At 38.4% G+C, this 72,089-nt stretch overlaps 2 protein-coding genes across 6 annotated transcripts; one reads left to right on the top strand and one right to left on the bottom strand.

The window, feature by feature from the left end:
• Positions 1 to 20,099: 20,099 nt before the first annotated feature.
• Positions 20,100 to 24,393, top strand: LOC107818359 (uncharacterized). 4 transcript variants are annotated; one of them, XM_016644364.2, is made up of 3 exons: positions 20,122 to 20,313; positions 20,506 to 20,974; positions 23,748 to 24,393. In XM_016644364.2, exons 2-3 carry the CDS (start codon positions 20,549 to 20,551, stop codon positions 23,796 to 23,798), a joined length of 477 nt encoding a protein of 158 aa, XP_016499850.1. In that variant the 5' UTR covers positions 20,122 to 20,313; positions 20,506 to 20,548; the 3' UTR covers positions 23,799 to 24,393. The 4 variants fall into 4 exon arrangements, 2 of the variants coding, with proteins under 2 accessions (XP_016499850.1, XP_075075333.1); XR_001655388.2 differs by having other exon boundaries at positions 20,100 to 23,615; XR_001655389.2 differs by having other exon boundaries at positions 20,106 to 23,480.
• Positions 24,394 to 43,115: 18,722 nt separating this feature from the next.
• LOC107818360 (mitochondrial carnitine/acylcarnitine carrier-like protein) lies at positions 43,116 to 48,399 on the bottom strand. Of its 2 annotated transcripts, none has more exons than XM_016644366.2 (4): positions 48,132 to 48,399; positions 47,861 to 47,955; positions 44,551 to 44,939; positions 43,116 to 44,012 (listed from the first exon to the last, which is right to left on the bottom strand). In XM_016644366.2, the coding sequence occupies exons 3-4, from the start codon at positions 44,937 to 44,939 to the stop codon at positions 43,511 to 43,513; spliced, it is 891 nt and encodes a 296-aa protein (XP_016499852.1). In that variant the 5' UTR covers positions 47,861 to 47,955; positions 48,132 to 48,399; the 3' UTR covers positions 43,116 to 43,510. The 2 variants fall into 2 exon arrangements, with proteins under 2 accessions (XP_016499852.1, XP_016499851.1); XM_016644365.2 differs by having other exon boundaries at positions 48,084 to 48,399.
• Between the last annotated feature and the right edge of the window lie 23,690 nt (positions 48,400 to 72,089).

Consider the following 72,089-nt stretch of genomic DNA (forward strand, 5'->3'; position numbering starts at 1 on the left):
ACTGGAAAGTCATAAGATAATCTTCCACGAAGATGAGCTACCGCCTGAAGGGTTGAATCACAACCGAGCATTGCATATAACAGTGCAATTTGAAGACAAATTCATTGCCCGAGTCTTGATTGATGGAGGTTCAAGCCTCAATATTGTCTATTGGACACTCTGAAAAGATTGGGCAAAGGTTTTCATGAAATATGGGCAGGGAGCATAAACGTGAAAGCTTTCGACGGGTCTCAAATGGACACGATTAGGGAGATTAATCTTTGTCTGCAGATGGGGCAAACTTGGTTCAATGTCAAATTCCAGGTGCTCGACATATCAGCCTTATATAATCTTCTATTGGGCCGACCATGGATCCATGCCGCAGGGGCTGTGGCTTCCACACTACATCAAGACGTGAAATTAAAATGGAACCACTAGGAGGTGATCATTCATGGAGACGGGAGTAACCCCATTTACACCAGTCAAACCATCCTAGTTGTCGGAAATAGAGGAAGGCTAGGAGGGAAAACCTATCATCAAATCGAACGTGTCAATGCCGCTGAGAAAGACAAATGGTGGAGTAGAAAAATAGAAAGCATACTGGCGTGGTCTGGGTATGAACTCAGCAAGGGGCTTGGGAAAAATCTCCAAGGTATTACCAAACCAATACAGCTGAAATGTCACAGTCTAATTTCGGGCTCGGATACCAGTATACATGGCAAGAGTATAATGATTGGTCACCTCCATGGCGTGGACCTTATTAGCCTCTCGAGAAACCAGTGCCACATCTGGATCAGGCTTTTCACCAAGCTGATACAATATGGGGAACTACAAAAGAAGAAGCCTTAGTTGGGCTGAGGAATCTATTCTTGGAGGATGAAGACATGGACTGCAGTGCAATAATTGAGGAGGAGGAGGAGGAGGAAGAAGGCCTCACTATTCAGACTGTGTATAAGGGAGCTATTCTCAGGAACTGGACCGCCACAACATCCCGGGCCCGCCGAGTCCCTGGGTAGCCTGGCCGATTTTATTTCTATAGCCATTCTAGGCTTCTAAGATTTTCAGTAATTTTGCTTTTAAAGACTCACTTGTTTCAAAATAAATGCTTGATTCATCGAGTTGTACTCGTTTGGATGTTTTAAGTCTTAATCAAATTCATTACTCTTTATTATTTATTATTATCTTTCATATTTTTTCTTTCTACAACGTTATTGTTACTTTTCCTAATGACCCGGTGACTGTGACATGTAGTGAGACAACGCAACATGAGGATAGTGACTCGGATGAAGAAGATGAGATACCTGAGGAAGTTGTTAGGGAGGTTGAAAACTTTGAGAATAAGCCTAAGTCCAACCTGGATGAAATCGAGGAAGTAAATTTGGGGGACGCTGAAACCATCAAGGAGACTCGCATCAGCATTCACTTATCGCCGATTGAGAAAGAAAAGTACATTCATTTCTTAAAGGAATATGAGGACATCTTCGCATGGTCATATGATGACATGACCAGTTTGAGCACGTCCATAGTGGCTCACAAGCTGCCTACCAATCCCTTTTGTCCGTCGGTGAAGCAGAAACTCAGAAAATTCAAACTAGATATGAGCCTGAAAATCAAGGAGAAAGTTACTAAGCAGATCAAAGCCAAAGTCCTCAGGGTGGTTGAGTACCCAACCTGGTTAGCCAACATTGTGCCAGTTCCGAAAAAAATGGGAAAGTCAGAGTATGTGCTAACTATCGAAACTTAAACAGAGCAAGTCCCAAGGACGATTTTCCACTGCCAAATATACATATCCTGATCTACAATTGTGCCAAGCATGAACTCCAATCCTTTGTAGATTGCTTTGCAGGTTATCACTAGATTTGGATGGACGAAAAAGATGTAGAGAAAATAGCTTTTATTACACCATGTGGGGTATACTGCTACAAAATGATGCCCTTTGGTCTAAGGAATGCTGGGGCTACTTACATGAGAGTCATGACGACCATCTTCCATGATATGATACACAAAGAAATAGAGGTATATGTGGACAATGTCATTATCAAATCCAAGAGGGTCGCATATCACATAACGGACTTGAAAAAGTTCTTTGACAGGTTAAGGAGGTACAACTTAAAACTGAACCCCACAAAGTGTGCATTCGGGGTTCCCGCAGGAAAGTTACGGGGATTCATTGTCAGTCGTCGAGGGATCGAGCTAGACCCGTCCAAAGTTAAGGTTATTTAGGAGTTACCGCCGCCCAGGAGCAAAAAGTACGTGATGAGCTTCCTGGGACATCTCAACTATATCAGTGGCTTCATAGCACAGTCCATAGTCATATGTGAACCCATCTTCAAGATGTTGAGGAAAGATGTCGAGACAAGATGGACTGAGGATTGTCAGAAAGCTTTTGACAAAATCAAGGAGTACATGTCCACACCACCGGTTTTGGTCCTGGTGGAGTTAGGACGACCTTTTCTACTCTATCTATCGGTGTTGGATGGAGCCTTCAGATGTGTTCTAGGACAACATGATGAGACAGGGAGAAAGGATATACTACCTAAGTAAGAAGTTCACGCCTTATGAAGCACGATACTCTCTGTTGGAACGCACTTGTTGTGCTTTGACCTGGACGGCCCAGAAGTTGAGGCATTACTTTTGTGCCTATACCACATACCTCTTATTCAGGATGGACCCTTTGAAGTACATATTTCAGAAACCCATGCCAACTGGGAAGCTAGCCAAGTGGCAGATACTATTGAGTGAGTTTGATATTGTCTACGTAACTCAAAAGGCGGTCAAAGGACCAGCATTGGCAGACCATCTTGCTAAAAATCCGGTGGGAGGAGAATACGAACCCCTAAAAATATATTTTCCTGATGAAGAGGTATCATTCGTAGGAGAGGACATTACCGAAGCATATGACGGTTTGAGGATGTTCTTCGACAGAGCTGCAAATTTCAATGGAGTGGGCATTGGAGCAGTTTTGGTATCAGGAACAGGTCAACATTATCCGGTATCTACTAAACTCAGATTTCCCTGCACCAACAACATGGAAGAGTATGAAGCCTACATACTGGGGCTCAACATGGCAATGGACATGAATATTTAGGAGCTGCTGGTAATAGGTGATTCAGATTTGCTTGTGCACGAGGTACAAGGAGAGTGGGCCACCAAGAATTCCAAGATACTACCATATCTGCACCATGTACAGGAATTAAGAAAGTGGTTCACAGAGATAAAGTTTCAGCATGTGCCTAGAATTCAGAATGAGTTTGCCGATGCATTAGCCACTTTATCATCCATGATACAACATCCGGACAAGAATTTCATTGATCCCGTTGTTGATACCCAATTTTTTTCTATATTTTTTATATGCATAAATACCTTTAAATAGTATATATATGCATATATATAAGCATGCATAAGGTTTTTATAATTTTCCTATAATTTTAAATATTTTTAATTGATTTATTTCCTCCCCTTTTACTCATAAAATCCCCAATAATTATCTCTCAAATTATTGATGGGATTATTTAGTCATTTAAATTCTATATTTATGTCAAAATATTGTTATAATATTTTTAGTACATTTTTATAACTGCATTTTGCATTTTTAAAGCTAAATTGCATATAATTGCAATATAAGCCTTATTAATGTGCAATTACATTTATTTGGGTTTCTTCAGAAACCCTAATTTCTGCCTACATCTCTTAGATCTGTACAATTTTAACACAATTTGAGTTATTTTCTTTGATGTTTTACAATATCCTTGGAACTCATTACAAGAACCCTGTGATTTCAAGTGTTTTCGTTTTCTTCTAAAATTAGGGTTTTCGGAACTTCTTCTAAAACTTTGTTTAAATTGATTCTTTATGCTTAAACTTCTATATCTTACATATTTTACTGATTCTTTGATTTTACTACCCTTTTAACTCGCCTATGTTGAATGCCCTAATTTTCTAGATTTCTTCGTTTGGTTCTGTGTATTAGCATGACTGCTCGTTTCTTGTTTGAGTTTCTATGACTATCTTGCTTCGAATATGTTCTTACTGAGTTTTTAGCCTAATTTATATCACCTCCATGTGCTTATGTTCATCTTGACTGTTCAGACTTGCCTCTTTCTATGGATACTGTTTAACCCGCATGTTTGCTCTGTCTGGTTATTCTTATCTTACTCTATTTATATGGTGAATACTAAATCGTGACTTCCTCTTTGATTGGTTTTGGATTCCCTATTTTATGGTTTGATTGAAAGACCTTCCTTTAAACCCTCAATTTCTACCTCTTCTATTCAAATTAACTGATTCGCCTACCATGTCTGTTGTGGTACTTTATTCTTACTGACTATTTCCTTAAGTAAAGTTTTCTGAACTTAGCCCTAATTGTTTACCCTATACTTACTGAATTTGATTCTTTTGTTATTAGTCATACACTGATTTCTTTCCTTATCCGTTACTTGCTCTTACCGTTTGAATTGATTCCCTTAACTTAAGGGAGTACTTGTCCTGATTTTGCTCTAATTGGTTTTGAGTTCCATAATTACTATGCTACTATGATTCTTGCCTTATTTTACCTAATTTTTGAACTACTATATATACACACTCTCTCATTAACACAAACACACGAACACTTTGGTTCAAAAAGTTCTCTCTCTCTCACACACTTAAACTTTCTGCTCTCTCTTTTGTGCTACTTGTTATTATTCTGAGTTAGCCGGCTGCAAGCCAAGGCTAACTATTGTGCTCTCCTTATCCTTCACTTTTGTTCACTTTTTTCTTTACTGGTATGTTCTAATTTCAATTCAAGTTCCAAAAACAATATGGTTCTTTTATTGCTTCAGTTCATCTTGTTTCTCGTTTGCTTTTACTTATGATTTTGCTGTTAAACTTGCAGTTAATATGATTGCATGATTAGCATGTTATGTACTCCCCTCCCTTAGGATCAGTATGAACATGTTACCCCCCCCCCCCCATTTAGTCTGTCTCCATGTGATTTTGCTCTATCTATGTTCTGGTATGAGTCTCCTTGTGAAGTAGTCTGCACTCCTAAACTTGTATGGTTCTGGGATTGACCTGAAATCATGTGGGTCCTATACTTAACCCCTTAAGCATTGTTGGTTCTGTGACTATGTTTGATCAGTTGTGTCTGAGCATGTCTGTACCAATTCCTTAGATCTTTTCTTGTTATGTGTCTACAATCATATGTTCTATGTATCCCCAATCCCCATCACCCATGTATGTAGGTTTGTTCCTCCTGTTTTGGTCCTGTGAGTATTGTTGATGTGGTTTTGGACTCCATGATTTATTTACTGTTGTCTAATCATGTAACTCTCTCTTTTCAAAGTTGTTTTACTATATGACTCCCTCTTTTACACCACAAACTATTTCCAGCAAATCTCTTTTAATATTGTTTTCCTACTAAAACTCTTCAAACTATGTCAATCACTCTCACTCTACTCCTAAGTCACTAGGTTCTACTCCCTCCAGTATGTGTACTGCCTTGGGATCCTCTTGAGAACCCTCTAAACTCTGGCATACTGAGGCTGGCCCTTCCACACTGCACTTATTCAATTTTGGTTACCAAGTCTAGGTATAAGCACTGCCCGGGATCCTTGAGATCCTTAGGGAACTTTGATGCACCTAGACTATGACATTGTTTATGGAATTTGGGCATTTGAGGCTATTGGAAGCTTTGGATATATGGGCCTATTTGTAAGCTCTCTATAGAATAACTTCTCATTTTTCTTATCTACTTATGTAATTCATTCATATGGTCTGTAATAACTTGTAAACGAATATTGGGGTAACTAGTGAAAAGGGTGGGTAGTTATATGTTTGTAGGGTACTGCGGTTAGAAACCATGCCTATAGACTTTAAATTTTTTGCTATGTCTTACCATGTCAAAAATCATGCATATAGGTCTCAAGTGATTCCATAATAGAAATCATGTTTATAGGTCTTAAAATCGATCTCACAAGTAGATGACATGCCTATAGGATATAATCCAATCCAGCTTCTGTTATAACAAGTGTTTACATGTTTTTTTTATCTGTCATCGTGCCTGCAAAGATTCTGAAATCAGTATTAAACAACTAGATAGCATGCCTATAGGGGACAACACCAGAAATTCTGCTTGTCGATCTAAACAAGTTCAGTTTAAATAAATCAACGATTAGTTCACTTTGAACTGGTTTAGTTAAGTGGTTTATACTTCCCTGAAACAAGTTCTTTAAAAAACTGCCCTAATCTATCATTAGACAGCATGCCTATAGGGATTCAAGAGTCTGTTTCTTTTAAAATCTACCATGTTTTACTATAAAACGTAGTTATCAGTATTCTGCACGGGCAAGCCTACAAGGAATTGTCAAAATCTTGCAACTCTGAAACTGTTTCTGTGATTTACCGTCGTTCTCATCTTTTAAAACAGGCTTAATAAATCAGTAGGAAAACTGATAGGGCCATTACTTTAGAGTTTATAAAATCATCTGCCTGTTTTCTGTGTCTTGATATTCACTTAGACATCATGCCTTAGGATAATGCTAAACAAAAGGCCCTTATTTGTGCTTGATTCGTGCTGTTTATGTGTATTGTTTGAGGAGGTAAACCTGAGCCTCTAATTGCTCCATGTTATCTTACGTGCTAAAGTCCTAATTGTTCTTGCATGTCGCCTTAATCTTTTCACCTTTAAAACCTTAGGGGTCTATCTAGAACCACCTATAGGTAGAGGTCCTAAATCCCTCTAGGACCATTTAAAAGGGACGGGTAACAACACGCAATAGAGATCGCTGACCAACACTTGTTTTAAATGACCACTAAGGGGATGAGAAGGGTAGATATGGGATATGATGACTACGTACTAATGTCACGTGTAGCCCCTCATTGAGGAGTGTTCACTGGACATTGTGTGGGGTGATCCTATAGGCTAACCAACCTAGGACTCCCCCTTTTCAAAATTCCTTTTATATAAACTTTTTTTTATAATACAACTCGTCCAAAACTTTTGTTTTATTATTTGAGTTATACAAACATGCCTTATTTGTAATTATTTGTTTCAAGTATTTATTTGGACTAATTCGTGAATATAAGTTCGGTCGGGACCAACAGTTGTGGACCAAAAGGGGTGCCTAACACCTTCCCCTTGAGGTCACCTCGAGCCCTTACCCTAATCTCTGGTAATGCAAACCAATCCAAGAGTTAATCGCTCTGGGTGCCCTAACGCACCATAACCCATTAGCTGGTGACACTTTAAATACCCAATTCACAAAAGGAAAGGAGTTATTATCCCTCATGAATGTCAAAACCCGGACTTCTCTCTCTGCTGAGGGAAAAAAAGGGGGCGCGACACCCGCCCCAGTGAGAATCCATAATCAACTGGCTTACTATGCCCACGTCGAGGAAGAGACGGATGGAAAACCTTGGTTCCATGACATCAAAGAGTATTTAGCAAAAGAAGAATATCCGGGGCATGCGAACCACACTCAGAAATACACACTTCGGAGATTGTCCAATCACTTTTTTCACAGCGGAGGAAACTTGTACAGAAGAACTCCTGATTTGGGATTGCTAAGATGTGTCGACGCAAAAGAGGCTTCTAAGCTACTTGAGGAGATACATGCTGGGACCTACAATGCACATATGAATGGTTTTGTCTTGGCTAAGAAGATACTTAGGGCCGGTTACTTTTGGATGACTATGGAGACAGATTGCATCCAGTATGTCCAATGTCAAGTGAATGCCGATATGATAAAAGTGCCTCCAAATGAGTTCAATGCCACAAGCTCACCTTGGCCATTCGTCGCTTGGAGAATGGATGTCATCGGTCCTATCAAGCCCACGGCTTCAAATGGGCACAGGTTTATTCTAGTAGTTATTGATTACTTCACAATATGGGTAGAGGCTGCATCTTACAAAGCCGTAACCAAGAAAGTCATCGCAAACTTTGTCAAAGATCGTATTGTTTGCCAATACGGAGTACCCGAGTCCATTATTACTGATAATGCCGCCAATCTCAACAGTGATCTGATGAAATCCATGTGTGAGAGTTTCAAAATCAAGCACAAGAATTCCACAACCTATAGACCTCAGATGAACAGAGCCGTAGAAGCCGCCAACAAAAACATCAAGAAGATACTAAGGAAGATGGTAGAAACCCACAAGCAATGGCACGAGAAACTACCCTTTGCTTTGTTGGGATACCGCACTATAGTTCGCACATCAAGTGGGGCAACTCCCTATATGCTGGTTTATGGTACTGAAACTATCATCCCAGCGGAGGTAGAGATCCCTTCTTTAAGGATCATATAGGAAGCCGAACTCAGCGATGCAGAATGGATAAGGAGTCGCTATGAGCAATTGGCCCTTATAGATGGAAAAAGGATGAACGTATTATGTCATGTTCAGCTTTACTAGAATAGAATGTCCAGAGCTTTCAACAAAATGTTCAAACCAAAAAAAATTGTACCAGGACAGCTAGTGTTGAAGAAGATCTTCCCACATCAAGATAAAGCCAAAGGGAAATTCTCTCCCAACTGACAAGGTCCTTACATAGTTCACAGGGTGCTAACAGGAGGAGCGCTCATACTTGCAGAAATGGACGGAGAAATTTGGCCAAAACCAATCAATTCAGACGCAGTCAAGAGATACTATGCTTAGACTATTTACATTTCCTCATCTGATGTAACTGAACTACGCTTGACCTGATTCCCGTTTAAGAGGGGATACGTAGGCAGCCCAATGGGTTCGGTCATATCATAATAAAATTTCCATTTCCCCCAAGATCTGAAACTGGGGCAGAATTTTGAGGAGGACCCTCAAAATTCCGGAGTAAGTCCAGCCAATGCCAACATATTCCTGACGGTCAGAAATTGGTTAAAAACTAGGATAGAATTTTGAGAAGGATTCTCCAAATTTCGAAGAAGGTTCAATAAGGCTCGTTATCCCAAACGGCCGAAGGATCATCTACCAAACTGGGGCAGAATTTTGAGGAAGACCCTCAAAATTCTAACATGAGAAAGCAGCAATGTCTCTGAAATGTGTTATAGTCACTAGTTCATCTAAAAATTACTTGATATTTCAATATGTTTCTAATATGACTCTATTTTTTTATCAATGATTGCATATTTTTGAAAACTCTATTTCTGTAACAGTCAGGTGTTACCTAGGGAAACTCAAATAAGGCCTCCAGAACAGAACAAAGCAAGGCCAGCAGATAGAAGCATGAACCAACCTCCCCTCACAAAACTTACAATTTTTCTTTGAACGCAGGCACATCTGACGTAGCGATAGCATTCACAAACATGTATACACGAAGCAAAATCACTATCAAATAGGCCACCAGACACTGAATGTATCCCCAGCTAAGAAACATTCTACCCTTATTTGCTATTTGTTCTCTGCATGAGGCTAATCCTTGCCTTCATATCTACATAAGGCTAATCCCTGCCTCCATATCTACATGAGGCTAATCCCTGCCTCCGTATTTGCATGAGGCTAATCCCTGCCTCCATATCTGTATGAGGCTAATCCTTGCCTCCATATCTTCATGAGGCTAATCCATGCCTCCATATCTACATGAGGCTAATCCCTGACTCCATATCTGCATGAGGCTAATCCTTGCCTCCATATCTACATGAGGCTATCCCTACCTCCATATCTGCATGAGGCTAATCCTTGCTTTTATATCTGCATGAGGCTAATCCATGCCTCCATATTTTCATGAGGCTAATCCCAGCATCCATATCTGCATGAGGCTAATCCCTATCTTCATATCTGCATGAGGCTAATCTCTGCCTCCATATTTGCACGACGCGAATCCCTGCCTCTATATTTGCATAAGGCTAATCTCTGCCTCCATATTTGCATGAGGCTAATCCCTGCCTCCATATTTGCATGGGACTAAGCATTGTCTCTCCTTGCATAAATGTTGCTCGGTTCCGGTACTATCTATTTGCTTTTCTATCGGGCTAAGCTCTGCCCTTCATTTCACAAGACTAAGTCTTGTCTTGTTAACATCATATTATTGCATATCATAGGCTAAAATATCGCCAACTTGTCCGAAGACATCATTGTCCAAAGGCATCATCCTCATAGCCGGAAGACACCACGCCATGGCCTGAGGATCTCTCAAATTTGCATATCATTATTCAAAGGCGTCATGGTTTGGAGGCACCATCTTCATGGCCCGAGAACATTATTTCATGGCCTGCGAATCCCTCACTGAACAATTCATGGCTCAGGATATCAGAGTCTAAGGACATCATCCTTAACTGTCTGAAGGCCACTTTCATGGTCCAAAGGGAATCTGCATCATGTTTAAATTTTCGCACAAGTGCATATGGCATCGCTTTACTTACAGGTGACAAAAAGAAGCAACTATTATCCTAGCGGCAACAATCTTGCTCTAGATCCTTCAACTATCTCAAACTTGACCATTCACCATAACCACTCTTTCACCTATCCCGGAATCTCGTGTCCGTTCTTGAATGACTTCATCGGTATATTCCGCCAATGATTCTAGAACTACGCATGGCCTGATTCTTGTAAAACCAGGGATATGTAGGCAGCTCAAAGACCAGAGTCTGGCCACTATCTTTCAAAGCATCCTAGCTGGTCAAAATTGGCCATCATTTCTTTACCCGAAAACTTTTTCATCTTTCCCGGGTAAAGAGGAGTAGCTGCTGATACCCAATTTTTCCCATAATATTTTCTAAATTGTGCCTTGGCATCAATAAATATTTTCATACATTTTTTGCATTTTTAAAATATTTTTTATTAATTTATCTCAACATGTTATTTATAAAACAATCACCGATTCATCACAAATAGTTTTATAATAATTTTTGTGACTTAATTTTATCATTTGCATTTGTACTAAGTTTCAATTGTTGCACAAATAGCCACTTTTGTATTTTTAGGTTGCAATTGTAATTACTTTGCAATTATAGCCCACACACGAATTATTACATTATTTTACTGGAAAACAGCCTTTTATATTTTTAAAATATTAAATAATTATTTTAAAACATTTCCAGGCATAAAAATCATTTTTTATAATTTAGACTTTTTTTAAAATTGTATTAGCGATTAAATATGTGTTTAACAAATAGCATCTTTTCATTTGGACCAGCCAATTAGACAACCCAATTCTTAATCCCACATTAGCCCAAAATCTACTAAGGTCCAAATCTTATCTGACCCTAGCCCAATCTGCATTCACCCGACCTAATACCCCAACCAATCCTGGTCGTTGATCATTTTGATCAATGGTACAAATCTCCCCTTACCTTAATTAAACCCATATACCCCCCTTTCTAACCTAATCATTTCCCACCCTTCCCCGCCGTCATCTATTCCCTCCTCTCTCAAATGCTCTTCACCTAAACCCTAATCTTCAAGTGTCGTCATCGGCTTAGCCTCCATTCTACGATGTTTCTCTGTCACCTCAGGCCCCTAATGGCCTCTTCTATGCTATGGTACCTTTATCTCCAAGATCCTTGAGGAGATTCTCAAGGGACCTAGGCGGTTTGTTTACACTTTTGGGTTTTCTGGCCCGTTTTAGGCTATTTGGCTTGACCTTGAGTAAGATCTTTCTCATTTTTGTCTTGAATCCATGGTTTCCTAAGTCTATGCTAGTCTCTGTTACCTTTCTTTAAAAAACCCTAATTTCTATCCTTTGATCTTCTCAGATCTATGAATCACCTCTTAAACCAATTGAATAAAACTTATGAACTTCAAGTTCTTCAATCTACTTCCAATCTGATGAAACACACTTATACTCGGATTGACACCAAATTTTGCGTGCAAGTCTTGAGTGAAATTACGGAACTATTCTCGATCTCGAAATTCCGTTCAGACCTTGATAACGCAAAAATCCGCTCCAAACTAAATTTAACGAACTTCAAAATCCTTAAGGAATCAACTTTCACTATTAGGCTCCAAAACGCTTCTGGGTCATCCAAAACCCAATTTGGACATACGCTCAAGTCCGAAATCCGCATACGAATCTGTTGGAACCTTCAAATCTGGATTCTGAGGTCGTTTACTCAAAACATTGATCAAAGTCAAACTTGGCCTTTTAAGCAAACCTTAAGGAACCAAGTGTTTCAATTTCAACCCAAACTCTTCCAAATCCCGAACCAACTATCCTCGCAAGTCATAAATCAATTAAAGAAAGTACGGAAAGTCTTATTTAAGGGAATTGGGTTCTAGAAAGCAAAAATACCGGTCAGGTCGTTACAGGAATAAAGTGTGCTGACTTGGTCAAGTTGTCGACAATGACCCAAACTGCATCAAACTTCCGCAATGTCCGCAGCAACCCAACTACGAAGTCCATAGTAATGCGCTCTCATTTCCACTCAGGTATAGGCATCTACTTAAGTAGGCCACCTAGCCTCTGGTGCTCATACTTAACTTGCGCAATTCAAGCACCTAGCCACATACTCAACTATGCCTTTCTTCATACGCCACCACCAGTAATTCTGCCTCATGTCATGATACATCTTCATAGCACCTGGATGAATAGAATACCATGAAATGTGCGCATCCTCTAAAATCCTCTCCTTCAAGCCATCGACATTAGGAACACATAGGCGACCCTGAAGTCGTAGAACACCATCCTCGCCAATAGAAGTTTCCTTGGCACTACCCTATAGCACCATCTCTCTAATAATTACCAAATGCGGATCATCGAACTGTCGAGCCTTGATCTGTCCCAATAATGAAGACTAAGCAACCACACATACAAGGACTCGGTTGGGCTCTGAAATATCCAACTTCACAAGTCTGTTAGCCAAGGACTGAATGTCCAAGGCTAGTGGCCTCTCCTCTGTTGCGTTGTATGCCAAGCTACCCATACTCTCTGCCTTCTTGCTTAAGGCATCCGCGACCACATTTGCCTTGCCAGGATAATAAAGAATGGTGATGTCATAATCCTTCAGTAACTCAAGCCATCTATGCTGCTTCAAATTGAGATCCCTCTGCTTGAACAAATGTTGTATGTTGCGACGATCAGTATAAACCTCATATGAAACCCTATATAGATAATGCTTCCATATCTTAAGAGCATGAACAATCGCTACTAACTCTAGGTTGTACAAAGGGTAATTCTTCTCATGAATCTTCAACTGACGTGAAGCATATGCAATAACTCGTCCCTCCTGCCTCAATATACAACCCAAGCCAACGCGCGAAGCGTCGCAATATACCGTATACATCCTCGAACCGAAAGGCAATACTAGAACCGGTGCTATAGTCAAGGCTGTCTTGAGCTTCTGAAAGCTTGCCTCATAATCATCGGACTAACAAAAAGGAGTACCCTTCTGGGTCAATCTAGTCAGAGGTGATGCAATAGATGAAAAGCCCTACACAAATCAGCGGTAGTAACCTGCTAACCCAGGAAACTCCTGATCTCAGTCACTGAAATAGGACGTCGCCAACTTTGAACTGCCACAATCTTCTTGGGATCCACCTTAATACCCTCTCCTGATACAATATGCCCTAAGAATGATGCTTACTCTAGCCAAAACTCACACTTGGAGAACTTAGCATATAGCTTATATCATCGCAATGTCTGAAGTACTATTCTCAAGTGTTGCTCGTGCTCCCCCAGGCTACATGAGTAGATCAAGATGTCGTCAATGAAGACAATAACAAAGGAATCAATATAAGGCCTGAACGCCCTATTCATCAAGTTCATAAACACCACTGGGGTATTAGTCAAGCCAAAAGACATCATCATAAGCTCATAATGGTCATATCTAGTATGAAAAGCAGTCTTTGGGACATCTGAGTCCCGAATCTTCAGCTGATGATACCCTGATCTCAAGTCGATCTTAGAGAACACCCTATCACCCTGCAACTGGTCGAACAAATCATCAATGCGCGGCAATGGGTACTTGTTCTTGATGGTAGCCATGTTCAACTGGAGGTAATCAATGCACATCCGCATAGTCCCATCCTTCTTCTTCACAAACAACATTGGTGCACCCCAAGGTGACACACTCGGTCTCAAAAACCTCTTTGCTAGCAACTCTTCAAGCTACTCCTTCAACTCTTGCGAAGCCATACAGTATGGTGGGATAGATATAGGCTGGGTACCTGGAGCCAAATCGATATAGAAATCAATATCACAATCTGGTGGCATACCAGGAAGGTCAGAAGGGAACACATCGGCGAACTCCCGAACTACTGGAACTGAATCAATCATCGGAGACTCTGCGGTGGTGTCCCGAACATAAGCTAGATAAGCCAAACAACCATTCCCGACCATATGTCAAGCATTCAAAAAAGAGATAACCCGACTAGATGTATTGACTAAGGAACCCTTCCACTCCAACGTTGGCAACTCTGGAATCGCTAAAGTAATAGTCATGGCATGGCAATCTAGGATGGCGTGGTATGGGGATAACCAATCCATGCCAGGATGACCTCAAAGTCGGCCATATCAAGCAACAGGAGGTTTGCTCTAGTCTCAAAATCATAGAATGTGACCACACAGGACCGATAAATCCGATCCACAACTACAGAATCGCCCACATGAGTGGACACATGAACAGGAGTACCCAAGGACTCATGAGGAATATCTAAAAAGTTAGCAAACATAGATGATACATATGAATAGGTAGACCCTGGATCAAATAGCACTGAAGCATCCCTACCATGCATCTGGTCTTGACGGAAAAGCATAGAATCTGGTTGGAGCGCCGGCTGGTTGACCTCTACCTTGCTGAGAAGTAGCTGTCTGACCTCTCCCTGCCTGGCCTCTACCTCTAGGATGACCCCTACTAGTCTGCCCTCTGCCTTTGGGCGACTAGGCAGCTGGTGCTGTAATCATGGGCTGTTGACCCTACTGTACTGCTTTGCCCCGAAGTCGGGGTCAGTATCTCCTCATATGACCGAGATCGCCGCACTTGAAACAACCCCTTGGTGTGGTGACCTATTGCCCTGAAGTATGACACTGATGGCATGTAGACCCACTGGAAGAAGCCTGAATAGCCGGTGGGCGGTATGAACTCTCCGATATAGCACTGAAGTAGGAGTTGGAAGAACCCTGGAGACCTGAATACCCACTGGAAGAAACTTGGATGGCTGGTGGGTGGTAAGAACTCTCTGGTATGGTGCTAAAATAGGGGCGCACTGGAGCACCTCGAAAAGGTGGTGGTGCTGAATATGGGAGCTTGTTGTGTTGCCCCCTCCCAAACTGACCTCTGCCTCTAGCCGGGGCACCTCTAAACTCTCCAGAGAATCGAGCCCTTTTGTCCTGCTGCATCTTCTCTCTACCTCTTAGACAGTAGCCCTCAATCCTCCAAGCAATCTCTACTACTAGCTGATAAAAAGTCCTCATCTCAACCTCTCGAGCCATGTTGGCTCTAATACCAGAATGCACCCTGCAACAAACCTCTGCACTCTCTCTACGTCAGTAGGAAGTATCATCAGTGCATGGCGGAAAAACTCAAAAAACCTCGCCTCGTAGTCGGTCACTAATATCTTGACCCTGCTTAAGCAGCTCAAACTGATATCGAAACTCTTCCCTCTCAAAGGGTGGAATATACCTATCCAAGAAAAGCTATGTGAAATGACCCAAAGTAATGGGAGGAGAACCTGCTGGCCTACCAAGAACATAAGACTGTCACCATCTACGGGCCCTAACCTCCAGCTGAAAAGTAGTGAAGTCAACCCTATGAGACTCCAATATCCTCATGTTGTGCAGTATGTCCCTACACCTCTCAATGAAATCTTGGGCATCCTCATGACGCTCACCTCCAAAGATAGGAGGGTGTAGCCTAGTCCATCTGTTCAATAACTTCTATGGATCGCCGTCCGCAAGCGGTCTTGGCTCAGGTACCACTGCGGTAATTTGGTTGAGCCCCATCCGCGGGTAGTGCACCTGGAGTCTTATATACTGCAGCTGCATAACCAGGAGCCTGAGCAGTAGGGGCCTGTGCTCCCCCTCCCGCTTGAGATATGGCTGGGTCTGCTGGAAATAAACCATCCTGGGTCATAGAATCCATGAACTTTAGCATACGGCACATGACCTCCTGGAAGCCCAGTGATGTCATGAAATCTGCCGGGGTAGGCTCAGTTGCGGGCATCTCGCCCTGCTCCTCAATTATAGGATCCCCTGCAAGGTCCGCTGAGGGTGCAACTGGGGCAGCTCTGGGACACCCTCGTCCCCTACCTCGGGTCGGTGCCCTCCCCCGGCCTCTTCCTCGACCTCTAGCAATGGGGGGAGCAGCTCCTTCCGGGTCTGGAACATCTGCCGTGCGCGTCCTCACCATCTGTGAGAGAATAAAAGAAGGAAATTTAGTATACCATCAACAGAACGACAGAAGATGAATAAAAAGTAGGTTCTTAACACCTTATAGCCTCTCGAAGATAAGTACAGACGTCTCTGTACAGATCCGTAAGGCTCTATTAGGTTTGCCCATGACTTGTGAGACCTACATGAACCTAGAGCTTTGATACCATGTTGTCACGACCCAAATTTCATTATAGGTCGTGATGGCGCCCAACATTGTTGTTAGGCAAGCAAACCCTATTCAACTAGTGAGTTCTCATGTATTTTACCATGCAATCCCAACATTTACCAAGCCTTAATTTAAAACAGTCGATAATTAACAAATTCATAATAATAGATATACAACCCAAGAGAAATAGTCTACCAATGTGGGTGCCAGGAACTAGTGTCACAAGTACTAGGGCAACTAGTAGAATGTACCAAAATTCAACTATTTTACTGCCTGAAATAGAATAGACAGTAAATAACAAAAGAAGAAACTCTAGCATGCTGCTGAACGGCTCAGAAGGGGCAGCTCACCGTGAGATCTCGGTCAAGTATCAGGATCACACGCCGGATGGGTAGCTAGATGCACCTACCTCAGATCCTGGACAGTTAAGTACAGAAGCGTAGTATAAGTACATAAACAACATATACCCAGCAAGTATCCAGTTTAACCTCGAAGAAGTAGTGACAAGGGGTCGACTTGACACCTGTTAGGGTCAATTAATAATACAGTTTAAGTGTTATGCTAAGCATGAATAGCATGGATATAATGATAGTTCAAGAAAAAGGAGAAATAAGATATTCTTTCTTAACAACATATCAATTTCAACCATATCATGTAATAAGTTACATTTCAAAGCATTTAAGCAGTGTAGTTCACGGAAAGTTCCACATAAATAACATGCGCACATTGTGCCGAGGTCGTACGACCCGATCCGATATAATAATAAAATGTGCACTGCCAGAGGGTCGAATGGCGTGAACCATAGATGCATCTATTTTCTATCGAGGCGATCCTCCCGATCCACAAATAGAAATTTATTATCAAGTAAGCATACATTGCTCAATTATACTCAATTAATTCATACAAGTTCTCAAGTAAGTGAGTATTACTTTCTTCTTCTCCCCCTGTCGATCTGGGACCAGCCTTGTCTTTTCCTTTGTACTATTTTTAGTTGATAAATAATAAGCTCTGGAAGCGGATAGGACGATGGTAGGGAAGGCTAGCACACATCATTTCTCTAAGAATAAGTGAGTTTCACGACGAGTCCAGCTCGTAGTGACCCTAAAACTGTGTTATGTCGAACTGGGAATGCCCGTCTATATTCATTTACAATTTCTAGCATGTCCTAAGTGATCTTAGTAGCAAGTAAGGATGCAAACATTTGCATGTATAGCATGATACGGGTCCTAAATTACTCGGACAATTAGCATAATAGTAGCTACGCACGGACTTTCGTCACCACATACATACGTAGCCCCCACAGATAGTCACATATATTAATTTAATTCACCTATGTGGTTAATTCTCTCTTACGAAGTTAGAAAGGAGACTCACCTTGCTCCAAAGCTTACTTCTAAATTCAAGAATACGCTCAAACCCTCAAATCGGAGTTGAATGATCCAAAACTATTCAAATGGGATAAGAACTAGTCAATACATGCTCAAGAGTTCATATTCTAACTATTAAAGTAATTTCCCAACCCTAAATGCAAGGTTCCTAAAATTCATCGCCGGACTCACGTGCCCGGATTCGGAAAATTTTCGAAGGAAGTTGTTACCCATAACCTAAGGATCAAGAATATATGATTTTTACTTCATTCCATAACGAATTTCATGGTTAAATCTTGTTTTACCAAAACTCTAGGTTTTACTCTAAACCCATAATTTTTACTAATTTACACGGTGTAATTTACCCCTAAACTATGTATTAAACTCACATTAGGTAGAAATAACTTACCTCACAATGCTAGGCTGAATTCTTTCCTTTTGAAGTTTCCAAATCGCCCAAGAATGGTGTGAAATGTGTCAAAAATGACACATTCCCGTATTAAATGAAGGACACTGCCTTCAGTGATTTCCGCACTTGCGGTTAGGGGACCGCATCTGCGGTCTTGCTTCTGCATGAGATTGCCCGCTTCTGCGGTTTTTGGCCGAGCCAGCTGGGGCTGCATCTGCAGTATTGGGACTGCATCTGCGGTTCTGCTTCTATGGAAGAGGGGCCACATCTGAGGAACCTGGGCTCCTCCCCTTGAGCCGCATCTGCGATGGGTAAGCCGCTTCTGCGGTCTCGCACCTGTGGCTGGCCAACCGCAAGTGCAGTTATGACAGAACTGGAGCTTCAGCTTCCGTTCGGACCTCGATATCACAAACACCCCACTCCAAACCAAATTTTAAGAACTTCAAGATCCTTAGTGAATCAACTTTCACTACTAGGCACCAAAACACTTCCGAGTCATCCAAAATCCGGTCCGGATATACGCCCAAGTCCGAAATCATCTTACAAACCTGTTGGAACCTTAAAATCCTGATTTTGAGGTCGTTTACTCAAAATGTTGACCGAAGTCAAACTTGGCCTTTTAAGCCAACCTTAAGGAACTAAGTGTTCCAGTTCCAACCCAAACTCTTCCAAATCTCAAACCAACCATCTCCGCAAGTCATAAATCAGTAAAAGCAAGTACGGGAAGTCTTATTTAGGGGAACAAGATTCTAGAAAGCAAAATGGCTAATCTGGTCGTTACAAATGTAATGATATTGTTTGGCATTTAAATTATTGTTGTATTGTATATAATTCTCTCATTACTTAAATATCGTGTTCCTTCATAAAAATAATTGCCTAAACCATTATGTGCAACTTTTAACGTGCAATGCACGTTCATAGAAACCAGTATATTAAAAGTGCGAAGGCCCTTAGCGAAATGTCGTTCATATTTTTTACCCTTTTAAAATAGATTTCACATTAAACGAAATAGTTATTTATTTATTTTATTAATATTTATAATTTTAAAATTAATTATAATTTTAATTATTAAATCTTTCCTTATTTAAACTATATATGACTTAAGTCCTACTAGTTGGGACTCAAAATCATTAAAATTTTACTGTTCCAAATAAAATATATCCTAATCGAATTTGAGCCAAAACCCAACACGCAACAATTTCAAAAATTGATACGTTTTTCTCTTTCTAATGTTCCTCAATGTCTACAACTTTGTATATATTAGTTCTCCTTGCACTATCTCCTTATGCACTAAATTATGGACAAAGCCAAAACATTTATCCCAAAAAAAAAAAGGATTTGTAGTTCGAGAAATCAAACCTCCCAAAAAAATAAACTTTTATACAAATCAGAAATATATTTAAAAATTATCAAAAAAAAAAAATTCTGTGTCAACACTTTTAAGTTGAATATATCTACTGAGATGATAGAGAACCTCTATGTTTTTTTTTTATTGGGTTAGTTAAACAGGATTAACAATTATTATTTTCAAGAACTTACACTTCAACTTTTAATTTATATATAACTCAGATATAATTTTTAATATAATAGTTATATGATCTTTTAAAGTTTTGCTCTGATGGTAAGCAACCCTCACTTCCAATCGAGAGGTGGTGGGAAGTTCTTGGAGGGAAGGATGCCGGGGGTCTATTTGGAAACAGTCTCTCTACCCTAGGGTAGGGATAAGGTCTGCGTACACATTATCCTCCCCAGACCCCACTAAGTGGGATTATACTGGGTTGTTGTTGTTGTATCTTTTAAAGTTTTGCAATTATGAAGATTAAATTCACGTGTCAAAATAGGTGTCAAAATTCACGTAACAAAAGACTAGTATTTAATATAGGTGTGTAGGTGTTCCAGTGCATAATGATGTATGATCCTTTGTCCATTTCAGTTATGTAGGTAAATGATTACTTAGTTCTATTCTTGTAATCAACTTCCAAGAAACGGATATGAAAGCCAACAACACTTGAATCAAGAGACTAGAAGAATAACAGATACCAAAAACAGTTTTTGAGTTACGAATTAAGATCCCATTAGACAGCGCTTATGTTTCCTTGACTATGCTACTGAAAAGGTTTTGAATCATACTGATATTGCTACATTTTGTCATTGAAGTTAAACTTTGAACCTCAATTACTGTTAGTCTTGACCTTTAAACTGTTAGGTTTGTACTTTTAAGTTCTGAACAGAGGCGGATCACGAGGACTTTTTATTTGGTTGAAGTTCAAGCGCATGTGAAAATTTATAACTTTCTCTCTCTTTCTAGGCTCTCGGCGCATGTTAACTAACATACGCCACTGTGTTTCGCCATGGGAGGAAGAGGAAGAGGTCGCGGAAGAGGACGAGGAAAAGCAAAGCGACATCCCATCATCGCATTTGGGAGCTCAGTTGGAGCTCGCCTACAAATAGGAATAAACAAGGAACAAGTTACAACGCCAGTTAACCAAATCGAACAATCTGAACTGAGGAAAGAAGGAATCTCCTCTACATCAATAACTGCGAAGAAATTGGATCTGAGTCCTTCACCGTCAACTACACCAGCTCTACTGATGGAAACCAATGAAACAATAATTGAGGTCAATCCAACAATAACTATACCTACTGAAGCAACTATTGGTCCAACAATTGCCAACAGCAAGGGTACAGAACCTCTAAATGAAGCCATGGATGACGTTGGAGCGAAGAAGCCTACTGCATGGGTGAGCTTATTTCAGAAGAACAGATATGCAGAAAAGGTATGGCCCTGACCTATATCCTACCTCAAATTGTTAATGGCTTGCCAGCAATGCAATTAGAGAAAACGGAGGTAAGTAGGGAAACAGAAAAGTGGCGTTGTGCTTTAATTGCTTATTTTATCGGAGAAGTACAGGGATTTAATGCAATAAAGAGATACATTGGTCTACACTGGGCAAAAATAGATGAGCCAGACCTGTTTCTACATGAAGAAGGTTACTATGTCATTAAATTTCAGTCCATTGCAGATAGGGATGAAATTTATTATGCAGGACCTTACTCAATCAACAACAAACCTATCTTCTTAAAGCCATGGACCCCGGATTTTGATTTCAGTGAAACTGAGATTCCTCTTTGGGTTACATTTCCAAAACTGTCGATGAATTGTTGGGGGTAGTAATTCTCTGAGTCGAATAGTAAGTGCTAGTGGCACCCCTATTTTTGCTGATGAGTGCACAAATAAGCATACTAGAATTTCATATACCAGAATGCTTGTTGAAGTAGATGTGACCAGAACTCTGCCTACAGAAATAACTGTGATAGATCCTAATGGGAGGCAATTCCAACAACTGGTAACCAATGATTAGAAGCCAGAATTTTGTGAGAAGTGTCAAGTAGTTGGTCATAAATGCCATCCACCAAGGAGAATTGATAATTGTCAGCTGAGAAAAAGGAAGATTGTCCAACAGTGGAAAAACCAAGGCCCAATCAAGTTGGATGCAACTAAGGTGACGGCAGAAAAGCAGAACATAATCCAAGAGATACATCCTAGGAGTCCTCAGAAACAGAAGGATAAGCAACAGACTTCAGCTGTAACACATGAGTGGAGGAAAAACAAAGTGTGAGAGGAAAGTCTCCAGCTAGTCCTGTACAGATCATCGGAGACAAACCAGTAGAAGCTAATCCTGAGTTTAATATTAGCAATTTTTCTGTGCTATCTGTTGTACAAACTAAAAATGGTTTTGAGGCTTTGCAAAGAGGGAACTGTGATGAGATCAACCTACCTCTATACAAAGGTGGATGACTTAACAACTGAATCATGAATTGGCTGTTTTGGAATGTAAGAGGGGTGAACAAGAGGTACAAGCAAAAGGAATTGAGAAATTACATCAAGAGCAAAGATATAAATTTAGCTGGTATTATTGAAACAAGGGTCAAAGAACATAATGTTTCTAGAGTAATGCATAGCATAGTGGCTAACTGGGGAATACTGAAAAACTACCAGCATGCAGTTAATAGAAGAGTTTGGTTAATTTGGGACACTAATTGGTATGCAGTAAAACTGCTCAAGGAAGATGCTCAAATTATTCACTGACATGTTCAAAGCAAGACAAGGGACTGTCTCCTTACTGTAGTCTATGACTATAATGTCATGGAACAACGAAAAGCTTTATGGGATAGCTTACATGACATTTCACAAAGGGTAACTGTACCATGTACCATGGCTAACTGCTGGAGACTTCAATGCAACTTTGTATCCAGCTAACAGACAAATGGGGAATTCTGTTACTCAAGCTGAAATTCAAGACTTCTCTAACTGTGTCCATGATCTGTTACTAAATGAATTGCCTTGGAAAAGAGAGTACTATGCATGGACTAATAAGCAACAAGGAGATGAGTGGGTATGTAGTAGAATTGATAAATGCTTTAGAAACTGTTAATGTATGATGAAATGGGGACATGTCTTCACAGAATATGATATTCCAAATATCTTTGATCATGCCCCTATGATAATATATCTACACTCAGCTCAGCGGAATGGTAAAGTACCATTAAATTTTTTTAATATGTGGGCAGATCATGGGAATTTCCTAGCTATTGTGTAAAGCATATGGGATCAACCATGCAAAGTGCAAAATGAGGAGCATATGGATGAAGTTAAAATCACTTAAACCATTGCCGAAGAAGATGAATAATGAGGAATTCAAATTCATTAGCAACAAGATTGAGAAGGCTCAACAAGAGTTATCTACCATACAACATCAACTATACACCTCCTACAGATAACCTCTTGGACTTGGAGAAGACCACATTACAAAATTTGGAGAGATGGTTTTTATTAGAGGAAAGTGCTCTTAAGCAAAAATCAAAAGCAACTTGGATACAGTTGGGTGACTCAAATACTAAGTACTTCTCAATAATTATTAAGGAGAGAAACTAGTAGGAAAAACATATATGAGATCAGCTCTCTAGCAGGAAACAGATTGACTGATCCTAAGGCCATTAAGAATGAGATTATAAGCTTCTATAAAGGTCTGATGGATTGGCTCAAACTCTTCCAGCAGGAGAATTCTGAGCAAGGGTCCTAAGCAAACTCATCAGCAGAAGCTAGACCTATGTGCCCCCATTTTTTATCAGGAAATATATGCTGGATTATGCTCTATTGGTGATGATAAGGCACTTGGAGTTAATGGTTATAATGCTTTCTTTTTTAAGAAGGTGCACATAGTCAAAGATAAAGAGATAGATGCAATGAATGAGTTCTTCAACACTGGTAAATTGTTGAAGGTTGTGAGCTGCACTACTATAACTTTAGTCCCTAAAGTAACTAATCTTGCCACTGTAAAGGAATTTTGACCAGTAGCTTGTTGTTCTGTCATCTATAAATTGATCCCAAAGATTCTAGCTTCTAGAATCCAAAAGGTAATTGCAGGTCTCATTTATGGAGCCGATAAGTTGGGATTTTGACTACTTATTAGCACTTTTTTACTTTCGTTTTAGTCCAAAAGTATTTAATTATATTCTCGAAAACTGATAAAATATGTTTAATTGCAGGAGTCTTGGGAAATGAGCCACAAAGATGAAATCCAACTCAAAAAGGAGTGATCCGAACTCTAGGACAAAAATCAGGCACAAAGGCCCAAGTGCGGACCGCAGAATATAAAGGAAAGTCCATCAGGATCCAAGTGTAAAGTGCGGATCGCACAATTATTGTGCAGCCGTAGAAGTTATATCAGAGCAGAAGTTCAGAGAGTTGTCATCTCAAGACTAAAGGATATGCGGACCACACAATTATTGTGCGGTCACAGAAATCAGCCAAGCGGCTGCACTCAGAAATGTGTGGTCCGCAAAAGGCCGTGTGCGGCTGCACTAAGATTTGTGCGGACCACAGAACATGAGACATGCGGTCACATTTCATAATTGTGCGGCCACAGATCCAGCTCCTGTCAAGATTGACGAAAAGTGTGAACCGCACATGGAATTGTGCGGCCGCAGAACCTCTGAAAAGGCAATTTGTCCGAAATTTTCAACTTTGTATAAATAGACTAGTTTCACGAAATTAGATCTAGTTTTGAATATTGGAACTCCTGTAGCGGTTTTTCCTTACTACTTTAGGCAACTTTAGCTTACTTTGGTGACTTAACATTGGATTTTTGTCTTTTAATCTTTGAATATGAGTTTTATGATCTTTTCTTCTCTATTTTCTTCGTTACCTATTATGAGTAGCTAGATTTTTAACTACGGTTGTGACCCAACCCTAGTGTGTAAACATAATGGATGCTTAATTTATGGCTTGTTTATGGTTGGGTGTTTATTATTTAGCCTTGTTCTTGCTTTTAATTGTAGAATTAATGGTTGCAAACATTATTTCATGCCTATTTGACTTGGCCTCTACTTGAAAAAGAGAGACTTAGTCTAGGAAAACTTGGCTAACAAGAATTTGGGATGAACAAGAGATTGATAGTCCCAATTAAAGGGTTGAACCTAGAGATAGTAAAACCCGACTTGAGCATTTTATTAGTTGTTTTGTTCTGTACCCATTTGGACTTGAGAAAGCCAAATTGGGCAATATCACTCTCTTACCGAGAGGTAGTGAGTGGGTACTTGAGTGTTGATAGCTATAATACACCCCGACCAACAAAACAAGCTTTAAAGTCTATAACCTGTTAGGCAAACACCTAGGTGAAGGTCATAGCCCTAGGCCTTTTACACTATTTGAAAAACATTCAAAAATAATATTTCCTAGTTTTGTATTTTTAGAATTGCAATCTTTAGCATAATTTTAGAAGTAAAAACAAACCATATTTGTGGAAGTGCAATCTAGATACTTCACGTGCTTAGTCCAAATATATACTAGTTTATCTCATTCATATAGCTCCCTGTGGAATTCGATCCCGACTCTTAGTTGGGTATTACTATTGTAGCGATCGTTTCATAACCTCGAATAAAGGTGTGACTTGGACGAGATCAAAAGCACAGGCTGGATTTATACTAGTGAGGAGAGTAGCTAACAACATCATTTTAGCTCATGAATTGGTGAAATCCTATACTAGAAATCATATATCTCCAAGATGCATGATTAAAATAGATCTCCAAAAATCTTATGGCTCTGTGGAATGGATCTACCTAAAGCAAGTTCCGAAAGGATTGGAATTTCCATCAAGTTTCATATCATGGATTATGGAATGTGTGCAAACAGTCAATTACACCATCTTGATAAATAGGGAACTACTGAGCCTTTTGATACTGCGGGCTAAAGCAAGGAGATCTTATGTCTCAATTCATGTTTGCCATTGCAATGGAATACTTGAGCAAGAGCTTCAACGTACTTAAAGAAATAATTAATTCAAATTTCATCCTAGACGTGCAAAGCTAGGAATAACTCATTTGACTTTTGCAGATGATGTGCTTCTATTCACAAGAGGTGATATGGTGTCAATCTCTGCTATACAACTATTCGTTTTGGACTTTTCAAATGCATCAGGATTGCAAGCAAACATGGGAAAAAGTTCAGTCTACTTTGGGGGTGTCACACAACATACCAAAGATGACATTTTGAAGCAACAAGGATTTGTGCAGGGAGAATTACCATTTAAGTGCCTGGAGATTTCATTGTCAACTAAAAAGTTTTCCTTTATCTAATGGCAAACTTTAATGGAATAAATCATTGCTAGAATCCCCTCTTGGACAGCAAAAGACTCTCATATGCTGAATGTCACGACCCCAAATACCGGTCGTGATGGCGCCTATCACATAGTAGCAAGTCAATCCAAACCATTAATCACAACGAATTTCTTTTATAAAACCATTTTCTAACACGGATTTAAATCTCAATTTCCATAAGAAATGTATAAAAAGACAAAATTATGCGAAAAATCAATAAAACATTAAATCAACACAGCCTAAACATCTGGTGTCACGAATATAGAGCCTCTAAATATACAAATCCGACTGCCTAATATATAACAAGTCTAAAATGCAGAAAAGAACAAGATAGGAAGGAGGAAAGCAAGGCTGCAGACGCCATGAAGCTACCTTGCAGTGTCTGGCAAACTCTGAAAGTGTTAAGGACCCTCACTCTACCGCTCGGGCACCTAGATCTGCACACAAGGTGCAGGAAGTAACGTGAGTACGCCAACTAAGTAAGTAACTAAAGTAAATAAGGTCTAAAAGCAGTGATGAGCAATTAAAATCATATAAAGGAATAACAACAGGATAGTATATCAAACTCTACAGTTTAAAAACCAGCTTTGTCATAAAAACTTTAGTTTCAATTGGAATACTTGAAATCAGTTACTTAGCAATTTTCAACAGAGGCTTATTTTAAAAGAAGAGTGAAATCAGTTAAAATATCATAAATGGGCCCCTCGGGCAAGGTATCACTCATAATATGGCATCTCGGTAGCCTCTAAGTCACTCGTGACTCAGCTCTCCTCACTCAGTACTCACTCTCAGCACACGGGCTCAATAATATCTCATAATAGTAATAATCATAGTAACCACTGCGGCGTGCAGCCCGATCCATAGTGTATAGTCGACTACGCTCAATGGGGGTGTACATACTTCGGAGGGGCTCCTACAGCCCAAGCGTCATATCGTTACGGCGCGCAGCCCGATCCAATATATATATCGCTGCGGCGTGCAGCCCGGTCCATATAAATATTGTTGCAGTGTGCAACTCGATCCATAATATATACATATAATATTGCCGCGGAGCGCAACCCGATCCATAATATTTATAGTCCTCACCATTAGGTCCTCAACCTCTCTCAGTCATTAGCCTCACAGCCACTCAGGCGTAACAGTAGAAATCAGGGAACTCAATTCGAAAAGTCCTCACATTAAGAAGTAGAGTGGTAAAACCAGTTTTAAATAATAAACAGGTAAAACATGACTAAGGATATGCTTTTAATCAAATAGAGTAAGGAAAAACAGTAAAAATGCCCCTAAGGGTCTCAACAGGTCGGCACGAGGCCCACAACCCATAATACAATATAAATGTCTACAACATGAGATATCATCAAATTTCTAATCAAGTACGCGGCTTAATAGTCGCTACGGGATGGACCAAATCACAATCCCTACCGGTGCATTCCCACACGCTCGTCACCTAGCATGTACGTCACCGTATTTATCAAAACAATTCGAAATACCGGGTTTTGTACCCTCAGTTCCAGATCTACAATGGTTACTTACCTCAAACCAGGGTGAATTACTACTCCGCGATGCCTTTGCCTCTCGCCTCGGCCTCAACTCGCGCCGAATCTACCCAAAATCAGAATCATAACATTAGAATATGCTAAAGGATCGAAGCCCAAGCGAAAATAATCAAATTACCAAAATCCCGAAATTGGCCAAACCCGACCCCCGAGCCCACGTCTCGAAATTCGATAAAAATCACATCAACGGAATCTTTATCCTCCCACGAGTTCATACATACCAAGAGTACCAAAATCCGACCATAAATGGTCCCTCAAATACTCAAGTCTAGATCTCCAATATCAAGCCCTAATTTCCCCAATTTTAACCCTTAATAAAACTAATACCATGATTAACTAATGGAAAAATGATCATAAACTCAAGTAATGAAGCTTAGGGAACCTACCCAACTGATTCCCTTCGATTCTCTCTTGATTTCACTGCCCTAGCTCGCTTCCCGACTTCAAAAGATGAAGAACTTAGCAAAATTTCGCAAAGGGAACATTATATAACTTCTGGCCCAGGATTTATTTTGCACCTGCGGTCCAAATCTCGCACCTGCTCAACCGCTTCTGCAGTACCACGCGCCGCATTAGCGGTTTCCACTTACTCGACCAATTTCCGCATCTGCGGTTAAAATATCGCACCTGCGCCATCGCAGGTGTGCCTCCTCGACCGCTTCTGCGGTTTCAGCTAACCTTCAACTCGGCCGCATCTGCGGCTCCCTTTTAGCTTCTGCGAGACCGCACCTGTGGTCCCCTATCCGCAGGTGTGGTTATGACAACAACTCCAACTCTTCAGCTGCCAAACAAAATTTCCAAACTTTCCGCCAACCATCCGAATTCACCCCGAGGCCCCCGGGACTTCAACCAAAATCACAAACACATCATATACTACTACTCAAACTTATACAAATCTTCAAAACACCTCAAACGATATCGAATCAACCAAAACACATCGGATTCAAGCCTAAGTTTTCAAAATCTTCTGAATTACGCTTTTGATCAAAAAGTATACCAAACCACGTCCAAATGACCTGAAATTTTGCACACACATCACAAATGATACAACGGGCCTACTCAAATTTCCATAATTGCATTCCGACCCCTATATCAAAATCTCACCTATCAACCGGAAAACGCCAAAATTTGAATTTCGCCAATTCAACCTAAACCTTCCACGGACCTCCAAAATACATTCCGATCACGCTCCTAAGTCCTAAATCACCTAATGGATCTAACCAAATCATAAAAATTCCAATCTGAAATCATATACTAACAAGTCAAAACTTGGTCAAACCTTTCATATTTTAAGCTTCAAATTGAGAGTTGTTCTTCCAAATCCATTCTGATTACCCTGAAAACCAAAACCGATGATTTACATAAGTCATAATACATCACACGGGGCTAGTCATACCCGAGAACTGGCGAGCGAAGTGCAAAAGCTCAAAGCGACCGGTCGGGTCGTTACATCCTCCCCCACTTAAACATACGTCTGTCCTCGAACGTGCCTAGAGTTGTTCCGAAAACCATCAAATTGTTGTGTAACCTTACCATGCACATACCCAGGGGTGATCCCATGCCACCCTATCTCATATATGTCCGATAACATAATGTAACTAAAATTTCGCAATCCAACCTAGCCCATAAATCTTAGAACCACATTTCCACTTCTGAAATCATCAACAAGATCAGAATCTCACAACTATACTCTGAATAAGCCCGAACAAGCTGTAACAGACTATACCTGCAGCCTCCAATATAATTACATGATATACCACATAGCTCAAACTCTCGTAGCGACAACTTCTGATCACAGCAGTTTCTCAGAACAACCGAATATCAATAATAAACCTCTTAACAAATGAAGTCTCATTCCAACACTTTTGTATACTGCCAATGACGAATAAAATACGTGGAAAGTCATACTCCTCAGATCAACCATTCGTGAAACCACTTCTCCTTTGGCAAGGACCATAGCAAATTTTTGAGCTGAACATCGATATTCTCCTTACAACACACTCAAACCGAATCCGCTTGTATTCATTATAGATCCCAACGATCTCATCTAATCTAACACAACTACTCTAGTGCCATGACACATCAATACAATCTAAAGCCATAACTCGTTCAATCCACGCACCAATAAGCAACAATCCGAACGTACTCAAATCATGAAAAATGACTCAAATGAGAGAGTTGTATCGCAAGCTCACCAGTACCACCACACACAATGCTGAGAACCCGTCACATATCGTAGAAACAGAACACAAAAATCTAACCCGCAAGGTCATACCTCCACATAACTTCGCTGCAATGCGCGACCCTACCCAAACACTGGTCCACATGAAACCTCTCAAGTCACTATGCTCAAAATCGACAACCACGCGCAATCTGAGGTCTAGAACTAAAGCAAATCATCATAGCCATGGCGAAGCAATTGACATAACATTACACAAACCCGAAAGGAAACAACTGATATGCCATCTGCCGAGTAAACCCAATACTCTTCCCGCTCGAATTCCACTAAGAGACCCCAATAAAACTGCACCACATATGCCTATAACCAACAAATCCCAACGCCTCGCAACACGGAAAGGTAACCCATAGGTCTCCCTAGATCACTAATAAGCTCAATAACAATCAAATCAACACATCCCTCAACAATACAACTTGAAGTCAACCAAGCCGACTCGAGTTAGAACACACATCCATATTGGCCTACCAATGAACCCCTTATCAAAGAGTTCCTGAAGCTGATCCTTCAACTCCTTTAACTTCATCGGTGCCATACGATACGGTGCCCGACACTAAATCAATACCGAAATCAACAACCCTGTCCGACGACATGCCGGGTAGCAGGAAACACATCCGGAAAATCCCTCATTATCGGAATTGAATCAATGGTAGGAGTCTCTGCATTGAGATCCATCACAAAGGCCAAATAAGAAAGAAAACCCTTCCTAGCCATCCGCTAGGTCTTCAAAAATGAAACCACCCTACTGGGAACATAATTCGTTGAACCTCGCCATTCAATCTGTGGCATTCCCGGCATAGACAACGTCGTCGTCCTAGCGCAACAACCCATAATAACACGACATGGAGACAACCAGTCCATACCCAATATCATACCAAAATCTAGCATACTAAGCAATAAGGATCCACTCAGGTCTTCAAACCTCCAATAGTTACCACACAAGATCGATATACACGATCCACAACCACGACCTAAATGTTTATGAGGACTCACAGTCTCCAAATCCATACAACACGCAAATCACCATATTCGATCCCAACTCCACCGTCCAAATATACAACACACCTCTAATACCCAATCATTCCACGAGAGGTACTCCTATAATTCTTCTGTGCCACCAAGCAAACTCGAATATCAGCAGTCAATCCAACAAGAGAGTGTCGCAATACTAATGAAGTATCCTCAACTCAAACGCATCGCCCTTTATAAAATGTATACCCTCATCAAGCCACACTAATCAGTGATCTCATTTATCTAGTCATCTGAAACTATCCATGCTACCTAAGCATTTGTGACCTTCCTTTAAAAATTGAACTGTGACCTTACATATGCAAATCTCAATCCTACACAATATACCGCATATATCATACCATCCTAGGATAAACATGAGAACTTCATATCCATTCCGAGCCACAAGCAATTATGTACTCAACTATCCACGAACTTTCTAGTGATCCCATCTAGAAGAAAATCACTATACATCCCATTCTCCTCACGCTCGTAGAAAATATACATCTCTAACCGTGGTAGAAATCATCAAGAACTCTCCGAATTCCATTTGCACAAAACTAAACCGTCAAGACTGAATCCTTCTAACTCACCCGAGCTACGCAGGCCACTAAAATCCAAGAGCATTGTCGCGAAACACCAGTAGAAACTCATTACCTCGTAAGCACCCAAAGAACTAGTCATATCCTTACCATGTCGATCCGACCTACTACCAAGCTATCCCATCTATCCAAGTTCCTTCTGATTTACCTTCAACTTGATACTTCTTCTCGCTATAACACCACAATCCTCGACCCAGATTCGCCATACGAGACCCAAGCCTAAAGCCACACCGTCCTATGGTTCATAAGCCGCTGACTACTCTCTCAAATATCCCCACAAGCACCACGTTGGAAATACTTTCCCTGAAGAGACTTCTTGTGAATCTAAACCCATTACCTTCACTTTCCTGATACTGATGTGTAGAATCCATAATGATATAGAAATACCACGAATCTTGACACCTTCCAATGCAAACCTCAGTTTCTAGCCAAATATACAACCTGAAAATCTCCAATTATTACATGTAAAATCTTGAACCCATTAGAACCATTCTCGAGAGTCATCCAATCTACTCAAACTGCAATTAGACCAATCAAACGGATCGGATGACCTGTGCTCCGTTAGCACTCCGACACCGCAAAATGTAACCTCACCTTAATGCAACCAAGCAACTTCCTGTTATATGCACCATACATCCTTTACCAATAACAACTCAAGTCATTTTGTGATTCTCATACGCCCATAAAGCATAACATAACCTTTATTGAAATTTCCTTTACTCGAGCCATCCTCGGTCTCAACCTCCGTAAGCCATAACTGATTTACCAGTATGCCTCAAACTGGAACCAATATAGCACATAACTGTGCAATCAACTAATCAATAGCAGACTCCCTCACTTGGCTCAAAGCCATAGATCAAAACACACAATAACGCATAATGCATATACTCTATTACTACCATAATACCATAGTGAGATTAAACTTAATCCTTCATAAGCTCGTGCAACACAGACCATCTAGTACTTCAAATCTTCTGCAAAATCTCGCATTCCCCCTCGTAACAGTCAAGCCCACTCTCTTAAGCGACCCAAATTCAAATTGCAACACATATATTTTACTAGTAAAAAAAGATCTTCCAACAAACAACATAAGGATCACACAAACTTCAGAACACTCCGCAGGAGATAACCCACATGCTCCGCCTCAAACTAACATCTCTTTATACCCTTCCACCATCATAAACATTATGCAGTCACTTAATCTTCCTGAGTTTGAACTCATATCACAACGTGAAATCTACTTCACTTCCCAACTAGGCAACATGAAAAGATCCTTCAACACACCCATAACTCGGGGTTATACATCAAATCACGATGGAAATCAAGCACCAGATAGTTCTTGCTATCCCAAAGAAGACCCTTCTCATCTCATTCAATTCATATGAACACATCTCACAGTCACATCACACTCATCACGTAACTATCCAGTCATCACTTCCTTTAATAGGGACACTATCAAACATATAAATTCAGAAACACGCGTTCCACAATCACAAGCTCAAGGCAAGGCCCGGCATTAAGTCCTCCATACTAGCCCAATATCAACAAACAAAGATCACATCTCGCCCTCGATCAGGGAATCACAAGCCGTCGATGCTAAGCCAATACCGTGAGCTCATGCGCTCATACGAACGCGTGGAAGGAATTCAAAGAGTTACATTTCAAACTGAATCAAGGACGCATGATAAGAATCCAAGAATGTGAAGTTTTTCCTAAAGGTTCTGCAGCCTCCCGAGGATAAGTATAGACATCTCTGTACCGATCCGCGAGACTTTACTGAACCGGCTCATGACTCGCGAAACCTATGTAACCTAGGCTTTGTTACCAACTTGTCACGACCCCAAATACCGGTCATGATGGCGCCTATCACATTACTAGGCAAGCCAACCCAAACCATTAATCACAACGAATTTCTTTTATAAAACCATTTTCTAATACGGATTTAAATCTCAATTTTCATAAGAAATGTATAAACAACCAAAATTGTGCGGAAAATCAATAAAATATTAAGCCAACACAGCCCAAACATCTGGTGTCACGAATCTAGAGCCTCTAAATATACAAATCCGACTATCTAATACATAACAAGTCTAAAATGCATAAAAGAACAAGATAGGAAGAAGGAAAGCAGGGCTGCGGATGCCATGCATCTACCTTGCAGTCTCCGGCAAACTCTGAATGTGCTGAGGACCCTCACTCTGCCGCTTGGGCATCTGGATCTGCACACAAGGTGTAGGGAGTAACGTGAGTATGCTAACTCAGTAAGTAACTAAAGTAAATAAGGTTTGAAAGCAGTGACGAGCAGTTAAAATCATATAAAGGAATAACAACAGGATAGCAGATCAAACTACACAGTTTAAAAACCAGCTTCGTCATAAAAACTTCAGTTTCAATTGGAATACTTGAAATAATTTACTTAGCAATTTTCAATAGAGGCTTATTTTAAAATAAGAGTGAAATCAGTGAAAATATCATAAATGGGCCCCTCAGGCAAGGTATTACTCATAATATGGCCTCTCGGTAGACTCTCAGTCACTCGTGACTCAGCTCTCATCACTCAGTACTCACTCTCAACACACAAGCTCAATAATATCTCACAATAGTAATAATCATAGTAACTGCTGCGGTGTGCAACCCGATCCATAGTTTATAGTCGACTACGCTCACTGGGGGTGCATAGACTCCGGAAGGGCTCCTACAACCCATGCATCATATCGCTGCGGCGCGCAACCCGGTCCAATATATATATCGATGCGGTGTGCAGCCCGATCCATATAAGTATTGTTGCGGCGTGCAACCCGATCCATAATATATACATATAATATTGCCGTAGCGTGCAGCCCGATCCACAATATTGATAATTCTCACCATTAGGTCCTCAACCTCTCTTACTCATTAACCTCACAGCCACTCGGGTGTAACAGTAGAAATCAGGGAACTCAGTCCGGACAGTCCTCACATTAAGAAGTAGAGTGGTAAAACCAGTTTTAAACAATAAACATGTAAAACATGACTGAGGATATGCTTCTCAACAGGTCGGCACGAGGCCCCAAACATGGCATACAACCCATAATACAGTATAAATGTCTAAAACATGAGATATCATCATATTTCAAATCAAATATGCGACTTAATAGTCTCTACGGGACGGACCAAGTCACAATCCCTACTGGTGCACACCCACACACTCGTCACCTAGCATGTGCGTCACTGCATCTATCAAAACAATTCGAAATACCGGTGTTTTATACCCTCAGTTCCAGATTTACAATGGCTACTTACCTCAAACCGGGTGAATTACTACTCAGTGACGCCTTTGCCTCAACTCGCGTTGAATCTACCCAAAATCAGAATCATAACATTAGAATATGCTAAAAGATCGAAGCCCAAGCAAAAATAATCAAATTATACCAAAAATCCCAAAATTGGCCAAACCCGACCCCCGGGCCCACGTCTTGAAAATCGATAAAAATCACATCAATGGAATCCTTATCTTCTCACGAGTTCATACATACCAAGAGTACCAAAATCCGACCACAAATGGTCCACCAAATCCTCTAGTCTAGGTCTCCAATACCAAGCCCTAGTTTCCCTAATTTTAACCCTTATTCTCCACTAATACCATGATTAACCAATGAAAAAATAATCATAAACTCAAGTAATGAAGCTTAGGGAACTTACCCAACTGATTCCCTTCGATTCTCCCTTGATTTCACTGCCCTAGCTCGCTTCCCGACTTTAAAAGATGAAGAACTTAACAAAATTTCGCGAAGGGAACATTATATACCTTCTGGCTCAGGCTTTTTTTTGCACCTGCGCAACCATTTCTGCGATACCACGTGCCGCATCTGCAGTTTCCACTTACTCGACCAATTTTCGCATCTGCGGTTAAAATATCACACCTGCGCCATCGCAGATGCGCCTTCTCGACCGCTTCTGCGATTTCAGCTAGCCTTCAACTCGGCCGCATCTGCGGCTCCCTTTTAGCTTCTGCGAGACCGCACCTACGATCCTCTAGCCGTAGGTGCGGTTATGACAACAACTCCAACTCTTCAGCTGCTAAACCAAATTTCCAAACTTTCCGCCAACCATCCGAATTTACCCCGAAGCCCCGGGACCTCAACCAAAAGCAAAAACATATCATATACCACTACTCAAACTTATACCAATCTTCAAAACACCTCAAACGACATCGAATCAACCAAAACACATCGGATTCAAGCCTAAGTTTCCAAAATCTTCCGAATTACACTTTTGATCAAAAGGTATACCATACCACGTCCGAATGACCTGAAATTTTGCACACACATCACAAATGACACAACAGACCTACTCAAATTTCCGGAATTCCATTCCGACCCCTTTATCGAAATCTCACCTATCAACTGGAAAATGCCAAAATTCCAGTTTCGCCAATTCAAGCCTAAATATTCCACGGGCTTCCAAAATATATTCCGATCACGCTCCTAATTCCCAAATCACCTAACGGAGCTAACCAAATCATAAAAATTCCAATCCGAAATCATATACTAACAAGCCAAAACTTGGTCAAACCTTTCAAATTTTAAGCTTCAAACTGAGAGTTATTCTTCCAAATCCATTTTGATTACCCTGAAAACCAAAACCGACAATTTACATAAGTCATAATACATTACACGGGCTAGTCATGCTTGAGAACTGGCGAGCAAAGTGCAAAAGCTCAAAACGACCGGTCGGGTCGTTACACTAAAAGAGTTCAGTTAATTCAGTCTGTGTTATTTGGAATACAAGCATACTGGGCAGAGCTCTTCACCTTGCCCATGAAAGTGATTAAGCTCATTGATGTCTATTGTAGAAGCTACTTGTGGTCTGGCAATAATCAACTAACCAAAAAAGCTCTAATAGCTTGGGAGAGAGTATGCACACCTAAAGCTGCACGTAGTTTGAATTTAACCAACATCTAACTATGGAATAAAGCAACTATAACTAAAACTTGTTAGGACTTAGCTCATAAACAAGACAGATTGTGGATGAAGTGGGTTCATGAATACTACATCGAGAGACAACAATTCAATGACATTCGAGTACCACCACAGGCCTCTTGGATTGTGAGACAAATTCTGCGTGCTCCTGGGAACTTATAACAACTTCAATATAACTCCTCCCCTAGTAAAAGTGCAATTAGGATGGGGATTATACTAGAGTTTCATGGAAATGCTTAGTATTCAACAATGATGCAAGGCCAAAGACAAAATTTATTATGTGGCTGCAGTTACAAAGGAAGTTATTAACAACTGATCGGTTGCTTAGATGGAATTACAGGTAGATTAGTGTTGTGTCCTTTGCCAAGACTGTAATGAGTCGAGGGATCACTTATTTGTGCACTGTGATTATACAAAATAATTATGGAAGGAGCTTATGAGATGGATAAAATATGATCATATGCAGGCAGGAACCCGTGAATACCACTAGATTGAGTCATTAACAATGCCAAAAGGTAAATCAAAGGCTGCTCAATATATTCAAGATGGTGTATGCTGAGAGTGTCTATGCAATCTGGATGGAGAAAAATCAAAAAATATTCGAGAAGAAGAGCAAAGGATGTGATCAAAATGCAAAGGAGATTGCATATAGTTGTTGTGCTCGAGCTACTCCTAGATTTCGCATATTATTAGACAAGTTTAGATTCTAAGTAGTAACTTATGGAATAGTTTGATTTGTATTCCTTTATATTGTATTTTTCTACAGATAGCAAGATGTGTGAGCTTGGCTAAGGTATTGTAAGGTTTACAAATGGTAATTAATAAAAATTCAGTTAATTACCAAAAACAAAAATAGAGGTGGATCTAAAATTTAAACTTCATGGGTTCAACTTTTAAGTTTTTTAGCATTGAACCCATTATATTTTTTAAGTTATGGGTTCATATCTACAATTTTTGCAATTTTAATGAATTTTTATAAATAAACTTTTACTCCGCGTTGAAAATTAATGGTCAATTAAACTTGTTATTATCACACCATATATGCCACTGGTTCTAAACATGTCATGAAAGCAAGATATAAATCTGTTTTACTGCCATTCGCTCGGAATGCATGGACGGACTAGCTAGAAGGGATGGATGATATTTTTAATGATGACAATCTGCAATAAGTCACTCCTATTTTTTTTTAATCACTGTGACTATACCTTCTCTATTGCTTTTTTGAGCCGAGGGTCTCCTGGAAACAGCCTCTCTACCCTTCGGGGTAAGGGTAAGGTATGCGTACATATTACCCTCCCCAGACCCCACTTGTGGGATTATACTGGGTCGTTGTTGTTGTTGTTGTTGTTAACTATACCTTCTCTTTTATCATCTTTATCTCTATAGTTGAAGCCAAAATAGAAAGGAAAAAAAAAAGCAACCCGGTGCACTTATGTGCAAGGTCCGGAGAAGAGCCGGACCACAAGGATCTATTGTACGTAACCTTACCCTACATTTCTGCAATAGGTTATTTTCACAGCTCGAAATTAAGAACACTCATGAGCACTAGACTGATGGATTATTATATGCAGCGAAAGCAATCCCAGTATCAAAATCACATGTAATTTAGACAACTAGCATAAACGGGATTTCACGGGTTACCTCTTGAAGCGTGAACATATCTTTTCTACCACGTGAGCCTTCAGTTCCATAACTTCTCAATGGAATCTCCATCACCCGCACAATCGTGATCCTCGAACGTTCCACGGTCTTCTACTGTGTTACCCAAATAATACCCGAAAATAACAATTTCGTGTGGGCGAAATTTCTAGGAAAACTTGGCTGAAAATTTCAGCCACCATGTACTCATCCCTCTAGGTGGAAAACCTTATGTATTTATAGCACAAGTTTTAAGAGTTAAGACCCTTTTCCAAAACCTGTTAGGTTTTCTTTTCCACCAGAAAAAGGATTCCTTTATTTCCTATTATTTAGGCACAGTAGGGACCACAAAATTTAATTAACAAGGCTTCCAATTATGGAATTAATTTGTAATTTTCGAAATTAATATCCACCATAATTAATTACGAATTATTCCACTAAAAATTCGTAATTACACTCCTTATTCAATTTCGAAATTCATCCATTAAATCTTATTTAACTCCCCATGTTAAGATTCAGATACGAATCAATTAAATTAAATTACTGACGATTTAATTTATTGATTATTTCCTTTAGACTTTCGCTTAACTTATTTCATGTGTCGGATACAAAATCCACCGGCCGGGTTTACACGTGAAAACTTATAAGCTTTCATAAAGGTATATCATCAATCTCTAAACTGAGACATGGATTCCATCAACTAACTATTACTTCGCCAATATATATTAGTATTATCCAATTTACCAGGCATATTGACCCACGAAAGAATCTCGCCTTTTAATAAATCAAAACAATAATAATATACACAGCTAATAATAATTATATCAAGATTAAGAGTATAAGTACATTTAATGGCTAGAGAGTTTATTTTATTAAGTCAGTATAAAATACTTATCTCTACCTGGTCCGTTCAATACATACAAAATGTACTAGCACAAGAAGTTGGAATTAAACCATTCCCATAATCAAGATTAATTATATTTAATCTTGTGCTACAATCATTCCTGATGGTTTGTCCAATTCCATCATTCGATTGTGAACTCAAACTTTATACTTATAAGAACCGATGATTTAATCTTCCGTGTATAAGCTAAACTCTATACACTAAATCATCTACTATATAAGCAAAGGACACAGACTATTATATGATCTATTTAAAACTTTATTAAAACTGAATAAACAATTATTTCATAATAAATACTATATCTAAACCAAACTCATGGTTAATAGTATATATCCCAACAATCTCCCACTTAGACTTTTAACCATGATAATTATTAGAATATACTATATCCAAATGCATGGTTAATAATATATGCCCCAACAATATCCCACTTAGACTCATAACCATGCATCTACAACTTTCTCACGCATTCTTTTACATGACTATTAAAAGTCTTCACCAAATAAGGTTTTGTTAAAGAATCTTGCCAAGTTATATCTGATGCAATATTTGTCCAGTAGTACTTTGTCGTAATTATCTAGTTTGGTATTAAACTCTTCAGAGATCCTGTTACCGAAACTATTCCAAGAATGAACACCGAACTATAATTTTCTTTAGCTTTCTCCCACTAAGACGAAGTACCACTAATATTACCTTCGTTACCTCACGACATTGAAATATTAGTGACTTCTTACTATAGTGTTCAATGTTCAAACATCACTCCTACTCGATAAAGGCATATTATGTCTATTAACGTTCTCTCACTACTTAAATGCAATGGAACGTCAATTCTGACGTGTGGGTTTTGATGTTCTTGAACATCTAGTTATTTCTTTGCTCAGTTCCTGTAAAAATAGTTTACTTCTAGGAATATGTTTTATTAAACAGTCCTTATCTAGAAAAATGCATTTGTTTTAACAATTGCCTTATTTTCTTTAGGACAATAAAATAAAGTTTCATTCGTTTTCTTGGATATTCGATAAACATGCACCTATCCATCCTTAGTTCCAACTTACATATCTGCTTTCCCTTTCAGCACATATGCGGGATAATCCTATATCTGAACATGCCACAGACCAAGCTTACATTCAGTCCACAGTTCTATAGATGTCCCATGTACTAGCTTAGAAGGAACTAAATTCAGAATGTAATTTGAAGTTTCCAGGAAATATTCCAAAAATAAATAAGGCAAATCTGAATGACACATCATTAGTCTATCCATATCCAAAAGAGACTTATTTCTTCTTTCTACTATACGACTCTATTATGGAGTTTACGGTGTAGTCAATTGAGATGTAATCCCTATTCTGATATGTAACTAAAAAACTCTTTAGAGAGATGCTCGCCACTACAATCAAATTGTAGTAACTTAATATATTTCTTTGGTGCTTCTCTATTTCAAGTCTTAAAAACCTTGAATTACTTAATTCATTAAGACTTACAGTGCATCAAATAAATATATTAATATTTTGAGTAATCATTTATGAACGTCATAAAATACTCAAAATCTATCTCTTACGAGTATGTTCATTTAACCATACAAATCAGAAAGGATTCATTCTAGCTTATCACTAGTTTTATTTCCTTTTAAAGGGAAACATCTTTTAGTCAAATTTCCTTCCAAACAGGATCCACAAGTTGGTAGTGCCTCTACTTTCAATGAACCTTAAGGTCCATACTTGACCAACTTGAAATCCTATCCAGATTAATATGACTTAGATAAAAGTGCACAGAAGTTTTACTTAATTTTGAAGAACATATTCTCTTATGAGGTAGACTAATATTATTCTGTTCAGGAGAGACATCAATATATAATAACAAGGTCATGCATTCATGTACCACAAGAGATAAAGTGTTTATTAAGCTCAATAACTCAAGAGTTATTCGAAAATAAAACAAATATCCATCTCTTATTTTGCCCAGAAACCGGAATTAAATTCCTTCTAACAAAAATACATATATTGCATCCTTAAAATTAATGCCTTATCACTAAAAGAAAATTTTAACAAGTAATACGACAAATTGCATAAAATCATTGTGGAGTTGAGATAAAAATATTAAATAGATCATAATAAGTCAAAACACTGAATAGTAAAATTCAGACTGCATTCAATATTTATATACATACATGCATCTGGAATAATAAATTTCGATGGGAAAAGAATTATTCATGCAAAGTATATTATATAATGCAAGAATTATACAATCCAAAAATAAATAGAACCAACTCAGATGGAGAGTATACTATTATTTTCAGTCAATTGTATATAACTTTTTAATACAAAAATTTTAAAACACACTACACATATATGTCATGCATCTTGAATAGCAATTTCGATGGGAAAGAACTACTCATGCAACATACATATGCAATGCCAGATTATTCACTCCAATAATTAAAACAGACCCAACTCAGATGGAGAGTATACTGTTAATTTAAGTCAAGTGAACATCATTTTTAATAGCTCTAGTTTCATTGATCCAACATGTATACTCAGATGGAGAGTAAGTACACGATATCAATTACTAGTATTTCACCTAGTGAGCTTACAATAAATTTATCCGATATGGAGGAAGACCTAAAGTCAACGCATAAATTTATTACTCACTTGAAATTAATATTGGAAGACCATAGAAATATATTTCTATCACCACTTAATCATGATTGTATTGTAGTTACAAAATTGATTCAACCCTTTAAGCTCAGACGGAGAGTTAATACTGGTTATCAATAACTAGTAACTATAGCCAGTGAGTTCATAATAAATTTATCCGATATGGAGGAAGACCTAATGTCAACGCATAAATTTATTATCTCACTATAAATAAAAAAAAATGAAGACCATAGGGGTTTATTCTCATCACCACTTTATCACAACCACGAACTTTTCTCTGAGGATTAAGTTCCATATTAAAAAAAATGCTCAATACCCATTTAAACAGTCTTAAAATACTAAAATTAATATTTCACACTGTATAGTGATGATTATTGTTGACTGGACTATTTCTGATAAATCTACCAAATTTCATATCAATCAAAAATTGCGACCAAATTTGGAAAATTATCATTTTAAGCATTTTTTTAAGAATTTAAAATATGACCTATATTTTTTTTTTATCATATACCAATTCATGTCAAATCAACATGTGTTATCACGTTCCAGATTAGACATATAAAATGATAGAAAGAATGACTTCTCGTATGTAAATCACATTTTAATCCGTCAAACCTCCAAAAAACTCACCTAAACGATCCCAAATCGTCAAAATACGATGTGATTCACTGCATAGCAGTGAGTTCTTCTTAAATGATCGTTTCCAATGATCCTACCGAATTTCAGGTCATTCGGAGATCGTGAAATTCATGATCGCCAAAAACTAGACCAAATTCGAATAAATTATTTTTTTGGCGTAGTCAGGATTAAATCCATGTGATTTGCATTCTTGCTATATATCATATCAAGTTAAATCATCATGTTTCAGATTTAACTCAAATATAGCCGATATATAAAGAATAATTTTTTCATATTTATAACAAATTCAATTTAATAAACTACTTGAAAACCCATCTAAACGACCTCAAAATGCCAAAAAAACAACATGATTCACTGCATAGCAAGGAGTTTTTTTTTCACTAGATCGTTTTCGATGAACCCACCAAGTTTCAGGTTAATCGGAGTCCGTCAAATTCATGACCACTAGCCTGTAACCAAACTCGGAGAATAACCGTTTTAAGTAGTTTCATGAATTAAAATAAATATGATATTGATTTCCATTCTCCTTATAATTACACTATGAGCTCAAGGCATATATTATTTTCTTCCTATTTCTAGGATATATAATATCTCCTTTTGCAATAAATTATCCTTTTATTAAATACATAAGAACCTGAGATATTATATTTTCTCCCGTTCAGTGAAAACCCCAATATCTCTTCTCATGGGTGGAGTTAGTTTCACTAGTACCCAAAGATAAATACTCTTTTTCTAGTTATGAACCTCCACCATTAATGTAGATTTCTCAAGGATAATTTTCACATGGTATATTAAACATATTTCAATGACTCAAATAAATAGACCATTTTGTGGATCCTACTTATTAATCATAATGCTCAATCCATGAATAGATATAATTTCACATGTACAAATTTACTAAGAATTTTTCATGAGTTCAAATAAACAACCACTTCAGTGGTAACTATTTATTACTCATAAAATTCTCAATTTACAAGTGAATATATATTTAGCTCATAAAATTATTTTATTGTAGACCATAGCTTAAAAGTCATACCAACATAGACTATCTTTAAGTCTTCAACCAAGAATCATGCTTCAATTATTTGGAATGTTAAGATACGGCATTGTGAATGTCTGAATAAAATGTACAATCTCATGGGTTTTTAATCCATCATCTTGTCATTCTTGACATCGACAAAAACGAATAAACACTGAAGATGAAAGCATAGCAGATAACAAAAACTGGCAACTAATTTGGTAATCTATGCCTCTTGTATATTTGTATGATAACAAAACTTAGCTCACAAAAATCTCTTTCTTCTTAGTCTCCAAAAAATGGTATAAAATTTTTTAAAGCACAATTGTCCTACTGGGGTAGCAATTGGAACTACAGATCATTCCAACTGGGAAAAAACCAAGTTAAAGAAGTAAGTGTAACCGTTCCAAAAACCTTCCATCAATCCTAAAGGAGCGATTATCCCAAACTAGACCGAATCATCTCATATGCCAAGAAGCAAGCAGCATTTGCTGGGACACTACGCGCTATAGCAGGTCCAAACCCCTTGTAAAAGCCTTTGGCACCTTCTGATGCCAAAATCTTCCGAAAAGCATCAAAAGAACTAGAGTATTTTGGGTTTCTATAATCATCAACCTGAATTACACTCTTAATAACATCTGTTGGATACACTGCGAACCAGACTGAACCGCCAGCCAAGCCTCCAGCTACTATAAGTGAACCCCTTCCCAGTCCAGAAGTATCCATGCCTCCTGCAAAGTACTGCTTTAACGCTTCGTATACGCCAAACATGACAGCATTTCCCGGTACTTCTCGTGCCAGGGTGGGGAATAGACCTTTGAAGAGACCCCTTACACCTCCTTCAGAACGAAGAACATGCCTTGCAACATCCATTGGCCCTGCATATTTTATGGCCACAGAACCTGATCCTACACTTGTCAATGAGCTGTGGGCTTGCAATCTGCATCAAATTTGAGAATCCAGCAATCAATTTTGCTAAATACATAAGCAGGTTTACCACTAATGCTACATAGAGGAAGCCTTAAAAGTTAAAGCACATGAATGATGCAAATAGTTTTTACAAGTTGTGTTGGAACATTAGACCACCAAAGCACACAGTTAAAGAGTCCAACTGCAAAACACATGTAAACGCCACTTTGGTGAAAAGAAAATCATAACAATGAGGCCTTAATCCAACCGGCCAACTTGACTGTTGATAATATAGGAGCTGAGGGAAAACTTTACAAACATTTGACGATATGATACTCTTCATAAAACTTGGTACTCTTGTTTTTCCTAGATTAGTGAACTTTGACTAGCATCTTAACATGTCGTATTTCACCATTTTGATATGAGGTGAATTGTAACTTCAGTAGGTATAGTTTCTAAATATCTTTATTAGTCTAGTACAATTTATCTCTGAATAAGTAAAATGTGCCAAATGGATTAGGACAGAGGGAGTATTATAATTTCTGACTTTAATGCTACAAAGAGCTAACCTGCATTTGATGAGCTCAGTTGGGCAGGCAAGAAATGATGCAGCAGTACCAGCAACAGCTCCACAAAGGATTTGCTGCTTGACAGTAAGAGGGGCACCAGGTTCAGACCTTAACAGCGCCTCGGTTTGACCTCTAACAGTGAAAAGCAAAGCGTTGAAGGCGGCTACAGTTGCAAGTGGAGCTCCCATGCCTTTGTATAAACCCTTTGGACCTTCAGAAGCCACTGTTTTCCTGACTGCATCTATGGCACCTGCATATTTTGGAGGTTGCCCGGGTAATGGAGAAGGCTGGCTTTGGAGCTTGACTTTTATGGTATCAAAAGGGTGGCCAACTATCAATTGTGCTGCTCCACCAACAGTCCCTGCTGTTACATCCTTTGCTATATCCATCTGCAACATTATGAAGACAAAACACAAGAATTAAGGAATAGACATATCTCCAACTGCGCGCAGCTTATTATTTTGAACACAATGAGAGTAAGGCTAGATACCATGTAGTAACTTCTTTGAGAGAGTTATATTGATTGGAAAGGCAAAAATACTTGTCTGAGGAAGACTGATGTCACTTGATATACTATTACTGACACCAATACAAATCCATGTTTGTAATATGTCTTTATTTTTGTTAAGACTGCTGGACAATTAATACTATTTTGAAATAATACACATTATAGTGTTATACTAGTATGTAATTTTTGCTGTTCTTTTTCACCTTCTTTGCTAGTTTCCATACAAGAGATCAAAGTATGCTGAAGGCCTGAAGCATGTGTTGGTTATGTTTGGTTGCGTTATCCTTTTTAATAAACAGGGCCACTTAATTACAAGAGCTTTTACTTAACCATAGATTTTAGTGGTACATATTTATGTAAAAATTGTACGGGGCGCCCTATTTGGTCTCCCTCATTTAACCTATACCCATTTTTTTAAAAGTTTTAACTTGTATCCACTTTTTAAACAACTTCAGCCCCTTTCTCCTCCTCCTTCTCCTCCTTCGTTTTCTTCTTCTTCTTCTTTCTTCTGCTGCTGTTGGTATGAAACTTCGGTTCATGGGATGATTGCCATAAATATGTTTATCAGATTATTTAAAAACAAATTATAAATAATTACGTAAGTTAGTAGACAATAATTTGTGAATATTTCCACGTACTTAAGTTAGCAGACAATGATAATTCTGTTCTTTTCATGTTTATTGTTTCCAAAATTTATGATTTAGATACTATTGGCAATCTGATTATTTATCTAGTATGTTAGAAAGTTTTTTCAAAAACTTCAGCTTATATAGTGCTGAAAATTTTACAAATGAATTAAATAACTTCAGCATCTTCTGCTGAAATATTTGAAAAAGCTTATTCAGGACAAAAAAACTTCAGCTTATTTAGTGCTGAAGTTTTTATAAATGAACTAAATAACTTCAGCATCTTCTGCTGAAGTTTTTGGAAAAGCTTAATGACAAAACTAATGAATCCAGGACAAAAAATTTTCAGCTTATTTAGCGCAATTACAAACAAAAACTTCGGCAAATAGAGAATAAAACTTCAGCTACTATGCTTAAATTCAGCAATTACAAACAAAAACTTCATCACACTTGGTTCAACACACTTGCTACTTTAGGCTCGTCTACTAGAATGCTGAAGTTTTGCGTGATTGTCTTTGCTACTTCAGCCCCGTATGCTGAAGTTACGGGAAAAAGCGTGTACGCTTGTAATTTTTTTTGCAAAGCGGGCACAAGTTAAAACGTGACCAAAAAGCGGGTATAGATGCAAATGCCCCCATGTTTATTTAAAAAACTTACACTGTTAGATTCTTTTGTAGAATACAATTTATTTTTAGTTTCTCTTAACAATAATAACTTGCTTTAGAAAGAAGGTACAGATTTCATTTATTTCATTTAACGTTTTCTAATAGTATTGTTATATTGTAATCCAAGACCTAATAATTAAACACATAAATCTACCAGTAATAATTGCGATTAGTCGTTTAACACCCAGACAATGAGAGGAGGAAAGATAGGAAATTTTTTTTGCATTTTGTCTTGCAGTAATGGAGGGGGTCCTACGTGCTGCAACATTAGACTATTATAGCCCGTTTGGCCAAGCTGCAAAAATTTGAGAAGTGTTTTTTCTCAAAAGTATTTTTTCTCAAAAGTATTTTTTTCAAAAGTACTTTTGGTGAGAAACAGTTTGTGTTTGGCTAATTAATTTGAAAAACACTTCTGAGCAGCAATTAGTGTTTGACCAAGCTTTAAAAAACTGTGTCTAAGTGTATTTTTTTCGAAAGTGCTTTTCAGAAAAGTTCTTTCGGAGAGAAGATATTTTTTTCTGCTTCTCCTCAAAAGCACTCTTTTTTTCAAAAGTTTGGCCAAACACCTTAATTTTAGGAAAAAAAAAGCATTTTTGACCCAAAAAAAAAATACTTTTGCCTCAAATGAAGCTTGGCCTAATAGGCTATTAGCCATTCGAAGCATTACTGGGTCAGTAAGAATGGGCAAAACTAATTTCTTATCATTTTAAAAAAAGTACTGATTTAGAAAAAAAAATTGTGAACAAGTTATGCAATACCTAAGTAAGTTAATATTGCTGAAACAGAGAATTTAAGGAAATTTGTTTAAAAGGAAAAACAAAACAAAACTTGGAAGAATTAAAGTATGTGCACACTGTCGCACATAACGTGTAACATTTAGATGGAATATTAACTAAAATACAAAGTTTTAAGGACAAATTTAGATTACAAAAAGAAAAAGTAAATTAGGTTACTACATTTAGATGGAATAGTCAAAATCTTTTACTTGAAGCCTGGTAAAAGGTTGGTAGTCTTCAATGGCGGAAATAAAATTTAAAGCTGTGGGCTTTAAGATGCCAGCGAAAGAAAGGTACTTCTGCTGAATAAATGATCGAATTAAATGTGCCACCAACTTCTTGATGTTCTATCTCTTTTTATATTTCTCCAAAATAAGGGCCGTTTGGTACGATAAATACGCAAAAATAATCTTGGGATAAAATTTTTAGTATCGCCTCATCTCTTGTTTGGTTATTAATTCTGAGATAAGTTAATCTCATGATAAAAAATAGTACCAAAAAAACTTATATCCGCCGGAGGGTAGAAGATTAATCTAGAATAACTTATTCTAGAATAAAATAGTAATATTAACAATCCTAAGATTAATACATACCAAAACCGTGAATAGAAATGACACCAGCATAACTAATCCAATATAACTACTCGCAGCATAATTTACCCTCAAACCAAACGATCCAGCTCAGAACAGAATCACACAATCCAGCTCAGAAACAAAAGCAATAAAAATTAATTACCTGATTGATTCTGGATAGTGCAACGAATATATATATCCAACTTCAACCCAACCAAATTAAATCCAAAATGTTATTTCAAGACCTTGGGCTGCAATCTGAAATTCCAAGATAGCCAATATAACCAATATTACATAATCAGATCAAATAGTGAAGGGAAAGCATATATAACAGAGTCAATATCGGTATTCGCACAAAAATATACAGAACTGCTATATATTCGTACCTGTAGAAGGTGATGAAGGAGTGGGAAGAAGAGGACGCAGATTCGTACCTTGTGCAATTTTTGACAGAGTGGGTGAGAGATTTATAGTTAATTAATGTCATCATAGGCTCACTTCTCCAATAAATGTCTGTATTTATAAATGGTGGTTTGAATAAATTGCGTCTCCAAGTTACTACCTTCCTTCTTTGATTGCTTACAGATTTAGACCAAAAAAGGAAAATTACTTCGGGCAGAAAAGGAAGAAATAACGTACTGAAATTGCAGAACCAGCCACATTTATGAGTTGCCTTTTTTGAATAATATTTTGCTAATAGTAAAGTGAACTGACTTTCATTTGAGATGTTCGCTTGACTGACAAGTGTTCGAGTCAACATCAAATTCGAAAGATTTTTAGTATATATGTCAAAAGTAATTTTAGGACTTATATATTAAATATGTTATACTCTTTTCCTTTCAATTTAGATAAGTTGGCTTCACTTGGTATAAAATTTAAGAAGAAAAAAAATACTTTTGAAACATGTGGTCCTAAAAGCTTAAGGGGCAAAAGCTTTATCGGGTCATGCCATTTGTATGGCTATAAAAACTTCTCATTAAAGGTAAAGTAGGTAAAATGAAAAGTTTAAAGTTGAATTATTTCTAAATATAGAAATGTTTTATTCTTTTTGAAACGGACTAATAAGGAAAGTGTGTCATATAAATTAAAACGGAGAGAGTATTATTTATATGATTATGAATATGTAATTATTAATAACTAGTCTTATGGTTCGCGCTTTGTGTGTATATTTATTGTTAGTATATTGTGTTCAAATATAAATAGAAGACGTTAGTTTAAGAAAACAGAAACAGAAAATTTCGAGCCCACAAGTTTCTTGTGTGTCCTTAAGGAATTTAATCCCCTCAAAGTTGCCAAGGAATTTAATTCCTCCAAGGATAGAACAGACTAACAATTCCAGGATAGTAGCACTACAAATCACAGAACTTCAGCAATCTCAAATGGTGGAGCAAATCACACAAAATACATATGTTTTGCTTTGAAAATCAATGCAAAATGCAGAAGAGAGAAGGGAGAGTTTTCAGAATAGAGAAATATAAGGTCAAGCCTCTCTATTTATAGCCAACATGAGTCCCAACAGGTACAAAGATGTCTGTATTATGTCGAGGAAGAGGCAAACCCGAATATAAATAAGATAAAGAACACCAAATTTTAACGTGGAAAACCCTTCAAATCGAAGGTAGAAAATCATCCAAAAATCTCTACTATAACAATTAGATAGTTACAAAAGTTCTCCAAATTGGCTACATAACAAGTGCCAAACACGAAGCAACAATAGCAACAAGAGTAACAACAAATCAATTGAAGGAGGAGAAGTCATAAAAATAGAGCTGCTGTTTGGGGAAAAAACTTAGACACTACAGGCCTCTAATCCGACCTCTACTATCAAATCAAACTCCAAGATGTTACGAACACTTAGTCAAAATTTCAGCCCGATCCAATGGTTAACGAATCGAAAAACATGAGTTGAAGTTGGCTGGTCGGAACAATAATCTGCAGCAAAACATACACTTTTTCTTCTCTCTTCTCTCTTGATGAAAGCTCTCTCAAAAACTACTCTTATGTACTAAAGTCTTTCAAAGACTTGTACCAATGAGCATAAAATAATTCTTCAAGGTTGTCCTATTTATAGATAATGAGTGGTGCTTTCTATTAAAGCCAAAACGAACTCTAAATAGGAAAAAATTGAATCCAATTTCGAATAAGATTGGAAACCAAAAGAGAATAGGATTAGGCCATGGGTCATTTGGCTGGACAACATGGACATGAACCCAACAAACTCCCCCTCCAGTCAAGGGTCCAAATATATCATTCAAGTAGAGGAACTATTGATAGGCTTCATGCCTGTCAATTTTTTACAAAATGCATGCTTATCTGTAGCCACCGCTTTTGTCACTATATTCAAAGTATTTTCATCACTGTTAATCTTCTCAACCTCAAATAATTTATCTTCCATGGTCATTCTTATTCAATGATATTTTCTATTTATATGTTTGGTCTTAAAATGAAAAGTAGAGTGCTTGGTGAGACAGATAACACTCTGATTATCATAAAATAAGATGTACCTTGGTTGTTCAAAGCCAAGATCATTAATAAATTCCTTCATCCATAGTGGTTCTTTGTCACATTCTATGACAATAATATATTTGGCTTTTGTGGTAGATAGAGCTATGCACTTTTGTAGTCTAGATTGCCGAGAAATATCTCCCCCTGCAAAAGTGATCAAATAACCGGAAGTGGATCTTGATTATCAAGATTGCCTCCTAAATCAGAGTATGTGTAACAAACAAGTCCAGGCTTTCTACTGTCAAATCACAACTTCAAATATGCAGTACCTTTCAAATACTTTAGTATCCATTTTATTGCATCTCAATGTTCCTTTCCAGGATTAGAAAAGAACTTACTAACAGTACCAACGTCATTCGCAATATCTGGTCTAGTACAAACCATAGCATACATCAAGCTACCAACGACAGAAAAGTAAGAAATACGAGACATCTCCTTTTTCTCTTCATGAGTATATGGACTCTGACTAATGCTCAGTTTAAATTGTTTAGCAAGAGGAGTACTAACTACTTTTGCATCTGTCATATTGGACCTCTTGAGTACCTTCCCAATGTATTGCTTTTGGGAAAAAATAACTCTTTTCTATCAATGTGTCGGTAGATTTGAATGCCTAAGATTTTCTTTGCTCACCCCAAGTCCTTCATCGCAAACGATTTGCTCAGTTGATTCTTAACGACTGCAATTTTGGATGTATTCTTGCCATTAATAAGCATATCATCCACATAAAGAAACAAGATAATAAAATCATCATCAGAGAACTTCTGGAAGAATACACAGTGGTCTAAAGAAGTTTTTTTGTACCTTTATTTTTCTATGACAGATTCAAACTTCAAATACCATTGCCTCGGAGCTTGCTTCAATCCATACTAGCTCTTTTATAATTTGCAGATATAGTTTTTTTTCCTTGATTACAAAACTCTCAGGCTGCTCCATATAAATCTCCTCATCTAAATCACTATGAAGAAAAGCAGTCTTGACATTCATCTACGCAACTTCTAAATCTAGACTCGCGGCTAAGCCTTCTTCACAACATGGGAGAAAATTTCATCAAAGTCAATTCCTTTCTTCTAGACAAAACCCAGCCATAGATGTATGTTGATCTTGCTTTACTCTGAATATCCATTTATTTCTAAAAGCTCTCTTACCTTTCGACAATTTCACTAACTCATGAAGTGACTTTATCTCATCTTCCTTGGCTTCTATCCACTAAAATTTATGAATATCTTGCATGTCTTCGTCATAATTCTCAAGTTCTCCCATGTCAGTCAAAAGTTCATACTCACCAAGAGGATATCACATGGATATTTGCTTCTCCCTTGTAGTTCTTCTAAGAGATATTTTCAGGTGCATTCGAAGTAGTTACCTGAGCATGAATTGGTTGCTGATCAACCACAACTTCATCAACTGGATCATCCATAACATCTACAACATGATGATCATTTTGATCTTGATCAATATCTTCATTATTGTCTTGGGTTCCTTCATGTACAATAAGTGCCTTAGCTTAGCAATATAAATTGGATCAATATCAACTAAGCACTCATTACTCTGAGAATCTATCTTCTCAGCTTTATCAATATCTTTTATAGTCTGGTCTTCAAAGAATATTGCATCACGATTTCTAATAAGTTTATTGTTAGGTAGATCATAAAAAAGATACCCAAACTTATCTTGACCATATCCGATAAAGATGTACTGCTTAGTTTTCACATCTAATTCCAATCTCTCATCTTTAGGAACTTGCACACAAGCTTCACAACTAAAAACTCTCAAGTGCCATAAGAAACATCTTTGGCAAACCAAACTCTGTTTGGGACATCACCATCCAAAGCAACAGTAGGAGACAAATTGACAACATAAGTATTAAGTGCTTCCGCCCAAAATGTATTTGGAAGTTTAGCCTCTGAAAGCAAGCATCTAACTCTCTCAATTAGAGTTCTATTCATCCTCTTTGCCATACCATTCAATTGAGGCATCTTGGGCAGAGTTTTTCGATGACGAATTCCTTGTTCCTTGCAATAGTTATCAAAGAGACCATAATATTCACTACTATTGTTAGTGCGAATACATTTTAATTTCTTCCCCTTCTATCTTTCAGCTAAGGCCTGAAATTCCTTAAACACGCCAAGTGCTTGATCTTTAGATTTCAAAGGATACACCAATATCTTACAATAATGACCATCAATGAAGGTTACAAAGTGAAGTGCACCACCTTTTGAATTTACTTTAAAAGGACCACACAAATCAGATTGTACTAGCTCTAATAATTCGGGTTTTCTTGAAGGATGATGGCTATGAAAGGAAACCCTTTTCTGTTTGCCAACTAAACAATGGATACACTTTTTCAGCTTTGCTTGTTTAACTCCAGAAAGCAAACATTTTTAGCCAAACACGTAATCCTCTCCCGCTCATATGACTCAGTTTTGTATGCCACAATTCTAGTAAGATGTCACTTTCCACCAGATTTATGGAGTCATTAAGAATAGAGCCCTGTGTCACATATAAATGAGAACACTTAACTCTTTGAGTCACTACTAACGAGCCCTTGGTGGGCTTCCATTTGCCATTAAAGAGGGCATTATGGTAACCTTCATCATCTAGTCTTCCTGTAGAGATCAAATTGAAAGGAAAGTCCAGAGCATGTTTGACATTCTAAAGAACTAACGTTGAGCCACTATTAGTTTTCAAACAAACCTTGCCTACACCAAACACCTTAACTTCACTAACATTGCACATCTTTAACACTCCATAATCAACATGGATATAAGATGAGAAAAAGTCTTTTCTTGGTGTGATATGGCAGGTAGATCCAGAATATATTATCCAGCTAGTCTCATGGGATACCAAATTGATGACGTTTTCATCATAAGCAAAAGGGTCATCTCGAACAAAAGTAGCAACATTGTTCTCATTCAACTTTCTTTCTTTCTCTAATGTCTTGCTTCAACTTGTGTCAGGATCTTTTGATATGACCTTTCTTGCCACAATGGTTGCACATAATATTATGGTATTTGGACCTTGAATTACTTCTGATTTTACCTTTGCTCCTTGAACCTCTTCTGTAACCAAAACATCTGCCTGTGAGGAAGAACCCTGATACTTTATCCTTACTTCCTTGTTCAACACACCACTCTTGGCATATTCCATGGTCACCTTACCACCATGAGCTGAATTTGTCAAAGAAACATGAGGATTTTCCCAAAAATCTAGTAGAGAATTATCAAGCCAAAGTCCTTGTATCCCATCATCAAAATTAAATTCCATTCTAGACAACTGATGAAGGACACCCTGAAAATCATTTATGTGATCAAAGATAGGGTTGCCCTCCTTGTATTTAAAGGTCATCAATTGTTTTAGCAGGAAGCATAAAGAGTCTTTAGATTTTCCCACAATGATCTCGCATGTGTCTCATTCATAATATGGTTGTAAATAGTATCTTCACCTACTGTCGTATATATCCACATACTTCCTGATGCTCGAAATTCCAATCTTCATTTGATATACTCTCGGGTTTATGAGTTGCAAAAACGGGTAGATGCATCTTCTTCACGAAAAATAAGTATTTCATCTTGCTTCTCCAAACATTATAATTGTTCCCATTTAAACATACCATCTTAATCATGTTCGCCTCTATTCCATAAAAACCCCAGATAAATTACCAAGGCTTTGATACCATTGTTATGTCGAGGACAAGGCAAACTCGAAAATAAAGAACACCAAATTTTAACGTGGAAAACCCTTCAAATCGAAGGTAAAAAACCACAGGATCACAATAAGAGGGTTACAAAAGTTCTTCAAATTGGCTACACAACAAGTGCCAAGCACGGAGCAACAATAGCAACAACATATCAATTGAAAAGGGAGGAGTAATCACAAAAATGGTGTTGTTTTTCAAGGCTAAAAATCAGATGCTATGAGTATCCAAATCTAATCTTCACCATTCTAATCAAATATCAAGATGTTACAAACACTCAAGCCAAATTTTAGCCCAATCCAATGGTTAACGAATCGGAAAACGTGAGTTGAAATTGGCTGGTCGGAACAGAAATCTGCAGCAAAACATACACTTTTTCTTCTCTCTTCTCTCTTGATGAAAGCTCTCTCAAAAATCACTCTTATGTACTAAAGTATTTCAAAGACTTGTATCAATAAACATAGAACAATTCTCCAAAATTGTACTACTTATAGATAATGAGTGGAGCTTTCTCTTAAAGACAAAATCAACTCTAAATATGAATAAAAATCAAATCTAATTCCGAATAGGATTGCAAATCAAAGAGAATAGGATTAGGCCATTGGGCCTTTGGTTGGATGATCATGCCCAACTATGCCTTATAAAAAGGAATAAGCGGTCGCTGAAAAAATAATTCGGTTCAAGAGTACGAAGTCAAATCCCACAGGGAACTAACCTATTTCCTACAACTTTTCAGTATCAATAATGATAAACTCAGACAACTTTCAGAGTTCAACAATTGATTTGTGAATTAATAGAAATTACTTAACTAAGAAATAATGATAATAAAAACTATCAATTAGCAGAATGAGGTTGAATCGAGGATAAAAATATCTAGGGTTTATGATTTCCCCATTTGTCAGATTAATTCCTAATACGTTAGCAATAATCTCGTCGCAACACTCTCTAAATATAATGAGTTCTTGTTTACCTCAATTATCTCTCAAACAATTATGATAATTTACTAGAAATATTCTCTAGAACTACTTTAGTTGACAATTCGTATAACTCATAAATATCGTGCAAAAGCTTTGTTATCTCTAATCCTGCTTTTGAATTCAAGTAATTAATTTCTTAACTTACTCGAAAGTAGCATTGTTCAATGACAATCTAATCAAGCATTCTTTCTCAAGCAACACAAGATAGCTAGACACGATTAATCAAGGGCCCTTCAATTAACCAAAAGAAACACAAAGTTGAATAATTAAAGAGTAGAAATGGCTCAATTATATCAAAATGCAATCAAGATTTCATCCAACAACTAGTTCCATCAACCAAGACTTCATCCACCAACTGGTTCCATCAACCCTAGATGACGGGTTTAGCTACTCATAACTGTGTAAATAATATAGTAATATCTCAAAGCATTAAACTACAAATTAAAGGAAAGTGGAGAGAAAAATTCGAGTGATTAGTACTTCCAAAGCGTTCTGTAGCCTCTTGCCTCTCTAATGATGTCTTACCCTTTAAAAACTAACTTTAAGATGTATTTATAGGATTGGGGCCGAAGTCTAAACTAGTAAGGAAATAAAATTGGCTCGGATAGCATCGTCGGCGCGAGGCACTGTTAGAGGCACCAACATTTCTGCGCAGGGCACTATTTGGGGCGCCAATGTTTCTGCGCGAAGCACTGTCTGGGGTGCCAATGATAGTGCCTTGGACAAGGCCTTACACTATCTATGGCAATGACTTTTTATTTTGTTGCACGTCTTCTTTTATTGCTCCATTTTGTAGCTCTGAGGTACCATTTTGTGCAACTTTTTATTCATATTCAAACATTCCTACATGTGAAAGAAGCTCTATTAAACTCAATTGTCGCACAAATTAGCATCCAAACAACAAGCAAGTAGGTAAATAATGTCAATATATATGGAATTATAACACGACATCAATACCACACACTTAAATGTTGCTCGCCCTCGAATCAACCACCCAACACTTTCTCTTCAAGGACCCCACCAGCCACGCATTCACAATACACTACACCTATGACCATGGTTAATAGTAACAACTAAGCTCTAGCAAATGCGGTCACAATACACTTCCCATACTTATGCACAATTTAAAACATCCAACACATGAACAACATGATTATAACAATCCTAGCCTCGAAACTAACTCAATGTCACAATACACCTGAGGTTCGAATACTTAATCTAACAGGGAGGTCTAATAATGTTACCTATCCTTTCTGCAACCATGTGCCCTCACACTAAAACGAAAAAATAATCAGTCCACACATCCAAATCACATGATCGAATATAATTTAAGGATTCACACATATGAAGAAAAATCACTCACACTTTCAAAGAAGTCACATGCACGCAAAAGGTACCATAGGCTTTCCCATTATGTAAACCTCTACTAGTGTAGGCTCACTCGGTCCGAAATCAACTAGGACTTTGTTATGATTGTAATATGGGTTAAGGGACAGGTAGGATATATTTAAGATATAGTGGCTAACCCTCCTAATCACTTTAACACATCACGTATTCAACTTTAAGCGCAAAATTCCTCCAATCATCATAAGATAGCTCACTCCAAAATATTTTCCTTCTTCTTTACACATTGCTTCAGATCACATCTACTAGCAAAAATAAAAAACCTTTATTTATTCATTTTATTTTTTTGTATGTTTGCCTTGCCGCTAGTGAATTTTTATTTAAAGCACAAGTGCACATTTTTTTCTTCTATTGGTTCCACTCAAAAGCTACCCCAAGTTTCCCCATTACATCTTTCTAGCACTCTCTTTACAATTCAATTACTTTAAGAGGTCTAAGTATCGAAATGATTCAATTAAGAATAAACGGGGATAGGCTTGTAATGCGGGTGCCAAAATAAAGGCTTATAGGCTTAAAAGGAAAACTAGGGATGATTGTATTTGTGATAGACAACAAAACTCAAAAAGATCAAAGAAAGCTTAACATCACTTTTCAAACCGAGTAACACCTAGGATTTTGATTCAATTCACATTCCAAGCAAGTTCTAGACTATGGCTGTCTAACGGGACGGGATGACATTTAAGCGGGACGAGACAAAACGGGATGGGACAAACGGGACGAAATGGTCGGCCCATCCCGTACCGCTAACAAACGGGATGGGACGGGACGGAAGGGGACGAGACGAGTTCATGGGCCTTAAGTGTAGTTTTTTTTAAAAACGTCTAGGTTTTTGAAAATTACTATGTTTTTAAAGTTTGCAACGGCTAGATTTTTGACTTATTTAATAAACTTAAATGTTAAAAAGGATATTAGAAAACTAAGTAAAGAATTATAAAATATTAAAATAAAAGACTTGTAATGAAATATTCTAGTAATTATAAATTTATAATAGAGTTATAATTTATTTAATATAATTTCAAAGTATTAAGTAACTAAGACAATTCATAAAAAAAATCAACGCTTAGAGCCTTTTATTTTATTAATAGAACTTTCAAATCTCAAATACAAATATAATTCTTTTGAAGAGCACCTAATCTACGCAGCCACCTTCTAGGAAGGAATTCTGTTTGAACTAGGCCTCTTAGTAGCCAATTACAAATTATCATATTAATATTTGTAAGCTCCTATTTAGCTTCTTTGTAACTTATCAATAATATCTCTCAGACATTATGCTGGGATTCACAATGTTGATTGATGTTCTATGAGCTCCATGCTGTTATCGCTCCCAGTGCTAAGTATCTCATTGTATTCTTCTTCTTCCCTAGTAGTTAATTTTTCAAAACCAAGATTTCTTCTTTCTGAATTAATCCAATCTCTGAATAATACGGAAATCCCTAGACTGTCCTCCTTTAATGCATGTCTATGATCTCCAATTTGAAATCTTGCCGCGCTAAAGCACTCTCCGATGCTACTAATAATGCTTGAATAGCTAGGATATCTCGGACAATTAATGAAAGTGTTGGAAAAGTCTTGCCACACTCCCTCCACCATGATAAAAGTTGTCTGTTGCCTTCTTCGTCTTTAATAATTTCCAATCTTTGATTAAGATAACAATCAAGTTCATCATCAATAGAGGAATCAAAACCTGTTATATCATCCATATCTTCCCATAAAACTTCTGCTCTAGACTTAGAAGTAGAAGGAGCAGTTTCACAACTTGTTGTTTCCATAGATGTATATTTATCAAATATTGATCTAGCATAAGAATATATGCTAGCTTGGCAATCTTTGAGAGAGGTTGTTCATTTTTTTGAATTGCTAAATTCTCATAAATTTTACGAACAAGTCCCTTTGCACCTCTTAGTTTTAAAGATGGGTTAAGTAAAGTAGAAATTAAATAAACTTCGGGAATAGGGAAAAAATATTTTTTAAATTTTGAAATCATTTCACTAATGGCCGGTGCATAAGTTGGATTTGTTTTATATTTACCAAATACAATAGAAATTCCAAAAATATACCATAATATTTCTGTAATAGTGGGATAATATATACCAGAAAATTAGTTTGTATCATAATAAAAATTTTCTAAAAATTTAGTAAGCTCTTTGATCTCATCCCAATCAAAATCAACAATTTGATCAGCGGGGATACCATTATGCTTATTAAATACCTTTTGGATAGGCACCCGATAATCATAAGCAACTTTAAGCATTTCATAAGTAGAATTTCACTTAATACAAACATCTTTTGGAACTTTTCTGAATGAAAGGTTAGCACTAGCACATTGTTGAGCAAATTCACGAATTTTGCTCGCTTTATTAGCACGAAAATATAGGCACAAGCATGTTGTATTTTACTACAAGCATCAGAAAATAAATTAAGACCATCTTTTTCAACCAAGTTAAAAATATGGCATGCACATCTAACATGAAAAATTGCTAGATTAATTGGACAAAGTCTAGATTTTAAGCTATTTGTTGTGGTTGTGTTAGCAGAAGCATTATCTAAGGTGATAGTTAAAACTTTATCAATGAGTCCATAAAAATTAAGTATTTGTAGAACAATAGTTGCAATATATGCTCCAGTGTGTTTTGAATCAACAAATTTATAACCAATAATACGTTTTTGCATGTTTCAGTGATGATCAACCCAATGACATGTAACAGTTAAATAATCACAACCATTAGGACTACCACCTATATTAGATGTGATAGACACTTTACAATCTAAGTGAAAAAATACACAACGAATATACTGAAGATATTCGGTTTGAAATTTAAAAACATCATTTCTAACCATGGTCTTAGGAAAACCTTGAAAAACAGGGTTATAAGTTTCTTGTATATAATGCACAAAAGCAGGGTGAGAAGGAAAAGTAAAAGGTAAGCCACAGACAGCCACCATTTTTGCTAAGTTCTCACGATCTCTATCTTTGTTATAGTGGCGTAAAACATGACCAGAAGCTGTTGTTGAATTTGATTAGAACTAGATCCACTAGGAGTGCCAGTACCGGTGGTAGGATTTATAATTTTTCCGGCTTCTATGTTAGCTTGTATCCATAAAGATTTGTGATCCTTTTGTAAGTTTCTAGTTAAACCCCCCGTCCCACCACTTTTTGTGTGTGCAAACACTTGCTTACATTTTTCACATATAGCACAATGATTGACTTTATCATGTTTAAAATGTTTTCATATAAGTGATGTTTTAGGATGTTCAGCCTTAGGCTTACCCCTTACAGGGGGTACATGGGGTAAAGCTCCAGACTGAGATTGACTCTGAGTTGGAGCTTATGTTGCGGAACTAGTGTGTGTTTCATCTAATTCTTTTTCCTCATTTTCTTCATCATCATTGTTTTCATCCTCAAAAAAAATATCATTGCCAAATTGTCTTTGTAAAGTTTCATGATCTAGCTGTTCTCCGATATTAATATCACAAAATGCGGGGGGACGAGGGTTGAGAGAATGAAATTTCATCAACATGAGTCATTTCATCTATATGTTTTCTAATTCTAGAAGAAGGATTAGGATTAGGACTAGGATTAGGATTACTACTACTTTCGCCTTTACTATTTTTTTATTACTTTTTTAAACATGCTAAAATACATTTTTAGGTGCCATAATTGAAATACGAAATTAAAATAAAAAAGCTAATACAAAAATTAAACAAACAAATGAAATACGAAAATAGAACACGTAAAGTAAACACCAAAATTAAGCACTAAAATGATACGCAAAAATTATATATTAAAATTAGGAGATGGAACGAGTGCACCGTGATTAACTATTGAAACTTGAAGAAATTGCCCAAAATATTGCTCCAAATACTTGACAAATTAATTTGAAGCTTGAAAGTTGCTCCAAACTTTTGCCCAAATACTTGAAACTTGAAAGTAATCACTTGATAGTTGATACTTGATAGTTGATAGTAACAAAATTGAGAGAATAATATAGATAAAATATTAAAATGTAAGAGATTTGAGAGAGAAGATTGATTTTTTATGGGAAAAAAATAAAGAAGGATGGGGGGTATTTATAGTAAAAATAGGGCCAAAGTGTAATTTAATAAACTTAGGGGTTATATTAAAAGTTTGGAGGGGAGAGGGATTGGGGGTGTTTGGAGGGGGGGGGGGGTTATTTTTGGCCATTTATTAACGTTGGCAACAACTATTTTTGCAATTCAAATCATTTCCCAACGACTAGTTTTCAAAAAACGAAATAATCCAGAGGGGACAGGCGGGACGGGACAAACGGGACAAACTGGAAGAAATGGCCGTCCCGTCCCATCTCGTGTCCTATTTAACATTGGCCCATCCCGTTTAAATTGAAGTCGGACGGGACCTGGACGGGACGCGGGACGGCCCGTCCCGTTGGACAACCATATTCTAGACTCAAATGCAATAACATGGACTATGCAAATAACTCACTTCACACATGGCACATGACTCCCTAAGGACGGTTTCATTTGGACTCTCAATATAACAAGTATTCACAAAGTCAAGAGATATATTAAGCATAAAGCACAAAGTGAATACAAGTTAAGCAAACGAGACATAAGAGTCATAACACATGCTATTCATTTTTACCAAGGCATCATCATATATTTAAAATCAAGGGAAGGTGAAACACATGCCAGAACCTAAGTATGCAACTATCAAACAAGTCAACATGTACAAATCACATCCATTCTTCTCCTTTATTTCCTATATACTACTCTAAAAGTAAAAAATAAAAAAATCTACTACCCGGTTCAAGTTACATCTCATGAAAAAGAACCGAGATACAAAAAAAATCACGGGGGATTATTACTACCTAAGAAAAATAAAAGACAAATTTTTGTATTTTTTCTATTTTCTAATTTTTTTTGTATTTTTGTTTAGACTTAAATCCCTCAAGAAAACTATCTAGAAGATTCATCGTGTCCATTTTTTTCGAAAATAAAAATAAAAGTACTACACTACTCAATAATATTCTAGAGTATCCTAAAATAATAAAACAAGAAGCTAATAATAAAGAAAATAAGAAGCTAGAAATTAAAAATATAAGAAACTAGAAATTAAAAATATAAGAAGCTAATATGGTTACTAATCTATTACTACTATGCATAATGAGAATTACCCACCCCACATTTAAAATATGCAGTGTCCCCAATGCATAACTAAAGTGGAAAGAGTGAATAAGAACTTTCTGATCAATCCTCGAGACGATGGCCCTCATCGAAGAAGGCTCGGTCAGCCTCATCCCAATCATCAACGTCTCACCCAGATCCTCACTAGTGGCTTCCACCGCTGGAGCAACCTGCTCCTCGTCGCCCTACACCGAATGCTCTAGATTGTTGATATCTTCCTCTGGTGGCACCCCCTGGCCCAACGCTATAACAACCAGTCAATGTGCATGTATGGTGAGCGGGAACTGCTCCGTTAACTAAGTCCTCTCCTCTAAAGTAGCAAGCCTATCCCCAATCCTCAACTGCAAATCCATCATCCTATACAAATGAGCCAGGACGCTCTCATCGCAAGCTTGAAGCTTCGTTGTAGTTAATGTCGTACCATCTTCCTCATCTGGCCCACGGATAACTGCAATGTCGGTAACTCAAGATGTGTCTGGAATAAATATGTCAAACTTAGGCTCCTCATCCATTTGCTCTCTACGCAAATATTGCATAAACAAATTCACAAAGAATATCTTAGAAAGTGTGCCCTTTCTAGATTGTGCCATCTGGCTACGTATCAACTGGCCCACATTCAACCGACAACCCTTTCATCAAGAAATACACTAGACATACTCTCTCGTGGAAAACAACAGAATCATGAACAAACAGAAGTAGTCTTGTGTTTACTAAGCGCAACCACACTTTAGCAATTTTCGTAAACTTCACTATAGGCAATGAAGTATGGATGTTGTATCTCTTGTCTTGTGTCCACACCGCATTCGAATTAACACCACACAGTATGTGCCTAATATTTGTTTAAGATGGCCGGTCAATAAAGTCACACAACAGATTACATGGGACATTAGGGGCATCCAAAAATCTACACAATGAGCAGGCTGAAATATCAATAAGCCTCCCACGAATAAGCACCAATTGCTCCTCATCCTCCAGGTTCCGCGCGGTGTAAAACTCGCACAATAGGCTAAAGTTTACCTCTCCCCTATTTTTAAATATAAAACCCAGTTCTAGTTCATGTATTCTTTCCCAAATCTGAGAGTAGCGGGATTTCAATTTGTGCTTATCAACAGCAAAATCAGGGATATATGAGTTTGAGCGACACATCCTGTACCATGCCCTTCCAGATGGGGGCACACTCTTGATTCCATACTCAAGAGTCTTTCTCTCTTGCGATTGTGCCCCGGTAGAAGCAAAAGCCACTTGTTTTCCTTTACCACTATGACTACCAGACTTAACCTTCACTCTGTAACTTTTCTTTGGCTGTGGACCTGACGAGGTAGACTTTGCCTTTGGTGGTGCCTTGGCCTTAGCCAGTACCGTAGAACTAGCAGCTGGATGAACCATGTTGCACGTACCTGTCAACCATGCCAATTGTCAATGCAAGGAAACAACAAATATTACAAAAATAAGGTCGGAGTGACCCCACACTTAAAGCTCTAAGATATGCTAATTACTTTAAACCATAGGCAACTCAGACTTCGCCTTCATCAAGTAGCATATTAGCATCTAAATTTCGGCACTACACATAGCTCGTATGTCATTGCAAACACACTTTATCATTCCACCCCGACTCCGTTGAGTCACCCCCACACTTAGGTTTTCATATCAATTATGCTCTTATAACACAGAACAACCAATCTCGGAGACTCGGACTCCAATTAGGACTAAAATTGCCAGTGAGGAAATTTATCGAACACCTTGTATGCATTATTTGTATGTGAGTTTCTTTGTGGGTGAAGGATTGCTCCACCCTTCCAAGTTGTCTTGGGAATCGAGTGTGAAACACTCGTTACAACAATCATAAGATATCATAAGGGGTATTTAGGGTTGGAAATGTTTTTAGCACAATTGCACCATTATCATACCTCGTAGAGCATATTACCCAACACTAGATCTCCATAGAAAAAGAGAGAATTGAGGAGTGATAAAGAGAAAGTCATACATGTTGCTTGAGAGCGAGACGAGGCAGTGGGGTGGGATGGCAACTTGAGAAACTTGGATTTTTCTCTATTTGGGAACGTGACAGTGGGGCTGGGGGAACTTGGATTTTACTTTGTTTTGTTTTGTTTTGGGGCTGAGGTCATGCAAAGGGGTTGGGTGATTAATTAAGAAGGGTGTAGGGTTTTAGGTGAAGGTCCAAATAATAAAATAAGAAGGACGTACCTGGATGCTAGGCACAAGGCAACGTGAGAAGTAGCAGCTGGACTCTGCGAGACGTAGTGAGACGTGGCAAGGAAGTCATGCAGTGTGCTGGCAGGTATGCTGAACACTGCATCACCGTATGAGGGGCACTAAAGGAATGAGGCAAGGTGTCTTCAGGCGCATTGATAGTCATGTGTTGGACATTGCTAGGCATTGTGTGAGGTGCTGAAAATTTAGCGCGGGGTGTGCAAAGCTTACCATTTGGACTTCGCCTCGCGATGGCTCGATGTTTTCTTATGCATTTTGCAACCTTTTATCTTGTTTAGGACACCCGAGCACATCCTCCTTCCTCGTAGCTCCACTACCTATAAAAACACGGCATATCCATACAAAAATCACTTGTTAACCCGCCTCAATATCGAACAAAAACTAAAATTAAACAAAATATATGCTACAAATTGGGTTTCCTCCAAATAAGTGCTTTAGTTAACGTCATGACATGACATATACAACACGACCATGGGTTTTCTCCCAGGAAGCATCTGATTTAACATCGTGGCACAACGCATGCTTTCAGGATTACACTTTGCTCACATATTGGGGCTCTTCCAAGTAAATCACATCTTTCTCCCCTTTTACTTCGATTATTCCAAGGTAGTGTTTCAACCTTTGCCCATCTTTAAACCTTTTCATCCCATCTTCGGACTCAATTTCTACCGTTCCACGTGGGAAAACATGCACAACTCTAATGGTCCCGACCATCTAGATTTCATCTTACCCGAAAATAATCTCAATCTCGAGTTATATAACAACACTAGATCTCCGGGTTTGAAGTTCCTATATAGAATGTGATTATCATGAATCATCTTCATCCTTTCCTTGTACAATCTTGTATTATCGAATGCCTGAAATCAAAACTCCTCGAGTTCATGGAACTCTGTAACTCTAGTTGTGCTCGCGATTTTCATGTCCAAATTCAACTATCACAGTGCTTTTCCAACCACCAGAAGGTGGTATGCTTTTCCAACCACCAACTTGTATGGAGACATACCAATTTGAGTTTTAAATGATGTTTGGTAAGTCCATAACACATCATTCAACTTCCTTTCCTAATCTATCTGAGTCGCAATCACTATCTTGGTCAGGACACTTTTGATTTCCCTATTGGACTCTTCCACTTGCCCGCTCATTTCTGGGTGGTAAGGTGTGGCAACCTTATGGAGAACTCCATACTTTTCTAACATCCTTGCGACAGAAATGAGTTACACCATCACTGATTATAGCTCTCGGAGTGCCAAACCATGTGAAAATATTTTTCCTTAGAAATCTTATCACTCCCTTGGCATCATTTGTTGGAAGAGCCACAGTTTCAACCCATTTGGAAACATAGTCAACTTGTGACGACCCGGACGGTCATCCTAAGAATTAATGCCCCAATCCCCTATTAACTACTTTCCACAAGTTTATTTCTGCTATTTTGATTTTTCGGGATGTTTGGTTTTAAGTTTCGGAGAGTTTTGGGACACTTAGTCCCTAAATGAGAGCTTAAGTGTTGGAGAGTTGACCGTAGTCGGAACAGTGTGAAGACGGCCTCAGAATTGAAATTTGATGGTTCCGGTAGCTCCATTGGGTGATTTTGGGCTTAGGGGAGTGTTCAGATTGTGTTTTGGAGGTCCGTAGCTAATTTAGGCTTGAAATGCCGAAAGTTGAATTTTTGAAGTTTCCAGTTCGATAGTGAGATTTTGATATGAGGGTCGGAATGGAATTCCAGAAGTTGGAGTAGCTCCATAGTATTTAATGTGACGTGTGTTCAAAATTTCAGGTCATTCAGACGAGGTTTGATAGACTTTTTGATCGAAAGCGTATTTTTAGAGTTTTTGGAATTCTTAGGCTTAAATCCAATGAAAAATAGGTGTTTTGATGTTGTTTTGAGCATTTCGAAGGTTGGAACAAGTTTGAATGATGTTTTAGGATTGGTTGTCATGTTTGGTTGAGGTCCCGGGGGCCTCGGGTGTGTTTCAGATGCTCAACGGGTCATTTTGGAACTTAGAGAATTTGCAGAAAATTGCAGCAGCCCAGTTCTGGTTTCCTTCTTCGCGTTCATGAATGGGGTCTCGCATTCGCAAAGAGGAACTGGGGCTAGGGGAGATTTAATGCTTCGCGTTCGCTAAATTTCTCCTGCGTTCACGAAGCTGAGAGGTCTTATACCTACGCGTTCGTGACTAGAGCATCACGTTGGTGAAGAAGGAAAGCTGGACCAAGCTGTAATGACCCGACCGGTCGTTTTGAGCTCTAGCGTGTCGTTCAATAGTCTGAGGCCACGAGCAGCTTCATTTTACGTATTATGACTTGTACGCATGATCGAAATTGAATTTCGGGAAGTTCAGAGTTGATTTGGAAAGAGAATTCTCATTTCGGAAGCATTAAGTTGGAAGAATTAACTAGGATTGGATTTAAGAGTAAACGACCTCGGAATCTTGATCTAAATGTTCCAACAAGTTCGTATGATGATTTCGGACTTGGGCATATGCCCGGATCGGGTTTTGGATGACCCCAGGAGCATTTTGGCGCCTATTGTGGAGGTTAGCATTTTGGAAGAAATTTCATAAGTTTGGCTTGAAGTGCATTTCAGTGTTATCGATGTCCGTTTGGGATTCCGAGTCTGGGAGTAGCTCCGTATGATGATTCTGGAGTTGGGAGCGCGATCAGAAGTGAATTCGGAGGTTCGTAGGTCATTTTGAAGTCATTTGGCGAAAGATAGAAAATTGAAGGTTTTTGAGAAGTTAGACCGGAAGTGGACTTTTTGATATCGGGGTCAGAATCTGATTCCGGAAGTTGGAGTAGGTCCGTAATGTCAAATATGACTTGTGTGCAAAATTTCGGGTCAATTAGACGTGATTTGATAGATTTAAACACCGAAAGTAGTAGTTTGAAATTCTAAAGTTCATAAAGCTTGGATTGGAGGTCGATTCGAGATTTTAGCATTGTTTGATATGATTTGAGGCCTCGAGCGAGTCCGTAATGTGTTTTGGGACTGGTTGGTGTGATTGGTTGGGGTCCCTAGGGCCTCGGGTGGATTCCGGGTAGTTAATGGATCGAAAATGGAATTTTGGAAAGGCTGAAGTTGCTGGTATCTGGTGTAACCGCACCTGCTAGGGTTTGGCCGCATGTGCGGTGCCGTAGAAGCAGCTAGGAGGGCGCAAATGCGGTTTTGGGTCAGGAGCGAAGAGACCGTAGATACGGTCAGGGTACCGCAGAAGTGGGACCGCACCTGCGGTAGACGAGGCGCAGAAGCAGAAAAAGGGGAGCCTGGAGGAAACCGCAGAAGCGGTAGAGTGGCTCGCACCTGCGGGACCGCAGAAGCGGTCAAGAGACCGCAGGTGCGGAAAGTGATGGAGGTAGTGGATGTTTTAAAATCGGGATTTTGGCCATTTCCTCTCATATTTTCTTGGCTTGGGCGATTCTTGGAGGGTTTCAAGAGAGGATTTTCATCATCAATGATAAGGTAAGCTATTCCCACCTATCTTGAGTTAAATACATTGATTATGTACGGATTTGAGCATGAAAATTGGTAGAAATTTAGGGTTTTTGAGAAAGACCTAGAAATTTGATATTCTTGAATTTTGTCCACGATTTCGGGTATGAAATTGAGAGCAAATCATATATTTGGGTTCGTGAGATTATGGGTAAATTTTATCTTCGAAAAATTTAGGAATCCGGGCACGTGGGCCCGAAGGCAATTTTGTCAACTTTTCGATTGTGGTTAGGAATTGCCTCGAATTGGATTATAATGAGTAATTGAACACATATTAATGGATTTGCTTAATTATTGGCTAGTTTTGGAGCATTGTGCATCGATTCGTATCTTCGGAAGGGCGTGGAATGCCGGTTATGGATATTCGGAGCGAGGTGAGTCTCCCTTCTAACCTTGTAAGTGGGAATTGTCCCCATAGGTGAGTTAATTGGTTATATGCTCCTATTTGTAGGGGCTATGTATGCACGAGGTGACGAAAGTCCGTGCATAGCTGCTATTATGCTATTGTCCGGGTAGTCTAGGACCCAAAAGCATGTTATACTTGGATTATTTGTAAACTTGTTGACATCTTGAATTGCTTAATCACATCGAATTAGTAAATGAATTTCTAAAATGACTAAATTTCATTTTCTTAAATTGTTAAAAGAGAATTGGCTTTTATTTGGATAAATGTTCCCCGATAAATTCTTAATTGGTTGTTTGAGCATGTATTTCTATATGTACCTGCGTCGCATGTAGGATTCACGAGCAGTGTATTTGTTTATTTATGTTGACCGCGTCGCAGGTATGATGCGCGAGCGTGGTAATAGATGCATCTATGGTTCGCTCCGTTCGACCCTCGGCAGTGCACATTTTACATTTCTGTTGGATCGGGCCGTACGACCTTGGCAGGATTTGCGCATGCTTGTAGTGCTTGCCTTGAGACTTATTGATATTGATATTTGCTCTCTCCGACTTGAGATATTTGAAAACTAATGGATTTTGAATCCGAAGACTTTTAATATAAAAAGGAACTTTCACCTGTTCGTGACTTACTTGAAATTTCTGTCATTCTTAATAAATCCATGATTATTCGCATTAATAATATATCATTATTTGGACCATTAGTAAGTGTCGAAGTCGACCATCTCGTCTCTACTTCTTCGAGATTAAACGGGGTACTCATTAGGTACACGTTGTTTTCGTACTCATACTATACTTCTGTGCATTTTTGTTGCACAAGCACATGCGTCTCTAGTGGCCTACTGGGCGTGACAACATGGTTGACACAGAGACTTAGGTGAGCTGCACTTCTTAAGGCGACCCGCAGCCAGCAGAGCCTCTTTCAGTTTTCTGTATTTATTTTCTGTCCATTATTGTATTCCGGACGGTTGTGGTATTACATTATTTCCTAGAAATTGCTCATGCACTTGTGACACCGGGTTCTGAGAGGATTTTTGGATTATTCAATATTAAGTTTGTTAAAGACTTCATGGTTATTTCTGTAAATTTCATTATTCTTTATTTAATGTATAAAGAAAAGATTTTAAACAAATACTAAAATTGGAATTTAATTAAGTATTTTGGTTGGCTTGCCTGACAGCGGTGTCCGGCGCCGTCACGATTCTTAGTGGATTTTGGGTCGTGACAACATGGTATCAGAGCACTAAGTTTCCTTAGGTCTCACGAGTCATGAGCGAGTCTAGTAGAGTCTCGCGGATAGATACGGAGACGTCTGTGCTTATCTTCGGGAGGCTACAGGGCTGTTAGGAGTACTTCCTTTCTTGATTCCTCATCGTGCGATTTGATTCCTTTGAGGCTTATGCCTTTATTTATTTCCTACTTCATCTTATGCGATGCAAAACTCTTGTTATAAATCGATAATTGAAGAATTGTAATGGTACTTCAGATGTGGTGCGGGATGTTTTTCCCTGTATAGTTGATTGGACTATTATCATCGCCTTGTGGAAGGGTATTCTATTGTTTCAGCCCAGTAGCGGTACTTTTGAGAGCTATGAGGCTAGGCACAAGTTGCCATGATGCTTATGAATGATTGTTCTGCAGTATTGATGTGATAGTAGGATGTTTGCCTACGTGTCAGAGCAGTGAATGACTTGAAGGGAGGTTTACTCAGTGCATGATCTAGAGATTCGATATTTTATTCCCGGTAGGGGAAAGGCAATCGGGCTGAAGGTGTTCCGGTTTGGGTTGATGGGTAACGAGACTTGGTATTTTCGAGCGTGGTCGAATGTTCATCTGTGATATAGTGTCGTCATCCTCAATGGTATGTGTTAAATTCGCTGGTGTTATGGTCTTCTTCAATTCTCCTTGGGGGTAAGATATTATGAAATAATATGGGAGAAACGACAGTTAGAGATCGCGAGGTACGGTGGTTCAGGATTGAATTGGTGTTTCTAATGTTGACAGCTCGAGAAAGATTTTTTTCGGAAAAGTTTAAGGTTAGCAGTGATTTGAGGGTTCAAGTGCTGCGAAGATAGATTTTATTTAAGGCAACAATTGAGCAGCAAAGGATGAGGAAAGACATGTGAGAAGTGTCAGGCGGTGGCTAAAGTTTCTAGAAGACCAAGTATAAGAAGCAAAGGTCGAGTAGTCGATTAAAGGGATGAGTTCTGCCAAAGTGGGAGAGTGGCAGAGTTGCATATGGGCATTGTGGTAGGATGACTATGCACCTCAAGGAGATTTTGGAATGACTTGGGAATTTTAGTAATTATTGATTGGGGCCTACGGAGTTAATTTGAAGCATGGGCCATTATGCAGCAGAAGATTTGATATAATGGGAAGGAGCTGCTTGAAATGAAGAAGGATGCAACATAACTTTGAATTGGAAGGATGTTGCCGCACGTTTAATTGATATCCACGAGGGGTGAATGGACTTGTGCAGCTAGAGAGTGAGCTCGGATTCAGGATGGGTTATTGATGTCGTAGTGATTGTACCCCCGTGCAGCAGCGTTAGAAGATGTCAGGAAGTGATTTCCACAGGTGGGTTATTCCCTGTGAGCAGGTTAGCAGTCGCGTGATTGGCGAGGTTTCTGCGGAGAATTCTGTTGGTTGTACAGCAAAGAGATCGGTCGTGTGAATGTGGTTGATGATTCAGAGTATAAAAGGGATTTTACAGGAAGATTCTGAGAATTTTGGCGGTTGATAATGCAAGGTTATGTCAATAAGAGATTAAGAATCCTGGTGAATTCTAGAGTTGTGTAATAGTGGCTTCGAGCTAAGTGGGAGAGCCCACCGCCTATGATTGGGTTGCATGGTTAACTACTTGCGAGGTTTCCGGTTATTAGCATGTTAATGGGTTATTTCAGCCACGGGAAAAGAGAATAAGTGGTAATTTGAGCAAAAGGATTGTTAAAGGTGTGATATGGTTGGCCTTGTTGGCTCATGTTCAGATTTGGAAAGGATTTAGGAATTGTGCTTTGTATAGATGCGGGTTCCAAGGGAAGTGATTCTGCTAGGCTCTTCGTCGAGAGGGTATTCATGTGCTAGAAGATTTATGGAGTTGATTATATTTGAGGCCAAGCCAGAGCGGGTGGCTCTCAACAATGGTTTCGAGCCTATAGGTACGGTTGAGAGTCAAGATTTTGTAGCAGCTTATGAGAAGAGGCCCAGAATGTTCTATGATGTGTTGGCTTGCAGTGTAGCATTTAGGAGGTATGAAATGGTTCGTGGGATTTGAGACAGCATGGTCTCGTGATTCAAGGTCACTCGGGATGAGTGTGGATAGAGTGTGGTAAGTATCAAATGGAGTTTTTATTGTTTCTATGGAAATCAAGAATAAATTGGAAGAAGATAGATTTGTTAGCCATAGTTGAATTGGCATATTGGTGGTAGTGATCAGTTCCTTCAGCGTGATCAAGTTATGCACGTGATTTGTGATGGTACGTGTGAGGCTTGTCAGCCGCTGTAATTGATGTTATTCAGAAGCATTCTACTGTTATGGCTTGTTACCTGGAGGCGGATTCCGGAAGTGCTATGGTGGCTTAGACCACTACTTAGAGATTTGCATATTCTACGGTTATGAGAATTCACCTGTGTGTTACTATGGTTCTCTTGAAGTGAGTCAGGTGAAAAAGTTATTATATGATGAGGTGTTAACCTATTAGTGGTTCCGGAGTTATGTCAAAAACCGTGTTCTATCATATATTGGCATGATGGGTGCAGTGAGTGGTACGAAATTTGGAGTGAGGATCAAGGTTGCAGTTCGGTGGTGACAAGGATGTCACGAGCTCGGATGAGCAAGAAAGGGGTTTGGATGTTTAAAGTAAGTTGGTATTGTCCTCGGCGTCACCTGAAATCGGCGTTTTGTGAAAGAGGATTTGCATCCTGGTTAAGGATTCTTGATCGCTTTTCAGCGTTAGTGCGGCCGGTGGTTTGGATGTACGGACCAGTTATTTGTTATGGTAGGTTGTGGGAGCGTGTCCCACATGAAGATTGTATAAGTGTGGCATGTAGTCACTTGATTAATTAAAGATTTAAACCAAGTATGAAGATTGTGATGATATCGTTAATTTGAGAATATATGCCTGGAGGGCACTCAGTTTATTGGGTTGTGGACTGCAAAGGATTACTCCGGTTATGATGGTTGTTCTTGTGCGTTATGAGAAAAAGGGGGTCATTAGGGACCTTTGAAAGGTTATTGGCCTAGTTTGGTACAATCAGGATTGACTCGAGGTCAATGGATGGATTTAAATGTGAATATAGGCTGTATATCAAACCAGATGTGTTCATTTCAACAAAGCGCTCCTTATGGAAGAGTAGTCGGGGTGTTATTTTGTCGTCAGCTATTTCATGTAATGATGTATTGCGCCGTGAGAGTTGTGAGATGGCTTGGTGAATTTCCTGTGTGTTGAGGTTCCGCGTAGAGATGATGTTATGTGAGCAGGATGGCTTGAGATTCAAATCGTATATCGCACCTCAGTTGTGCACGAGT

This window comes from Nicotiana tabacum, chromosome 8, assembly GCF_000715075.1.
Source record: "Nicotiana tabacum cultivar K326 chromosome 8, ASM71507v2, whole genome shotgun sequence".
In the NCBI taxonomy this organism is placed as follows: Eukaryota; Viridiplantae; Streptophyta; class Magnoliopsida; order Solanales; family Solanaceae; genus Nicotiana; species Nicotiana tabacum.

What these genes read in the sequence shown, in the direction of transcription:
- LOC107818359 (XM_075219232.1), top strand. Translation starts at nt 20,549, where the DNA reads ATGGGAGGAAGAGGAAGAGGTCGCGGAAGAGGACGAGGAAAAGCAAAG. An exon ending in AGAACAGATATGCAGAAAAG is followed by an intron (nt 20,975 to 23,747) that starts GTATGGCCCTGA and finishes GTTTAATTGCAG; the next exon opens with GAGTCTTGGGAAATGAGCCA.
- LOC107818360 (XM_016644366.2), bottom strand. Translation starts at nt 44,939, where the DNA reads ATGGATATAGCAAAGGATGTAACAGCAGGGACTGTTGGTGGAGCAGCA. An exon ending in ACTGAGCTCATCAAATGCAG is followed by an intron (nt 44,013 to 44,550) that starts GTTAGCTCTTTG and finishes AATTTGATGCAG; the next exon opens with ATTGCAAGCCCACAGCTCAT.